The sequence below is a fragment of the Pleurodeles waltl genome, chromosome 3_1 (assembly GCF_031143425.1).
Source record: "Pleurodeles waltl isolate 20211129_DDA chromosome 3_1, aPleWal1.hap1.20221129, whole genome shotgun sequence".
In the NCBI taxonomy this organism is placed as follows: domain Eukaryota; kingdom Metazoa; phylum Chordata; class Amphibia; order Caudata; family Salamandridae; genus Pleurodeles; species Pleurodeles waltl.
Genome location: NC_090440.1, coordinates 234,079,728 through 234,151,816, shown reverse-complemented (window position 1 = coordinate 234,151,816; position 72,089 = coordinate 234,079,728). Strand labels below are relative to the sequence as shown.

The 72,089-nt window shown below is 48.2% G+C and overlaps 1 protein-coding gene across 3 annotated transcripts; it reads left to right on the top strand.

Annotated features, from left to right (window-relative positions):
• Positions 1–37,852: 37,852 nt before the first annotated feature.
• On the top strand, positions 37,853–66,397 carry NR2E3 (nuclear receptor subfamily 2 group E member 3). 3 transcript variants are annotated; one of them, XM_069222293.1, is made up of 8 exons: positions 37,853–38,203; positions 43,738–43,888; positions 51,753–51,856; positions 53,225–53,491; positions 57,818–57,996; positions 59,101–59,341; positions 60,895–61,000; positions 62,283–66,397. In XM_069222293.1, the coding sequence occupies exons 1-8, from the start codon at positions 37,942–37,944 to the stop codon at positions 62,335–62,337; spliced, it is 1,365 nt and encodes a 454-aa protein (XP_069078394.1). In that variant the 5' UTR covers positions 37,853–37,941; the 3' UTR covers positions 62,338–66,397. The 3 variants fall into 3 exon arrangements, with proteins under 3 accessions (XP_069078394.1, XP_069078392.1, XP_069078395.1); XM_069222291.1 differs by having other exon boundaries at positions 37,854–38,203; positions 62,205–66,397; XM_069222294.1 differs by having other exon boundaries at positions 38,064–38,607; positions 62,205–66,397.
• Positions 66,398–72,089: the final 5,692 nt, after the last annotated feature.

Sequence of the window (72,089 nt, the reverse complement as noted above, 5' to 3'; positions counted from 1 at the left end):
GTAAGCTGGCTATCTATGCTGTGACCCAATGTAAGGGGGCATTATGCAGATAGTTCAGGGCGACCCTTATTGGTTTACAGGGGTAAAAATGACAACCCCAAAAGCTCTCATTTGTGGTAGTGTGGACAAGCAGTTAGGCTTATCAGAGGGTAGTGATAAGATTTGTTGAACGCACAGGCAATAAACGAGACACCCACCCAAGGAGGACCTCAAGACCAATTGGTTACAAAAATAGTTACTTTCTTTCGATTGCATGTAAACATCAGAACATTTGTTGAGAAATAAATACTATTACAATTCTTAGGACGATTTGCACTTTTGTAGATAAATGAGTTTTTAGGCAGCACGGGTTTCAGAGTATGGTGTCAGCACAAGAACCCTTACACTCAGTTCTCAGGGGTCCCCTGTAGGTAGGAGGGTGCTAGGGTTGCAAAGTTACAAACAAGACCAGCGGTTCAGATTTACCTGCCCAAGTACATCCAGTTGCAGTGGTGTTGGTCGTGTCGGGTTCCTGCGCACCGAACACTTGCCGACGAGGGGAGCCACCTGGAAAGACAATTCAAGGGGGGACTTAAAACAAATCTGGGAGCTCCCAACATGGGGGCTCAGTCAGTGGGCGTCCAGAAAGCAGGGGGACACTGTTAGAAGTAGTGGACCTGGGGCGAGTGCTCAGGTGCAGTGGATCCTTAGCGGTGGTGCTTATGTGTCAAGGCGCACACAGTCCTTTGGGTGACCTGCAGAAGGATACACAGAAAAAGGCAACTGGGCATCTGAGAAGGCTGACCTCTGCGATGCAGGTGTCCCTCATCAGCAGGTCTTCTTTTCTGCTGTTGGAGTCCAGGGTGGGCTTCAACAAGCCATGGTTGGGGCAAGGGGTCCAGTGCCGCAAGTGTTGGTGCAGCTCGGCTCCGGTGGATACTGGGGTCTTCTCCCTTTGTGGGGAGACAGGACTGACTTCTTAGAGCATGGGAACCTCCTCCTGGAGGACTGCTGTGATGATGGACAGGAGTTCAGCAGGCCGGGGAACTGAATGTTGCAGTTGGTGCCTGCAAGAAGCAGGTAAGGGCCCCCTCCACTCCAAGGGAGATGCTGACGGGCTGGTGAAAGTCCTAGAAAACCTCCAAGGCTTTTGGAGTCCCCGCAGCTGTAGGATGAGTCATGATGTTGTGATTGTTGAAATGGCAGCAAGTAAGCAGGCAGGGTTTTGCGCAAAAGGTTTACCAGACATCCGCAGTTCTCACTTTTCCACCTCTTCTGTGTCCTCTTCTTGTTGTCAGGAGATTCTGGCTTCTGGTGTAGGGGAGCCACCCAGATACTGAATTTAAGGGCATTTTATGGGAGTGTAGGGTAGGTGCCAATGGACTACTTACCCTTGGGGGGTGTCTACACTACGTTATGACCACTTCCTGTGGGGAATGGGTATATCCCTATCCCAGAAGGCCTAGTTCTGACCAAAACCAAGATGGTGGAACCCTTCTTCGAATGTTCACCTTGGGTAGCCACCTTAGGGGTTTGGTTAGCCCAGGGATGATACACGCCAAGAACACCTCAACTTCGAACTACAGACCGACGCCAAGACAACTGTAAGAGGCTCCCTCATTTACAGACCCCTAGGACCGGCCTTCAGTGATGCCATTCCCAACCTCATTGCCCCTCTGGCCATCAACTTCAATGTGCTAGGATTTACTCTGGAAGTGAAGGCTTGGACCACCAAGCTATCCAGGGTGGGATATTGGGTGAGGAAGTTGGGGTCCCCTGGGGTGGGGCAGTGGCAGCGGGCATTTGTTCTATTCACAGGAGTTCCTGTGCAAGGCTTGGACCAGGCCCTGAGTAGGACGTCCACGTGGAGTTCATTAAATGGGAGAAGCAGTTCGGAAGGGGTGGCTCCCGGCTGAAGCACCACCGTCAAGACGTTCCTCTGGGTAGCCAAGGCAGGCAGCTGAGGGTCCATGACCATGGTCACCGTCCTCACCACTATACCAAATGAGTCTCCCTCCTCTGTAACCATGGTAGGAGAAAAGTCAAGCCAGTATATCCTCACACCATGGGGCCTATTTATGAAAAATGACACACAACTGTGCTAGTGCAGTTTTGTGTAATTTTTTTTTATGTGAGCTAGCATCATTCCTTAGCGCTATCCATGCGTCATATTTAAGAAATGACAAATATGGCGCTAAGGAATGGTTAGCGTCCCAAAAAATTATGCTAATATCTGCGACATGCCATAAGGAAAAATTACGCTAATGCTGCAAAAGTTGCGCTAGACCCTTTTGCGGAACGTAAACCTATCGTAAAAGGGTTAGCACCATTTTTTGACTCCATTAGCATCAAAACAAAATGCACAAGCAGGAAAGAGTGCAATTGCAAGAGAAGATGGATTTTTCAGGCCAGGACAGACCAGACCCCCAGGGAGACCCCAATCACCCAAGTACCAGCCAGGAGCGTCCAGAAAAGTCCAAGGAGAAGGAGAAGAGAAAGCCCAAGTGTCGCTTTATCTAGAGGAGCATGACATCCTGGTCAGAGAGGTGATGGAGCACCAACACCAACTGTTCGTCACCTCCAAATTGCCAGTTGATAGGAGAGACGCAATATGGTAGCAAATAGTGGTCAAAGTCAACAGCGTTGCAGAGGTGAAGAGGACTGTCACTGAGTGCAAGAAGCGCTGGCACGATTGCAAGTGCAGGGCTAAGGAGAAACTCGACAGAAACCGAAAGGCAGCACTGCAGATTGGAGGTGGAAATCCCACACCACAGGAGGACCTGGATGAGCTGGAGGAGATGGTTGCAGCGGTCATCCCGAAGGAGCGGGTCACTGGAATCGCAGGACAGCGCAGACTACCAACAACCACCACAAATGCAGGGTAAGTTGCAGGGGGGGGTTATCTGGAATTCCACAAATGGCAGAAGGGGGAGGCACATAGGACACACTCAATGCATGCTAAAGGGTTGCATTGGGACACATAGGCCCTGAATCAAGACACGCCATCCCCACACATGAACTGACGCTTTGGTTGTGCTATACACTCCAACAAATACATCAACATGGGCCACTCACTATGACTATATACCACCATGTAAATATGCACCACATTGCCTGGAAGGCACATGAAAATAGTGTGGCTGTGGCTGTGCCATTACAACACCCATTGCATATTGTCAAAGCCCTTGTACCAACAAAACGTAGACATTAGAGACTAGGAAGGAAGTCAGTACCAACCCAGGGGTGGTGTCAGGGTAGTGTCTCTGGCCAAAATGCTTCCCTTCCTCCTTGTCGCATTACCTTTACTCATGTGTGCTGCATCTTGTAGCATAGATTTAAATGCCATCTCAGCAAAAATAGCTTGCACATGTGCAGGAAGGGACGCCTCCCTGCACATTAACATATAGGGGGTCATTACAACATTGGCGGTATAAGGCGCTTACCGCCGTGCAGAAGACCGCCAACACACCGCCGCGGCTGCGGAATTGTGCCACAGCTATTATGACACACATCATGGAATCCGCCGAAATTCAGACACCCACACAATACCGCCACACCAAAGGTCAGCGATAAACATGCGGAAACAAATCCTCCACCTCCACGCCAACAGAAAAACGCCCATGCCATTACGACCCACGAATCCACGCAGCGGTCTTTCAACCGCGGTATTCCATTGGCGGTACACACCGCCGCGCTCAAAATACACACACTTCTACAAAACACCACCACATTGGACAATTACAAATACACACACCTGATACACATACAAACAAAACTCTCACACACCAAACACAATATAAAACACACACCCACATCACACACAAACCCCTATGACCAGAATTTCTGAGAGAAGGCCAGATAGAGACAGCACAGAATAGAGAACCCCATCACACAGAGGCACACTACACCATCACCCACACAACACCCACGCACAAAACACCACATACCACTACACTCACCACACTCATCAACACATACACCACCCAACACCTCACACACACCACTCCATGTCACGCCAAAGACACCCCCGCTTCTCTGAGGAGGAGCTCAGGGTCATGGTGGAGGAAATCGTCCGGGTAGAGCCACAGCTATTCGGATCACAGGTACAGCACACATCCATAGCCAGGAAGATGGAGCTATGGCAAAGAATAGTCGACAGGGTCAACGCTGTGGGACAGCACCCAAGAAATAGGGAGGACATCAGGAAGAGGTGGAACGACCTACGGGGGAAGGTGCGTTCCACGGTATCCAGGCACCACATCGCGGTACAGCAGACTGGCGGCGGACCCCCACCTCCTCCCCCACAACTAACAACATGGGAGGAGCAGGTCTTGAACATCTTGCATCCTGAGGGCCTCGCAGGAGTTGTTGGAGGAACGGACACTGGTAAGTCAAATCTTAACTATCATATCCCCCACCCTACCTGCATGCTATCACACACCCACACCCTCACACCCTACCCTATCACCCCAAATCCTCACTAATCTACCCATGACACCAACCACCCATCCCAACCCCAAGACCTGCATGACATAACTAAGCATGGATACCCATCACTAAAGCATGCCCACTGCACAGACCCACAACACCCCCCAACCATCAGCACACAAGCCCCCACACAGGAATGCCTGCACTGGTGTACACGCACACCCAACCATTGCACACCATGAAACACACACATGCAATAATCATGTACTCATACCCCCGCAGGAACCCGAAGGAACGTCACCACACCAGAGGGTCCAGACAACACCACTCCACCCCCAGAAGAGGCCCACAGTGACAACAGCAGCCCTGCCCTACTGGATCCTGATGACCAGCCTGGACCATCATGGGCCTCCGGACAGTCGGTTCCCCTTGCCCAGCCACAGCCCAACACCGACCTTCCACCCTCTGGGAACACCAGCACAGCACCCACCCAGCGGGCCCAAACCTCCCTACCCAGGACAGGTCAATCAGCGGTGTGTCCACCACTACAGGGCACCCAGGCTAACCCAACACCCCAACAACAACAGGGACCTGGGGGCAGTGGTAGTGGGCACACGGTCCAGGGGACGGAGGCACAGGAACACAGGGGAACTGGGAGGGCTGCTGTGCAACAAAGGGAGGACAGGCCAAGGGAACCTACTCTCCACGAGGCCCTATCCTCCATCATGGGAGCATACCACCACTTCCAGGAGACAATGGCAACGGTACTGGGCAAGTTGCAGGAGACCCTGCGTCTGCAGGAGGAGCAGTATTTGGGGTTCAGGGAGGAGCTCAGGACCATCGGCTCCGCCCTGGGCACCATTGTAGGGGTGCTGACGGACATTCAAAAGACCTTGAGGGACACCGTGGCACTCCAAGGGGCCCCTGACACTAGCCAGGACAATGAAATGCCCACCACCTCCGCCGGCGCTAGTGGACAGGACGCCCCGCCACAGGACCAACACACCAGCACCCCACCCCCTGCAGATGGACAACCACCACGAAAGCGGTCCCTGAGATCTAGGAACAGGACAGAGCAAGATGGCAAGACCCCCGCCAGGAAATAAGACCACCCTGATTGTCCCCCCACTGTACCACTTTGTTACCCTGTCCAAATCGGAACTGCCCCAGCTCCACTTCCAATGGGCAGATGTGCAATGTACCTGTGAGACTAATAGAATGGACTCTGCCATGGACATTCTTCCACCATAACCCATCCCCATTTCACAACCCCCCTTCATTGTTATGCACTTAAATAAACACCCTTGAAACATTAATAAAACTTGAGTCAGTCAATGATTTTGAACTTTGTATTGTCAATTACAGTGTCAAAAATGGTTACCCATTGGAAGGCCAACATACCAATGTCACACATCACAAGCCTTTCAAGGGTGCAAGCTGTTGACACGTAGGTTACCACATTAGTGAAACTGAAATGGAAGGGGACAACTCAGTTAACAAATAGTGAGTGAAATGTAGGTACAGGATAGAGGTAGACGTGTCAAAGTTAATATTATTTTAAAGCTGAAAATGTACTCACCTGTGTCTCACTGAAAATATTGCTGTATGACTGACTCCCTGTTGTCGTTTTCTTCTTCATCAGCTTCATCCTCATCACTGTCCACAGGCTCCACAGGCTCCACCGCTGCTACAACACCGTCATCTGGATCATCCTCCTGCAGAAAAGGCACCTGGCGTCGCAATGCCAAATTATGGAACATGGAGCAGGCGATGATGATGTTGCACACCTTCTTCAGTGAGTAGAATAGGGACCCACCTGTCATATGGAGGCACCTGAACCTGGCCTTCAGGAGGCCGAAGGTGCGTTCGATCACCCTCCTAGTCCGCCCATGGGCCTCATTGTACCGTTCCTCTGCCCTGGTCCTGGGATTCCTCACTGAGGCCAATAGCCAGGACAGGTTGGGGTAACTAGAGTCCCCCAATAGCCATACACGGTGCCTCTGGAGTTGACCCATCATATCAGGGATGCTGCTATTCCGAAGGATGTAGGCGTCATGCACTGAGCCAGGGAACATAGCATTTACCTGCGAGATGTACTGGTCTGCCAAACAGACCATCTGGACATTCATAGAATGATAACTCTTCCTGTTCCTGTACACCTGTTCACTCCTGCGGGGGGGACCAGAGCTACATGGGTCCCATCAATGGCACCTATGACGTTGGGGATATGTCCAAGGGCATAGAAGTCACCTTTCACTGTAGGCAAATCCTCCACCTCAGGGAAAATGATGTATCTCCTTACGTGTTTCAGCAGGGCAGACAACACTCTGGACAACACGTTTGAAAACATAGGCTGGGACATCCCTGATGCCATGGCCACTGTAGTCTGAAAAGAGCCACTTGCAAGGAAATGGAGCACTGACAGCACCTGCACGTCAGGGGGGATTCCAGTCGGATGGTGGATTGGTGACATCAGGTCTGGCTCCAACTGGGTACATAGTTCCTGGATTGTGGCACGGTCGAACCGGTAGGTCACGATCAAATGTCTCTCTTCCATTGTCAACAGGTCCACCAGCGGTCGGTACACCGGCGGATTCCACCATCTTCCAATATGTCCCAACTGACGGTGCCTAAGAAGGACAACAGTGAAGAAACTGTCACCATTCCTCCAGGTATGTACCCACAGTCACACACAAGACTACAACAGACAACTAACCCATTCGGGAAATGTTTTGAGTGTAGGCCTCGGTATGTGTGACACAGTAGTAAATGAAGCCATGTGGGCCCCTGAAATGGCGGCTGCCTGACCTCTAAACTGGGACAATGGAATTGTGGGGTAACTGCGCTGGCGTTGGACACCATTGCGGTAGGCGGTCGTAGAGCGCGGCGCAATGCTGCATTGGTTAACATTGGACCCTATGGGTCCCAGGAGCCAATGAACTGGTGCGCTGGCGGTGATGATGCGCCTCGCCGCGGACGTCACCGCCGCGGACGTCACCACCATTTTCTATCTGTTGAATCACTAAATACCTGACCTTCGACAGGAGAGGACCTACACTGCCAGTGCTGCTGTGACCTCGGTCTGGAAGCGACGATGGCTGCTGCGTCTGGGGAAAGGGCCCCTGCCTTCACTGCACAGGAGTTGGAGAAACTTGTGGATGGGGTCCTCCCCCAGTACACGCTACTCTACGGTCCTCCAGACCAACAGGTTAGTACACAGGGAGCACGTAGTATGGGCTATTCTGGGTGGAGAGGGCTGGGTGGAAGAGGGAAGAGGGCAGAGTACATAGAACAGGTATGCATGGGGATGAATGGGCCACATGGATAGAGTTGGGAGGGGGCCACTCACATTGACGGTGCAATAGGTAATGACTGTTCCTCTTTCCTTGTGCATGTCATGTAGGTCAGCGCCCACCAGAAGAGGGACATTTGGCGTGCCATCGCCAAGGAGGTCCGGACCCTGGGGGCCCACCAGAGACGGGGCACCCACTGCCGTAAGAGATGGGAGGACATTCGCCGCTGCAGCAAGAAGACGGCGGAGGCTCAGCTGGGGATGGCCTCCCAACATGGGAGGGGTGCCCGTTGCACCATGACCCCCCTGATGTTCCGGATCCTGGCGGTGGCCTACCCGGAGTTGGATGGGCGCTTAAGGGCATCACAGCAGACACAAGGGGGTGAGTACAACTTCATTCTGGGGACTTTGCGTGCAGTGGAGGTGTCTGGGTGGGGGAGGTGGGCTGTGGGTGTCCCTAGGCCAGGGCGAGTTAGGTAGGCAAGGCCCCTCCGTAATGTAGGCCATGTGGCACTCTACTCCAGCTCAGAACAGAGGCAAGTTGATGTATAGGTGCCCCTTTGCCATCCATGTGCGCAGATTTCTACTATTGCCATGTAGGCCATATCCCAGAAATTGCATGTGCAGAGGGCAGGAGCACGGCGTAATGCATGGGGCTGCCTCGTCTGTCTTGTCCGCCAACGGTAGCGGTATGCCATGCACTAAAACTCTCTTTCTTCTGTCTCCCCCCCCTTTTCCTGCTCTCCCTGTCCTTTTGTACATCAGCATCATCAGGCGGAGGTACAGTGGCACCGGAGCACGAGGGAGCTGCATCCCACATGGCAATGGAGGGCCACACCACAGACTCGGAATACACCAGTGGGACCTAGGGCGAGGGGAGCTTCACGTCAGCCACAGGATCACCAACCAGCGACACGGGCTCGTCCGCCGATGTGAGCTCCCCTGTGGTGGCGGCACCATCTGTGCGCCCCACTTCTACAGGTACAGCCGCCACCTCCCCTACCAGTACCGCCCTCCCAGCAGCCCCTCAGCATGTGTCCCGTGCCCACTCACCCAGGAGGGTGGGCATCACCTTCGCCCCAGGCACCTCAGGCCCTGTCCCAGTCACCCCTGCTGCCCTCAGTGAGGAGGCCATTGACCTCCTCAGGTCACTCACTGTTGGGCAGTCTACCATTGTGAATGCCATCCAGGGTGTAGAACGAGAGTTAAAACACAGTAATGCATTCCTGGAAGGCATTCATTCTGGTCAGGCTGTCCTTCAGCGAACCCTGCAATCTCTGGCCTCAGCACTGATGGCAGCCATTGTCCCTGTGTCCAGCCTCCCCCCTCCAACTTCCTCCACCCAGACCCAATCCCCTGTACCCCAGCCCATCCCAAGCACACCTACAGACCAGTAGGCACACAAGTCAACATCCAAAAGTAGCTCAAGCAAACATAGGCACCACACACACCACAGGCACTCACACAAGCATCACACCCATACAGACACAGCAACATCCACTGTCTCCACTGTGTCCCCCTCCTCCTCTTCTCCCTCCTCCCTCCCAGTGTCGTCTACACACACGCCTGCATGCACCACATCTACACGCACTAGGACTCGCACCAGGACACCCAGCACCACAAGCCGCTCACCTGCACTCACCACCTCCACTGCCATTTACACGTCCCCTGTGTCCTCTCCCAGTGTGTCTGTGACGCCCCCTCCCAAAGTACCCAAACGCCAGCAATCACTCACCCAACATCCATCCACCTCACGACAGCCTCCAGTACCTGCACCTGCACCCAAAACAGCTAAAGTGACACCTCCTACAACCACCTCCTCTACCTCCACTCCCAGACCCCCTCCAGCTACCCATCCCAGTGTCCGTCAGAAACTGTCCCTCTGTCAAATTGACCTGTTTGCCCCCAACACCCCCCTCCAGTTCATCAGTCCCGTCGTAGCGCCTCAGCCAAAAAGCCTCCAGTGCCAGTGGTGCGTGTTCCAGGTTTTTGGAGTGCACCGTCCACCAGGGCAGGCAGTAGGACCCGGAGCCAAGGCACTGGCAGCCCACCCCCTGTAAAGGCTCCGAAATTGGAGAGTGGACGACGGGACTGTGTCAAGACTCCTGGTGGGACAACAACTGAAATGGTATCGAAGGCGATTGGTGAGTCAGCTGTAACTCCAAAGAAGGTGGGGAAGGTCCAGAGGAAGTCTGCCCAGCCTGTTGTAAGTGTCACGGCGGAGAAGTGCGCCATCATTTCCGGCGGTGCAGACACAACCGCCAGCACCGTCGTTACTGGTCAGGAGACCACCGCCGGAGTCAGTGCCCAGGAGGGCCCAAGTATCGTTACTGGTCAGGAGACCACCGCCAGAGTCAGTGCCCAGGAGGGCCCAAGTATCGTCACTGGTCCAGAGACCACCGCCAGAGTCAGTGCCCAGGAGGGCCCAAGTATCATTTACTGGTCAGGAGACCACCGCCAGAGTCAGTGCCCAGGAGGGCCCAAGTATCGTTACTGGTCAGGAGACCACCGCCAGAGTCAGTGCCCAGGAGGGCCCAAGTATCGTTACTGTTCAGGAGACCACCGCCAGAGTCAGTGCCCAGGAGGGCCCAAGTATCGTCACTGGTCAGGAGACCATCGCCAGAGTCAGTGCTCAGGAGGGCCCAAGTATCGTCACTGGTCCAGAGACCACCGCCAGAGTCAGTGCCCAGGAGGGCCCAAGTATCGTTACTGGTCAGGAGACCACCACCAGAGTCAGTGCCCAGGAGGGCCCAAGTATCGTTACTGGTCAGGAGACCACCGCCGGGGTCAGTGCCCAGGAGGGACCAGGATCCCACAGCCCCGCTGGGCGATGATGGAACGTCATGCCACACACCAATGTCCAGTGTGGAGTTCGTCATGCCACACACCAATGTCCAGTGTGGAGTTTGTAATGCCACACACCAATGTCCAGTGTGGAGTTCGTCATGCCACACACCAATGTCAGTATCCGAACCGCCATGTCAGAGCACCGCTGAACAGTCCATAGACCGCCATGGCAAAGCACCGCTGAACAGGGCAAAGACCGCCATGTCAGAGCACCGCTGAACAGGGCAAAGACTGCCATGTCAAAGCACCGCTGAACAGGGCAAAGACCGCCATGTCAGAGCACCGCTGAACAGGGCAAAGACTGCCATGTCAAAGCACCGCTGAACAGGGCAAAGACCGCCATGGCAAAGCACCGCTGAACAGGGCAAAGACTGCCATGTCAAAGCACCGCTGAACAGGGCAAAGACTGCCATGTCAAAGCACCGCTGAGCAGGGCAAAGACCGCCATGGCAATGCACTGCTGAACAAGTCCAAGACCGACATGGTGAAGACCGCTGAACAGTCCATAGACCGCCATGTCAGAGCACCGCTGAACAGGGCAAAGACTGCCATGTCAAAGCACCGCTGAACAGGGTAAAGACCGTGTGGGTATGAATAGGCCGCCACATCAGGCATCCTTATCCCATTTGCAGCTGGGACAGTGACAGGACAGGAACTTTCACGGGGAGACTCATCCAGTCTGGGCACCAGTCCCACCCAGTACCAGTTGAGAACTGCATCTACTTGCGATAATGTGGCTTTGCACTCCCCAGGATGGTACAGTGGGCAAACCACCCACTGTAAAGACTTGTGAGACTGTGGCTTTGCACTCCCCAGGATGGTACAGTGGGCAAAACACCCACTGTAAAGACTTGTGAGACTGTGGCTTTGCACTCCCCAGGATGGTACAGTGGGCAAACCACCCACTGTATAGACTTGTGAGACTGTGGCTTTGCACTCCCCAGGATACATCAATGGGCATGGAGCCCTGTTGTGGATCTGGCTTTGCATTCATCCGGCTGAGGTGCCCCCCCTTCCCTTCCCCCTGAGGTGCCTGTAGTGTTTCTATCTGATGCCCCGGTAGTGTTCTCTCGGATTTTGGTCAGGTATCTATTGTGAGCCTCGCCCATGCATTTTTGGACTGTTGGTGCACGGACATTGTTGTGTACATATCTGCACTACTTCTTGTATTGTATATATTATTATGACAGATTTCGAGATGAATTCAGTATATTTTTATATGACATGCATATTGGCACATTACAATGTTTGCCCGCAATTCGCTTTGTCTTTGCATTGTTCCGGGGGAATTGTGGGTTGTTCATGTGATATTTTTGACTGCATTGGTGTGTATATTGTGATATGCGAGGGTGGGGGTGTTTAGTGGGTGTCCCCCTAACTTTTGCCTCCCCCCTCCCCGTGTCATAGATGCAGTACTCACCGGTATGTTCTTCGCCTACGTCGCTGTTGTTCGTAGAGGAGCAGAAAGACAAGGGCAGGTAGGATTTGGAGTTCCGGCTCCATGGAGTCGTCGTTCCTCGTGGAGTGTGTTCAGGTGAGCGTTTTCCCATAGCAAAAGCTGTTTCCGCCGTGTTTTTATCCACGGAGAATCCGCCCCGGAAAAGGTGGCGGATAGGCCTGTTGTGATAGGGTGGGCGGTACATTGTCTTCCGCCTGTCTGTTGGCGGTGACCGCCACGCTGTTTGTCTGTACCGCCGTGGCGGGCGGTGTGTTAAAGTGGCTGTCTTTGTTGGCGGTTACCGCCATGGTCCGCCAGGGTCATTATTCCCTTTTTTTGTCCGCCTGTTTGCGGTCTTACCGCAGCTTTAACACCGTCCGCCAGGGTTGTAATGACCACCATAATCCCTTCAAGGCAGGCACCTCTTCATTATGCTGCAACAATGCCTGTGTTGGTGCAGGGAGAACAAATCTGTGCAGGTGCAGGGGGAATTGCAGGGCTGTACTGTATTCAAGTAAACATGGCACATCCCTGCGTATCTAAACTACTGCAGTGCACTGCAACACATATTGTAGCTGCCCTGACCAGTGCCACATGAGAAAAATCTGCCCTAAAGCTTGCAATCTGTGGAACACAATCCATACAGGGTGAACCCACAACAACTCAGAGACAACCGTATGCGACATACGGGAATGGCCACAAAATAAAAAATATACAACACATTGTGGATGTCTGTGAACATCATGTGTGCAGCTGTACAAGTAGCTGCAATCTCACGATCTGACAAGATAGAGGGCCAGATCAAACAGAAAATGATAGTGCATGCTGCTGTGCCAAATTAGGCAGCATCACGCACCATCATTTTCAAAACACAGGGATGCACCATATACATAAGAATACAATGCACACCCTGTGTACCATGCAGCGCAAGTGGAAATTAGCTGTCGTGCACCAACGCAGCACACATAGAAAAAGCAAAAACTCAAGTAGAAATGTAAGCATTACTCATATATTTTGGCATACTAAACCCACCCTTGGCTCGTGTCAGATATTTGCGCAGCGTCTGGGTTATAATTAGTCCTAAATCTGAGACAGTGTCAAAACGCAATGGGTGTTGCTGTGGCACGCCCACAGCAACACCCATTGCACACACCTTCTATGCAAAGTGCTGCATGTGAAGGGGCCATGTATACAGGTGGTGTCAAGGCCCAAAAAGTGGCTTCATGCATCCTTGTAAATACAGCATAGGGCATTGCGCCACCTGAGCCTCACCAAAAGTGACACTCAGATGGCGCTTGGGGCACCCACATATGCCCCAAAATACCTAGTGAGCTTGACCCATGTGTGAAACACAATGTTACACATAAGTACAACTATAACCTTGGGTCAGTAAGATGTCACTGAGCCTCCAGTGGCAAATAAATGATGTCCCATGTCAGCAGCCAAAACCAGTGAATATTGATTTTACACTATCACATCGCAGAGGATGATGGCTTACCTCCTAACGACCTGCCTGTTCTGGATTTTGCAGATGACATGGACGACCAGCTGCTATCAATGAACAGACACTCCAGGATGTCCTAGGATCACTCCAGACACCACCCCCAGTCGCATGGACGAAACACAACGTTGTGGGGTCTCCACATGAACCACCCAGCACCCAAAACACGCCACCAGCCAGTACTCACACAGCCCTGAACTCCGAGGACCCAGAGATCAGGTTTCAGAGGACAGTGGTAGGAGTCCAGTGGGAGCTGGCCAAGTAGGTGCAGGGGGGGATGGAGACTATGGCAGGCAGCCTACAGGGAGTGCAGATGTCGCCTCAGTCCAAATAAGGAAGACTCAGCAGCCATCAGAGGCCCCCACTGACGTTACATGGACTCCAGCAGTCTCTTTGCCAACATAGCTGCTGTTATGAAGCAGGGGCTACAACAAATGCCCTCCCTAACTGGCAGCGGGATAACAGACAATAAGCTGGGGGCTATGCAGAATACCCTGGAGTCCATACAGTGGGAAGTTGCCTCTCTGAGGGAAAACATGGCTGCCTACCACTGTGATGTTGCTGCGGTGTTGAAATATTAACAATTCCTCCTTGCTGCAGTGATCCCTTATGTGTTACCAGAAATGGCAGCCGCTGGGACCTTTGACTCCACACCCTGAAGTGTGTGTGGCCCCCTCTACCTCTACAATATCATCAGCCATGGCACAGGAGGCATCACACACATCAGAGGATGAAGATATGAAAGGAATAACATTCACCAGGAAAAGCATCCGGTAGCACCAGTCTGTGCGACACGGACAGTTTCTCCTTAGTTCTGGGTATAAGATCATGCCAGGGTTGTGACAGTAAGAAATGTGCCCTCTTCACCTAACCACTGCTGATTTGTCTGCTATTCACTGTCATTGTCTCTTTCATACCAATTGGCAATGTTTTTAACTCCTCACTAATGCACACTACTCCTAACCATGTCTCATGACATGTCCCTCAACCCTGGAATCCGATTGTGCTACATATGGCTAACGTTCACTCATGGTATCTGTGAACTGGACATTGTATAGAATTCACAAATACAACTGCATCTGTAAATAAAGCACCTTGTACACATGTAGCATTTCTAAGTTTACTGTGAGCTATCTATTCAGCTAAAAGATAGCATTGTGTCAATCCATGTCAATGTGTACAGAATATCATTACATGAGTGCATGACTGTCAGACACAAAGCCACACACCAGGATCCTAACATAAGAAAGGTGAATGATGGTGTTGTCAGCTACTACCAATTTACTGAGTATTCTACATACATTTTGAACAGATATCCTTTGAAGTAGACATACGGCATGTATGGCTCTGAACCTGGTCAATGGTAATGTACCCAGATTGGAGTGCCAGTACAACTTATTTGTGTGGTACAGGAGAAGTTAACCTTATCAGTGATAGGCATATGTCAGTGTTGCAGGATACAATTCCAAATTTGCCTGTTGTCAGATGTGCCACACTTGCCAACAATGAAATTGCAGGACCCCCCCCCCCAATGACAGATGAAGTACCATATTCACTTAAGATAAAGTATTCATACACATTGTGAATGGCTGGAACACTGGATGGCAAATATATGCACTAGTTGACTGTAAGTAGCAGCCAATCTGACAGCTCCTTGGTCATAGGGGATGCACATGGTAATCCTTGTAAATCAAGACAGTAAACATACCGTAGGCCATTCCTCCAACTTGGCCAGTGCACTCATGAGAACCCCCAGACAATCAACTTACAAAATTATTAGTCTAAGAAAAACAGGATTTATTGTAAAACCAAATACCTACAACTAACCTAAAAACTAACCTATGCTAAACCAACCCATACTAACTTAACTAAAAACCACACCTATCTAACCTATTCTAAATTCATCTTACAAATGTAACACCACACTATAAACATTGCTCCCCATCCCCCTTAAGAGACAAGATACAAGTAGGACAACAGAAACTATGACTACACAAGTACTAACCTTATCTATGGCCTAAACAAATATATAGTTTTTGGTTTTTTTTTTAATACACAAATACCCCACCATGACCTCCCACCCAACCCCCCACCAATAAAAAAATGAAGAACCCCCCCCCCCAACTATACTTAACCTAACCTATGCCTACCATACATAACCTAATTCTACCCATCTAAAACCCAATCTAAAACTATGTACAGCAGTAAAAGGGAGGGGAAGAAACTGGGAGGCTGTGGGAACAATATAAGTTCATTTCTTCATTTTCTTTTTTATGTACCGCAACATCATCCTGTAGTCTGCACTCTCCTCCTCCAATCTGTCAAGTCTGGCTAAAATCTTGGCCATGTCCCTTCTCATATCTTGTTCAAATTGGCTTACAACTGCAGCACGTGGCTGAACAGGTGCCTGGCTCCTGACAGGTGCAGCTGAAGTGAGGGGCATTGGACCTGCTAAGGCCTGCTGCACCCCTGATGTCTTTCCAACACTGTCCTTGTGTGGCTGTGACTGCTGTGGAGGTCCACCATGTGCAAACACACGCCATTCCCTAGTTCTTTTTCCACTGCAGAACCTCCTTCCCATTCAACGGTATCCTGCTTCCACCTCCATTATGTGCCGGTAGCGTTCGGCCCTCTTATGAAATACGTGCCTCTGGTCTGCTGTCATATTGGAAGCTGAAACATGAGGAGAAACAAACATCAGATTCAGCACTGGGTGGAGGCTGAACAGACATATGTACACTGCAACTGCAGATAACACATACAGTTCACCACACGTTCCTCAACAATAACTTACTTCTCAACTATGACTATTTTCTACCAGCCATCTACAGTATCACTTCCATGTCACTGGGATGACGGCTATCCATTGCTAACCAACGGGGCCCTGAGGTGAGTGGACAAAATTGTCCATGATCAACATTTGTGTAATCAAACATGTGAGGATGACATCCCCAACAAGTCTGGATTTCCTGTGTCCCTGTGCATAAGGGGGGCTGTGCATGCAATCCACCACCTCAACACCCCTGGTGAAAAATCAAGGCTTGCCCAGCCATCATGGATGCAAGGTGGGGGCCATATGATAGGGGGTCTGGAAACTTCCCACCGGCTATTCTAAGGTTTGGTAAATCATCATTCGTGTGTCCTGGTGTAAGACCTGACCTGAGCATCCTTTACAAGGGGGCACACCATTGCCCATGATGTGCCCACATGTACAACTGATGCAATGTCCCCAGAAAATGTGTCCAAAGCCTGACCTGCACATCAAAGTTATCGACACATTAGAGACCTAAAGCCCCCTACCTTGTGCTATGTTGTGCTGCATGTGTTAAACAGCACACACATGGTGGCTGTTTTGGTGCCCTTAGGTCCACAGTGAGTTTGCCACTGCACTGGGTGCTGCAACAGTATTCTGACACATTGTACATCATTTGCACATGCATGTCAGACATCATTAAAGTACCGGGTACGCACACAGCATTCACATCATATGCATATGTGATGTGACCTACATCGCTCACAAATATCATGGTGGCAGGACCGTGTTGTGAAAATTGCTGAGATCTGGCGTGGGAAAAATCATAGACTTTCCCACAACCATATGGAGTTGAGTTGTCTACTAATTGTGTACACTGCTGACTGTTGTCCAGCACAATGTGGGTCCTTGCAGTGCTACAGCCTCAATACATATATATGAAGGGTAGTGAGGCACCGGTGGTGCGTCTCCTACATAAGCCCTCTAGAGACCTCAGAAGATATGACCCACATCTGTACCATCTTGTGAGTAAGTGCAGGTTATGTGTGGCACACAGTGCTGTCAATAGTGCTGTGACAAAGTGGTTGTCAACAGACATGCTATGTACATACAAAGCTACCCTGGCATGTAAACATGTGATAGATGTTTAGGGCCCAGGCATCCTTTTACTGATGTTGCAGAGTGTAAATTTGATGCGTTTGGGTCATTTTTTTGGACGCATGACAGGCTTGCGTGGAATTTTGCAATGTAGGTCTTGAATGCACCGAGATTCACTTACCATGTCACATGGGCTGTGAAACAATGTTGTATATATGGTATGGCTACATGTGTTTAACTATCCAGTCATGTCATAATGGTGACATTGGTATGTTGAATCCATAGGTTTGTTAATAAGTCTGCTGCATGCAGTTAGTCATACTTTGTGCATATGTGCCTACAATGTGTCCACATACATACTGGCACATGTGTGCTATGTGTATAAATATGTGTTTGATTACTAATTTGGGAGTACTACATTGCTGTAGGGAAATGCCTCCCTTGCCATGGTTACCCCCTAACTTTTTGCCTTTTGTCAGTTATGACCGAAAGTGTGCTGGGACTCAGCTAATCAGGCCCCAGCACCAGTGTTCTTTCCCTAAACTGTACCTTTGTTCCCACAATTGGCCCAGCCCTGGCACACAGATGAGTCCCTTGTAACTGGTACCCCTGGTACCAAGGGCCCTGATGCCAGGGAAGGTCTCTGAGGGCTGCAGCATGTATTATGCCACCCTGGAGACCCCTCACTCAGTACATGCACACTGCCTCACAGCTTGTGTGTGGTGGTGGGGAGAAAATGACTAAGTCAACATGGCACTCCCCTCAGGGTGCCATGCCCTCAACCCATTGTCTGTGGCATAGGTAAGTCACCCCCTATAGCAGGCCTTACAACCCTAAGGCAGGGTGCACTATACCACAGGTGAGGACATATTTGCATGAGCACTATGCTCCTACAGTGTCTAAGCCAAACCTAAGACATTGTAAGTGAAGGGTAGCCATAAAGAGTATATGGTCTGGGAGTCTGTCAATTACGAACTCCACAGTTCCATAATGGCTACACTGAAATCTGGGAAGTTTGGTATCAAACGTCTCAGCACAATAAATGCACACTGGCATTGTGGGATTTATTGCAAAATGCACATAGAGGGCATCTTAGAGGTGCCCCCTGCATGCCAGTCCGACTCCTAGTGTTATGCCGACCAGTTCCTGCCAGCCTGCTACAACCAGACGAGTTTCTGGCCACATGGGGTGAGTGCCTTTGTCACTCTGTGGCCAGCAACAAAGCCTGCACTGGGTGGAGGTGCTTCTCACCTCCCCCTGCAGGAACTGTAACACCTGGTGGTGAGCCTCAAAGGCTCATGCCTCTTGTTACAGCGCCCCAGGGCATTACAGCTAGTGGAGATGCTGCCCCTCCGGACACAGCCCCCACTTTTGGTGGCAAGTCTGAAGGAGATAATGAGAAAAACAAGGAGGAGTCACCTACCAGTCAGGACAGCCCCTAAGGTGCCCTGAACTGAGGAGACCCTTGCCTTTAAAAATCCTCCATCTTTGTTTTGGAGGATTCCCCCAATAGGAATAGGGATGTGCCCCCCGCACCTCAAGGAGGAGGCACAGGGAGGGTGTTGGTTACTGCCCCCCAGACCTAAACACACCCATACATTCAGTATTCCTGCAATCTACAACAAGAAGAAGGACTGCTGACCTGAAAGCCCCACAGAGACGACGGAGATGACATTTGACTTGGCCTCAGCCCTACCGGCCTGTCTCCAGACACAAAGAACCTGCACAGCGACGCATCCAGTGGGACCAGCGACCTCTGAGGATTCAGAGGACTGACCTGCACCTAAAGGACCAAGAACCTCCTGAGGACAGCGACTCTGTCCAGAAACAGCAACAAAATTGCAACAAAAAAACGAATTTAAAGAGACTCACTTCCCGCCAGAAGAGTGAGTCTTCACACTCTGCATCCAATGCCCACGGCTCGAGTTCAGGACAACCAACACTGCAGAGAGGACTCCCAGGCAACTCCAATGATGTGGACACTCTGAGTCGACCTCCCTGCACCCCTACAGCGACGTCTGCAGAGAGGATCCAAAGGATCCCCCTGACCGCAACTGCCTGGTAGCAAAGGAACCCGATGCCTGGAACAAGCACTGCACCCACAGCCCCCAGGACCAAGAGGAACCACCCACCTGTGCAGGAGTGACCAGAAGGCGGCCCTCATCCTAGCCCAGTCGGTGGCTGGCCCGAGACGCCCCCCTGTGCCCTGCCTGCATCACCAGAGTGACCCCCGGGTCCCTCCATTGTTTCCTACGGCAAACCCGACACCTAATTTGCACACTGCACCCGGCTGCCCCTGTGCCACTGAGGGTGTGTTTTGTGTGCTGACTTGTGTTCCCCCCAGTACTCTACAAAACCCCCCTGGTCTGCTCCCCGACGACACAGGTACTTACCTGCTAGCAGACTGGAACCAGAGCACCCCTGTTCTTTATAGGCCCCTATGTGTTTTGGGCCCTCCTTTGACCTCTGCACCTCACTGGCCCTGTGTTGCCTTGAATCCCCAACGGTGGGCTGCCTGTGCCCAGGAAACTGACTGTGTAAGTGCTTACTTACCTGAAAAACTAACCAATACTTACCTCCCCCCAGGAACTGTTGATTTTTGCAGTGTGTCCACTTTTAAAATAGCTATTTGCCATTTTAACCAAAACTGTGTGTACTACTGTTTTTAAATTAAAGTTCTATACTTACCTGTGTGAAGTACCTTGCATTTTATGTACTTACCTCAAATTTGAATCTTGTGGTTCTAAAAATAAATTAAGAAAATATATCTTACCCCCCTTATAAATATATAACCCCCCCAGAAGAATACAAAGACCAAAGAAAATAAGTGTAACCATTGTAATATATTAAAATCCAGTACGCAAAAATATATATAAACAAAATACACACCAAGAATAGTAGTCCAGGTAGTGCTCCATTGAAGTCCGTGGAACACTGGGCCCACACGGTATGGGCGAGGCCCACACTCAATCCCCGAACATGACAGAGAGAACACTGCAGGGGCATCAGATAGCAAGAAAACAGGCACCTCGGGGGAAGTGAAAGGGGGGGCATCTCAGCTGTTTGAGTGCACAATGCCAAATCCAAGAGTGGGCCACATGCCCACTGTTCCATCCTGGGGAGTGCAAAGCCACAGTCTCTCAAGTCTCTCAAGTGGGTGGTTTGCCCACTGCTTTATCCTGGAGAGTGCAAAGCCACAGTCTCTCAAGTGGGTGGTTTTCCCACTGCTTTATCCTGGGGAGTGCAAAGCCACAGTCTCTCAAGTCTCTACAGTGGGTGGTTTGCCCACTGCTTTATCCTGGGGAGTGCAAAGCCACAGTCTCTCAAGTCTCTCAAGTGGGTGGTTTGCCCACTGCTTTATCCTTGGGAGTGCAAAGCCACAGTCTCTCAAGTGGATGCCTTTCTCCACTGGTTCTGGAGGGGGCTTTGTGCCCAGAGTGCTTATCCTGCCAAGGACTGAGGTAGTGGATGCCTTTCTCCACTGGTTCTGGAGGGGGCTTTGTGCCCGGAGTGCTTCATCCTACCAAGGACTGAGGTAGTGGATGTAAATCTCCACTGGTTCTGGAGGGGGCTTTGTGCCCAGAGTGCTTCATCCTGCCAAGGACTGAGGTAGTGGATGCCTTTCTCCACTGGTTCTGGAGGGGGCTTTGTGCCCAGAGTGCTTCATCCTGCTCGTGACGGACTCAGTAGCGTCATTGCCCTTGGCGCTCATGGGCCAGCGGTGCTTGTGGCGGCGGTGCCCTGTTCAGCAATGCTTGTGGCGGGCGGTGCCCTGTTCAGCGGTGCTAGTGGCGGCGGTGCCCTGTTCAGCGGTGCTTGTTGCGGCGGGGTCCGTTGCAGTGACTCAGCTGCTGGCGGTCCTGTCTGGCCCAGCGGGGCTGGTGCTGTCGGTCCTGCTGGCGGTCCTTCATGGCCCAGCGGGGCTGGTGCTGGTGGTCCTGTCTGGTCCAGCGGGGCTGGTGCTGGCGGTCCTGTCTGGCCCAGCGGGCTGGTGCTGGCGGTCCTGTCTGGCCCAGCGGGGCTGGTGCTGTTGGTCCTTCATGGCCCAGCGGGGCTGGTGCTGGCGGTCCTGTCTGGCCCAGCTGGGCTGGTGCTGGCGGTCCTGCTGGCGGTCTTCATGGCCCAGCGGGGCTGGTGCTGGTGGTCCTGTCTGGCCCAGCGGGGCTGCTGCTGGTGGTCCTGTCTGGCCCAGCGGGGCTGGTGCGGTCCTGTCTGGCCCAGCGGGGCTGGTGCTGGCGGTCCTGTCTGGCCCAGCAGGGCTGGTGCTGGCGGAGGCCTCCTGGGCAGCAGGGCTGGTGGCGGGGGCCTTCTGGGCAGCGGGGATAATGGCGGTGGCCTCCTGGGCAGCAGGGATGATGGCGGTGGCCTCCTGGGCAGCTGGGCTGGTGCTGGCGGTGGCCTCCTGGGCAGCGGGGATGATGGCGGTGGCCTCCTGGGCAGCGGGGATGATGGCGGTCTTCTCCGCCGTGCTGCTCTTCCCAGACTTGCTGACTTTCTTGTGGCCCTTCCCCACCTTGAAAGGTGTCGCAGCTGCCTCCACACTCCCACCTGTACCCCTGGGAGCAGCTTTGGTGGCTGGAGTCTTCCCCCTCTCCCGCCGGGCACTGGACAACTTTGGATGCTTGACAGGTGGAGGACTGTCCATGCTGTGGCTCCGTGCAACACTGGCTGCCCTGGTGGCCGGTGCACTCCAGATTCCAGTGACTACAGGCACCACTGGTCCCCAAGATGTTGTGGCTGAGGTGCTAGGTTGGGTCCTGGAGAGTCGGGCCCTAGGAGACGGACGGGGTGGGGGAGGTGTGGGAAAGAGGTCAAGGTTGGACAGGAAAGGTTTTTGGGGAACACTGGGACGGGTAGCTGGAGGGGGTTTGGGAGTGGAGAAGAGGTTGTGGTTGTAGGAGGTGTTCGTTTGGTGACTTTGGGTGAAGGTGAAAGCGCTGGAGGTTGATGGCTGTTGGGAGGGTGTGTGCCTGCGTTTGTGTATCTTGGGAGGTGGCGTCACAGACACACTGGGAGAGGACAAAGGGGAAGTGTAAATGGCAGTGGGGGTGGTGACTGCACGTGAGCGGGGTGTGGTGGTGGGTGTGCTGGTGATGGAAGTAGTGGCTGTAGATGAAGTGCATGCAGGTGTGAGTGTAGACGAGACTGGGAGGGAGGAGGGAGACGAGGAGGAGGGGGACACAGTGGAGGCAGTGGATGTTGCTGTGTCTGCATGTGTGTGATGCTTGCGTGAGTGCCTGTGGGATGTGTGGTGCTTATGTTTGCCAGAGCTTCCCTTGTGTGTTGAGGTGTGTGCATGCTGGTCTGAAGGTGTGCTTGGGATAGGCTGAGGTAGAGGGGGTTGGGTCTGGGTGGAGGAAGTTGGAGGGGGGAGGCTAGAGACAGGGACAATGGCTGCCATCAGTGCTGAGGCCAGAGTCTGAAAAGCTCGCTGAAGGGCCGCCTGACCAGAATGAATGCCCTCCAGGAATGCATTTGTTTGTTGCAACTGCCTTTCTACACCCTGGATGGCATTCAAAATGGTAGACTGCCCAACGGTGAGGGACCTGAGGAGGTCAATGGCCTCCTCACTGAGGGCAGCAGGGGTGACTGGAGCAGGGGCTGAGGTGCCTGGGGTGAAGGTGATGCCCACCCTCCTGGGTGAGCAGGCACGGGGCAAAGGCTGAGGGGCTGCTGGGAGGGCGGTACTGGTAGGGGAGGTGGCGGCTGTACCTGTAGAAGTGGGGCGCACAGATGGTGCCGCCACCACAGGGGAGCTCACATCGGCGGACGAGCCCGTGTCGCTGGTTGGTGATCCTGTGGCTGGCGTGAAGCTCCCCTCGCCCTCCGTCCCACTGGTGTGTTTCGAGTCTGTGGTGTGGCCCTCCATGGCCATGTGGGATGCAGCTCCCTCGTGCTCCAGTGACACTGTACCTCCGCCTGATGATGCTGATGTACAAAAGGACATGGAGAGCAGGAAAAGGGGGGGAGACAGAAGAAAGAGAGTTTTAGTGCATGGCATACCGCTACCGTTGGCGGCAAGACAGACGAGGCAGCCCCATGCATTACGCCGCGCACTTGAGGTCCACTGTTCAATCCCTGGGACATGGCCTACAAGGCTATGGACGACATCTGCACACATGGATGATACAGGAGCCTGACTAGGTGTACTACGCACTGTACACAGGGGGGGTGGGGTGCCACAGGGTCTGCCAGAACAAGGGGACCTAACTAGCACACTCGCCCTGGCCTAGGGAAACCCACAGCCCACCTCCCCAACCCAGACACCTCCACTGCGCGCAAAATCAGCAGAATGAGAGTGTACTCACCCCCTTGTGGCTGCTGTGATTCCCTCAAGCGCCCATCCAACTCCGGGTACGCCACCGCCAGGATCCTGAACATCAGGGGGGTCATGGTGCGACGGGCACCCCTCCCATGTTGGGAGGCCATCCCCAGCTGGGCCTCCGCCGTCTTCTTGCTCCTCCAGCGGCGAATGTCCTCCCATCTCTTACGGCATTGGGTGCTCCGTCTGTGGTAGACCCCCAGGGTCCGGACGTCCTTGGCGATAGCACGCCAAATATCTTTTTTCTGGTGGGTTCTGACCTACATGAATTGTACAGGGGGAAAAGAAAAATTATTACCAAATGCACCGTCACAGTCATTGGCCCCCATCCCTACCCTTGCCATGATGCACATGCACTCACCGTCGTTTCATGCACGCCTCAATCTCCCCCCCCCCCCCATCTTTCATCCACCCCACTCCACACAGGCATAACCCATACAGCATGCTCCCAGTGTATTTACCTGTTTGTCTGGAGGACCGTAGAGTAGCGTGTACTGGGGGAGGACCCCATCCACGAGTTTCTCCAACTCCTCCGATGTGAAGGCAGGGGCCCTTTCCCCAGACGCACGAGCCATTGTCTCTTCCAGACCGAGGTCACAGCAGCACTTGCAGTGTAGGTCCTCTCCTATCGAAGATCAGGTATCGAGTGATTGAAGTGATAGAAAATGGCGGTCACGTCCGCGGCGGTGCGTACCGTCACTGCCGACGTACATCGTCATTGGCTCCTGGGACCCATAGGGTCCAATGTTAACCAATGCAGCATTGCGCCACGGTCTTCGACCGCCTACCGCAACGGTGTACAACGCCAGCGCAGTTACCTCACATCCCATTGTCCCACTTTACAGGTCAGGCAGCCGCCATTTCAGGGGCCCACATGGCTTAATTTTTAACTGCGTCACAATACCTAGGCCTTGCCTCAACACTCATACAGGCCAAATTTCGGATTATGATTCGTGTTCTGTGTAAGCTGTGGGTACGTACCTCTGAGTTGGTTGACTCTGTGCTCACTGTTGTCCTTCATAAGCACCGTCCGCTGGGACATGTGAGGAGATTTCGGCATCCTCCGGTGTACAGACTGCTGGTGGACCTGTCGACAATGGAGGAAAGACATGTGATCATCACCTACAGGCTTGACCGTGCCACAATCCTGGAACTGTGTGCTCAGCTGGAGCCAGACCTGATGTCAGCTATCCGCCATCCCACAGGAATCCCCCCTCAAGTGCAGGTGCCGTCAGTACTCCATTTCTTTGCAAGTGGGTCATTTCAAACAACAGTGACCATAGCATCAGGGATGTCCCAGCCTATGTTTTCCAACGTGTTGTCCAGAGTGTTGTCTGCCCTGCTGAAACACATGCGGAGCTACATCGTTTTCCCTCAGGTGGAGGATTTGCCTATAGTGAAAGGAGACTTCTATGCCCTGGGACATATCCCCAACATCATAGGTGCCATTGATGGGACACATGTGGATTTGGTACCCCCCCAGCAGGAGTGAACAGGTGTACAGAAACCGGAAGAGTTATCATTCCATGAATGTGCAGATGGTGTGTTTGGCAGACCAGTACATCTCCCATGTTAATGCCAAGTTCCCTGGCTCAGTGCATGACGCTTAAATCCTGCAGAATAGCAGCATCCCTTATGTGATGGGTCAACTCCAGAGGCACTGTGTGTGGCTATTAGGTGAGCACCTGGAAGCAAGTCAGTGGGAATGGTTGTCTGGGTCTGGGGATATCCCTACAGGTTGGTGTGTGTCTAACAATTGTCCCTCGCCATTTGCAGGTGATTCTGGTTACCCCAACCTGTCATGGCTACTGACCCCAGTGAGGAATCCCAGGACAAGGGCAGAGGAACGCTACAATGAGGCCCATGGGCGAACTCGGCGGATAATAGAGCGGACCTTCGGCCTCCTGAAGGCCAGGTTCAGGTGCCTCCATATGACAGGTGGATCCCTATTCTACTCACCAAAGAAGGTGTGCCAGAACATCGTGGCCTGCTGTATGCTTCACAAGTTAGCTTTGCGACGACAGGTGCCTTTTCTGCATGAGGATGGTCCAGATGGAGGTGTTGTTGCAGCTGTGGAGCCTGTGGACAGTGAAGACGAGGAAGCAGAAGAAGAGGACATCGACAACAGGAACTCAGTAATCCTGCAATATTTCCAGTGAGACACAGGTAAGAATACAAACCTGCCTACTACATGTACTTTAACACTACTACCTCTCTACTGTCTGTTGTTTTCACCCAGTGTATGGTCACTGAGTTGTCACTTTCCCTTACGCTTTCACAGATGTGTGTCCCACAGTGTGACATCTGCTTTGTTTCCTCATGGACTAGAGCTGTGTGTCATAGGTATGTTGACATTACAATTGAAAGAGCATTTTGGCACTATAATTGCTAATACACTATTTCGAAATCACAGACTGACTCCAGATTGTTTTGTGCTTCAAGGGTGTTTATTTAAGTGCTCAATATTGGAGGGGGTTGTAAAATGGTGAGGGGTGATGGTGGAGGAATGTCCATGGCAGAGTCCAGTCTATTAGTCTCACAGGTGCATTACCCAAATGGGCATAGGAAGTGGAGCTGGGGCAGTTTAAGTATGGACAGGGTGACAAATTGGGACAGAAAGATGACATTCAGTGTGGTCTCATTTCTTGGCGGGGGTCTTGGCATCATTCTCTGGCTTTGTCTTGGATCTCAGGGACCGTTTGCGGGGTGGTTCTCCCTCTGCAGGGGGTGGGGTGCTGGTGTGGTGGTCCTGTGGCGGTGCCTCCTGTCCACTAGCGCCGGCGGAGGTGGTGGGCAGTTCATCGTCCAGGCTAGTGTCAGGGGCCCCTTGTTGTGCCACAGTGTCACTCCTGGTGTTGAGTACTTCCTTCAGCACCCCTACGATGGTGCCCAGGGTGTAATTGATGGTTCTGAGTTCCTCCCTGAAGCCCAAATACTGTTCCTCCTGCAGGCGCTGGGTCTCCTGAAACTTGGCCAGTACCGTTGCCATCGTCTGCTGGGAGTGGTGGTAGGCTCCCATGATGTTGGAGAGGGCCTCGTGGAGAGTGGGTTCCCTTGGCCTGTCCTCCCCTGTCGCACAGCAGCCCTCCCAGTTCCCCTGTGTTCCTGGGCCTCCGTCCCCTGGACAGTGTGCCCACTACCACTGCCCCCAGGTCCCTGTTGTTGTTGGGGTGGAGGGTTAGCCTGGGTTCCCTGTAGTGGTGGACACACTGCTGATTGACGTGTCCTGGGGACAGAGGTATGGGCCCTCTGGGTGGGTGCTGTGCTGGTGTTTCCAGAGGGGGGAAGCTCTGTAGTGGCCTGTGACTGTGTCAGGGGAACCGACTGTCCCGAGATCCCCGATGGGCCGGGCTGGTCATCTAGATCCAGTTGGACAGATCTGCTGTCATCACTGTGGGCCTCTTCTGTTGGTGGTGTGGACATGTGTGGACCCTCCTGTCCGGTGACGTTGTTTAGGGGTCCTGCAGGGGTATAAAAGGATGTTTATTACATCTGTGTGTGCCGTGGTGTGCAATAGGTGGGTGACCGTGTACCCCAGTGCTTGCATTCCTGTGTGGGACCTTGTGTGATGGTGGTTTAAGGGGGTGTATGGGTATGTGCAGTGGCCATGCTTTGGTGATGGGTGTCCATGCCTTGGTGTTGCATGCAGGGCTTGGTGTTGGGATGGGTGGGTTGTGATAGTGGGACATTTGTGAGGAGTTGGAGTGATGGGGGTGAGGGTGGGGGTATGTGATGGCATGCATGTAGGGTGGGGGATGTAATAGTTAAGATTTGTCTTACCAGAGTCCATTCCTCCATCTACTCCTGCGAGGCCCTCAGGATGCAGATTCGCCAAGACCTGCTCCTCCCATGTTGTTAGTTGGGGGGAGGAGGTGGGGGTCCGCCGCCAGTCCGCTGAACCACAAGGTGGTGTCTTGAGACCACGGAATGCACCTTCCCCCATAGGTCGTTCCACCTCTTCCTGATGTCATCCCGATTTCTTGGGATTTCTGTGTTGGCCCTGTCCACTATTCTGTGCCATAGCTCCATCTTCCTAGCTATGGAGGTGTGCTGCACCTGTGATCCGAATAGCTGTGGCTCTACCCGATTTCCTTCACCATGACCCTGAGCTCCTCCTCAGAGAACCTGGGGAGTCTTTGCCGTGCCATGGGGTGGTGTGGGTGATGTGTGGGGTGGTTTGTGTAGTGATAAGTGTGGTGATATTTAGTGGTGTGTTGTGTGAGGTGCGTGGAAGTACTGTGGGTGATGGTATTGTGTGCCTGTGGATGCTTGGTAGTTGTTTGTGGAGTCTCTCTCTGGCCTTATCTCGGTAATTGTGGTCGTAGGGGTTTGTGGGTGATGTGGGTGCGGGTTTTATATTGTAATGGGTGTGTGGGAGTGGTGTGTGTATGTGTATCAGGTGTGTGTGTTTCGAATTGTCCAATGTGGTAGTGTTTTGTAAATGTGTGTGTATTTTGAGCGCGGCAGTGTGTACCGCCAATGGAATACCGCAGTTGAAAGACTGCAGCGTGGATTCATGTGTCGTGATAGTGTGGGCGTATTTCTGTTGGCGTGATGGTGGAGGTTTTGTTTTCGCCAGTTAATCACTGACCTTTGGTGTGGCGGACTTGTGTGGGTGTCTGAATTTTGGCGGATTCCGAGCTGTGGGTCATAATAGCTGTGGCGGATTTCCGCGGCCGTGGCGGTGTGTTGGCGGTCTTCTGCACGGCGGTAAGCGGCTTTTACCGCCAATGTTGTAATGAGGGCCTTAGTTCCATAGGATATAATGGACTCGTAATACGGCAGGTGAAATATCCGTCACATTTGGGGCGGATTAACACCCTCCGCCAAAGTTGTAATCAGGCCCTTAGTTTGGAAACTCAGTTCCTGGAGAATCTATCAGATGGAATTCGGATCTGTGGAAACCACTGGAAATTATTGAAAACCTCCTACTTTTCACTGTATTTTCGGAATGTTTTGGCTTATTATGGTTGCTATGGAGAAATAGAACTGAAGGCTTAGTCCATCATTTTTTGATCTGTGAAATTCAAGGCTGACTGTGTATATGAGAAAGACTAGGATATTGTCTTGTTAAATGTGAGACATTGCAGCATTCCTGGAATATTGGGCACAAAAAGAAGGATGGAGCCCTGTTTGACATTGATCACCCTGAAGAAGTGGGGGACACCTGTGAAACGTGTTGACTGCACACATCAAACTTCAAAGGCTGTGTTTTTGTGATGCTCAATTTATAATCCATAATTTGGATGACAAAATGGACGTTCATGTTAACGCTGTATTAGAGATGAGTGTGTATTTTGAGATGTCTTCCTGTTAGAAAAAAAGATTCTCTATAAAAAGTGAACTATCTTATGTGTTATATAGAACTTGGACTAAATCTATAATGTAAGTTTGTTTAATTTTTCTCCTCAATGAGAAAAACGCTAGTGTACTGTTAAAGCAATGTTTTCTCTTCTAGACTTCCCAGTGCTCATCACCAGAGTTACAAAGATGAAGGAAATGTAAATCTGGAGCTTTGTTCCAAATTCAATAAGAGGGAAAAATCCCTGAAGAAACTTTGCAGTAGCTCATAGCTCCACACCAACTGCTGCCAGCAGATCTCCTCACCTCTCATATTCCACATGACATACTCGACACAGCACACCAACCAGCTACCAGCTCTCTACCACATTTCTGACAGATCCGCTTTCTTCCTAAGTGGCAAAGTTTCTTTAATTGAAGAGTCTGCCTTGAACCATATTTTTTCTTTGATACCTCTTAGTACCTTGCAGTTCACATGGCAATTTTGTCACGAATCAACTCATGGTGCAAAGTCCCAAACCTACAGTTCAAAGTTCCAAAGCTACAGTCTAATTGCCATTTTTAGAAGCAGACACATAGGTGGTCATTCTGACCCTGGCGGTCTTTGACCGCCAGGGCGGAGGACCGCGGGAGCACCGCCGACAGGCCGGCGGTGCTCCAATGGGGATTCCGACCGCGGCGGTAAAGCCGCGGTCGGACCGGCACCACTGGCGGGGTCCCGCCAGTGTACCGCGGCCCCATTGAATCCTCCGCGGCGGCGCAGCTTGCTGCACCGCCGCGGGGATTCCGACCCCCCCTACCGCCATCCAGATCCCGGCGGTCGGACCGCCGAGATCCGGATGGCGGTAGGGGGGGTCGCGGGGCCCCTGGGGGCCCCTGCAGTGCCCATGCCACTGGCATGGGCATTGCAGGGGCCCCCGTAAGAGGGCCCCTACATGTATTTCACTGTCTGCTGCGCAGACAGTGAAATACGCGACGGGTGCAACTGCACCCGTCGCACAGCTTCCACTCCGCCGGCTCGATTCCGAGCCGGCTTCATCGTGGAAGCCTCTTTCCCGCTGGGCTGGCTGGCGGTCTGAAGGCGACCGCCCGCCAGCCCAGCGGGAAAGTCAGAATTACCGCCGCGGTCTTTCGACCGCGGAACGGTAACCTGACGGCGGGACTTTGGCGGGCGGCCTCCGCCGCCCGCCAAGGTCAGAATGAGGGCCATAATCATCAGTTGTCTCCCCTCGCTTGCTTTCTTTGGGAAAGCTGTTTGAATACCGCCATGCACAGAGTTGGGGAAACATCTTCACATAAACCCACACGAGCATTCACAAATACACATGTCCCCAGCACCTCCTTCTCTTTTCTGCATTTGATTCTTCACCCGGAGCCTCTCTGGTCCCAAGCAATGCCTTGAAATCTTTCTATTCCTTTCTGTAGACAAAATGTTACCTTCATACTCAAAGTCGATATATAACTTAACAAAATAGTCCTTCCATTCTGCCCAATTTAGATTGGGTTCACCAGACCCAGGAAGGAATTGCCTAGGAGGAGTCAAATTTAAGGAACCAGAAGTTGCCATTGTTTGTCTTGGGGGTTCCCTGTGAGATATGCCCCTTAATCATAGAGAAATAAAAACAATATACGTATAACCAGTACTAAATACTGTGTACTGCTTGACTGCCTGCAGTTCAAACATCCATCGACCTTGTACTGATTGTTTAAAAAGACTGAAACACACACTTTAGCTGCCTTTGGAAGCCTTGCTTAATCCTGGTTTACAAATGAGGAAGTACGTCAGGCAGTGGCAGGACGTGAAATCAACAAGGAGAGTCCAAAATGACCCCATGTGCACGTGCAGATCAGCAGCTTCAACGTGACACATCCAGGTGAGCGTATGTATGGGTTGAAGACAGCAGCAGACCGCAGGGACGCATTAGCTAGGTGTAGGAGGCTTCCCTGGCCTGTAGTGGGTACCAGAGGTACTTACACCTTGTGCCAGGTCCAGTTATCCCTTATTAGTGTAGAAGAGGTTTTTCTAGCAGCTTAGGCTGATAGAAGGTAGCTATGGCAAAGCAGCTTAGGCTGAACTAGGAGACATGTAAAGCTCCTACTATACCACTGGTGTCATATGCACAATATCATAAGAAAACACAATACACAGATATACTAAAAATAAAGGTACTTTATTTTTATGACAATATGCCAAAAGTATCTCAGTGAGTATGAGGATAAGTTATATACACAAGATATATGTACACAAACCAAAATTATGCAGATAATACCAAAAGGAAGTAATGCAAGCAATGTAAAGTTACAGTAGATTGCAATAGGAGCACATAGGTATAGGGGCAACACAAACCATATACTCCAAAAGTGGAATGCGAACCACGAACGGACCCCAAACCTATGTGAGGTTGTAGAGGGTCGCTGGGACTGTAAGAAAACAGTGAGGGTTAGAAAAATACCCCACCCCAAGACCCTGAAACGTAGGTGTAAAGTGCACCTACTACCCCCAGAGAGCACAGAAGTCGTGATAGGGGGATTCTGCAAGGAGAACAAACACCAGCTATGCAACTACAGTGGATTTCCAGACTTGAGTATCTGTAAGACAAGGGGACCAAGTCCAAGAGTCGCAACAGTGTTGAGAGTGGGCAGGAGCCCAAGAAATGCCAGCTGAGGGTGCAAGAAAGCTGCCACCTGTTGGAAGAAGCTTAGTGTTCTGCAAGAACGAAGAGGACTAGGATCTTCCCCTTTGGTGGATGGATGTCCCACATCGTGAAGAAGCTTGCAGAGGTGTTCCCATCCAGAAAGACCGAAAACAAGCCTTGCTAGCTGCAAGGGTTGCGGTTAGGGTTTTTGGATGCTGCTGTGGCCCAGGAGGGACCAGCATGTCGCCACTTGGATGAGAAGACAGAGGGGGCGCCCAGCAAGTCAGGGAACCCTCACAGAGGGAGCAGGCAGCACCCGCAGAAGTACCTGAACAGGCACTTAGAAGAACAGTGAACCGGAGTCCACCTGAAGTCACAAAAGGGAGTCCCACGACGCCAGAGGACAACTCAGAAGGTTGTGCACTGCAGGTTAGAGTGTCGGGGACCCAGGCTTGGCTGTGCATGAAGGAAATCCTGGAAGAGTGCACAGGAGCCGGAGCAGCTGCAAATCACGCGGTACCCAGCAATGCAGTCTAGCGTGGGGAGGCAAGGACTTACCTCCACCAAACTTGGACTGAAGAGTCACTGGACTGTGGGAGTCACTTGGACAGAGTTGCTGAGTTCCAGGGACCAAGCTCGTCGTGCTGAGAGGGGACCCAGAGGACCGGTGATGCAGCCTTTTGTTGCCTGCGGTTGCAGGGAGAAGATTCCATCGACCCACGGGAGATTTCTTCAGAATGGCATTGGGGTGACAATTCCATGATCTTAGACATGTTACATGGTCATGTTCGGAGGTACCATTGTGACGCTGTACATAGGTAGTGACCTATGTACAGTGCGCGCGTGTAATGGTGTCCCCGCACTCACAAAGTCCGGGGAATTTGCCCTGAATGATGTGGGGGCACCTTGGCTAGTGCCAGGGTGCCCTCACACTAAGTAACTTTGCACCCAACCTTCACCAGGTGAAGGTTAGACATATAGGTGACTTATAAGTTACTTAAGTGCAGTGGTAAATGGCTGTGAAATAACGTGGACGTTATTTCACTCAGGCTGCAGTGGCAGGCCTGTGTAAGAATTGTTAGAGCTCCCTATGGGTGGCAAAAGAAATTCTGCAGCCCATAGGGATCTCCTGGAACCCCAATACCCTGGGTACCTCAGTACCATATACTAGGGAATTATATGGGTGTACCAGTATGCCAATGTACATTGGTGAAATTGGTCACTAGCTTGTTAGTGACAAATTTGGAAAGCAGAGAGAGCATAACCACTGAGGTTCTGGTTAGCAGAGCCTCAGAGAGCCTCAGTGAGACAGTTAGGCATCACACAGGGAACACATACAGGGCACATATTAATGAGCACTGGGGCCCTGCCTGGCAGGGTCCCAGTGACACATAGACTAGAACAACATATATACGGTGAAATATGGGGGGTAACATGCCAGGCAAGATGGTACTTTCCTACGCTAGGAAAGGCAGAAACCTTGAATACGAGCTCGTACAGAACCAAACTTCAGACACCAAGAAATGATTCTGAAGAAAGCAAAGTTAGAGTTTTGTGGACAAGGAACAGTTCAGGAAAATGCACAGTGCTAGCACTTAGAACTCTACTGAGGCCATCTAGGAGTATGCTCTTGCCTGAATCATATAGAGATTCAAATGGGCTTTATAGGCTGTTGAGGCCAGTCCCTCGCCAAAAAAAAGCTGTAATAAAGACACTGGAATCAGTAACAGTAAATAGTTCCTTACTGGACAAAACAGCTATGGTCAAAGGCAGCTTCACCTGTATGAAGTGTTTTTTTTTTGTTTTTTTTTAATTAAACGTTTTGCATTTCACCACACACATAATTAATCATGCTTATTCATAACTAATGTAGGCCTGCATGTTAAAATGGCTACAGTAGTCTGCCATCCTGTTTTGTGACACATGAACATCTTATTTCTAGGTGAAGCTGGAGCTCTTTTCCATAAGAATAAATGTTTTATTTCCTGAGTGATCATCATGGAATGTTTTAATGAGTAGCACTTCCAGGAAGACACCTATAGAGTACAGGCCGGTCCCTGTATCTCATCCTGTTACACATAATGCAGGTTTGACGGTAGCTGAGAGTCTGTATTGTGAAGAGCCCTGAGACGCTTACAAGGATATAAATTGTATCATCTCACTTCCATGAGAAGTGTGTAGAAGTGTACCAAATGTTATAATTGTGAGATTAAAGCTAGGACATAGCTGACTGAGACACTCAAGGGATTCAGACCAGAATTCTAGTATGCAGTTTAAAGCAGAGTAGTAGATTCAGAGTACTCTTAGTGACAGAACTGACTTTCTTTACCCTAGCCTTTGAGGTGACTCCATGCTAGATCATCTTCTTACTTATATGATTTTGACTTGGCCTTTATCTTATTTGATGCATTTATATTTTGATCAATTGCTGCTAGTCTGATTTTTGTTTTATTTTGTTTTGTTTATGTAACTTTTAACCATTAATAAATCTTCATGATTAGAGATTTCACCATTCTCTGTCTGTGTTGTCAAGCTAAATGTACAACACATGCAGTGCTTAATTTGTGCTTGTTGTTTCTGGTGCTGAGCACCAGCACTTGTTTTTGAGGGCTGGCGCTTAGTCTTCTGCCCCAAGCATTTAATGCAAGCAAAATACACATATGGGAAAGACGGAGGAAGACAAAAAAACAAAAAAGTGTCACAATGGGAGAAAGTAGAAAGCTGTAAGAGTGAGCTGAAGGTGCAGGGAGTGGCTTTAAATGTATTGAAGGGGCCCGAGATGGCTTTGGGATTACGCTGTCTCAGTATTCTGTGCTTGCACATTTAAATACAGCATCTGCATGCTTCAGAGGAGGGCTTTGGGCACCGGCACTTTGTTATTTACAAATTAAGCACTGATCACATGTATTGAATGTGTTGTTTTGTAGACCAACCTCAGTTTTGAATTAAGATTTGTCAGATGTCACTTTATGGGCCCTCAAATTTTTACAAGAAAAGCCCTAATCTACAATTTCCACACAGCTTCTAAACATTTCCATCAACTTCTCATCTTATTTTCCAAGACCAGTACATGAGACGAGGGGCAGGGGCAGTGGGTTATGCAGGGGGGAGAGGGGGAGAGAGAGAGAGAGAGAGAGAGAGAGAGGTGTGAGCGGCAGAACAAGCTGCTCAGACTCCCATGCAGTGTGTGAGTGGCAGAACAAGCTGCTCAGACCAATCCTGGTGCTACTCTCATGCTAGGCATAGCATGAGTGCAGCTCTGGGATTGCATGGGGGGGGGGAGCCTGTGCTGGTTTCCCAGGGACTGCTGTGATACCAGGAGGGAAGAGTAGCAACGCGGCAGGCAACGGTGTGAGAATGGTAAGGTTTTTTTTTTTTAGAGAGAGTCCAATACATACCACTTAACTGTATTAATAGAAAGATTGTCATCATTTTATTTGTCAAGACTGAGAGCAAACGTATCGATCCAATACAGTTTGCAAGAAAACCTTTGACTGATTCTTAAAAAGATACCATTTTTTTTTTTTTTTTTTTTTTTTTTTTTTACTTTACAGGGAAAACAAGGGGATTTTCATGAAATCTTAAACGTTTGTTAAGTAGTGTTGGGTTATAGTTTGAATAGCTTAATGTTAAACAGAAATTAAACCTTTTTGATATGGATGTGTATATGTTGATGTGTGGCAATTTGTAATGCATGTCAGTCAGTGTGCAAGTGATTCTGATTGGTATTGTGAATGAGCTGTATGGTCTCTGCAATGCCTGTGTTTGTGAATCAATCTTCGCTGAAGTCAGTCTTTGTTTTTTAGCACCCTGTGTTGAAATGGCAGTCTATGGGAATAAGGCTGTATAAGGGAGACGGAGAGAGATAAAGAGAGAGAGAGAGAGAAAGAAAGGGAAAAAGAGGGAGTGAGAGAAAGAGAGAGACCGGGGCAGCTCCATCGTAATGGTGAAGGAGCATCGCCCCCTGGCTAACTGCCAGCAGCTGAAAAATAAAATGATATTACACTATTGTTTTGTTTTTTAGCTGCTGGCTCAGTCAGCAGGTGCAGGGAGGGGCGAGCTAGTCCATGGTAAAGAGGAGGGGGAATGGAGTCAGTGCACTAAGTGCGCATGTCAGTTTGGCCGGCCATCTCAGGCTGGCCAAACTGGCATGCGCACTTAGGTTTCTTCAACTCGCTGTGTTGCACAGCTGGGTTGGAGAAACTGCACAGACTCCCATGCAGCGTGTGAGCGGCAGAACAAGCTGCCCAGACCAATCCTGGTGCTACTCTCATGCTAGGCATAGCATGAGTGCAGCACTAGGATTGCATGGGGGGAGGAGAGCCTGTGCTGGTTTCCCAGGGACTGCTGTGATACCAGGAGAGAAGAGGAGCATCGCGGCAGGCAACGGTGTGAGAAAGGTAAGTTTTTTTTTTTTTATTACTTGTTTTTATTAATGCCCCCCCAACCCCTCTTGAGATCTGCAGTGGATGCCACTAGAGAGAGATAGAGAGAGAGAGAGTCAGTCTGTGAATTTATTTTTGTTGGAATGACTTTGACTTGTTTATGAGTGACTATGTTGTTGCTAGCAGTCTTTGTGAGTCGGCTGTGTGTGTCAATTTGCCAGTCTGGGTATGTAAGCAACTGATATCATTCTGTGTGGGTACAGTGTAGTTGTTTGAGACAGATTGTCTAAGGCGCAGTGAGTGTGTCAGACTGTCAGTGAGTAGTCTGAGCATCCGTCTGTGCAGTTCGTGTGTGGCGGTCAGGGCCGGATTTCTGTGCTCGCATATTTAGTTGCCACGTGTTTCGGATGAGAGCTTTGGGCACCACCACATTTTTATTTACAAACTAAGCACTGCCTTTAACATTGTCATTCAGAAACAGCAATGAAGCCATAAAAGGGCCCTGCAAGGGGGGATGTTAAAAGAAAGAAAAAAGATAGGAGCGGGGGGCTTCTGTGGACGGCAGGGCTTTAGGATGGCGGGAGTAACAGAATGAACCTGGAATACTGGCCGGTAGATTAATCCCAGTCCATGGCACCCGATTTGGGTAGGGGCTGAAGCACGTAAAGCCCAATGGCTGTTGCGCTCATGTGAGTACCTATACTCACCTTTGACAGCTGAGAAGTGCTGGTACTCAGCGGTATAAATAAGAAGTATTGGTTCTCGGTATATGTGAGTATCAGGCCATATAAAGCCCATGCAGCAGGTATTTTAATCACTTGCGCTACTTTATGGAGAGCCAAAACTCCAATCCCTCTCTCTAGCAGGAACATTAATCACAAGAGTTATCTTCACATTGTTATTACTGCTTGAAAGCTGAACCACAAGGAACTCTGCAGCAGGTGTTTTTAAATCGTAAGCCATGCTTTAAATGGGCCGGTAATGTCCGGTACTGCGTACCGGCACTTTTTTATTTTGAGAGGGAGAGTACCTGCACTTCTCAAGAAAAACGTAATACTTTTCATTGGAGAGTACCGGCACTTCTCAGAAACAAGTAGGTACTCTGATACCTAGTACCTGCACTTCTATTTTTCCATTTTAAGCACTAATTGTAAGATATTGCTAAACCCAGTACCTCCTCCTGGGGTCAGTGCCTCCCCTCCAGGTCAGCGTCCAGGCCCCGGTGGGAGCCGTTGCTTCGGTCAGACGTCAGCCTGAGACTCGATTTGAAAAGGACCAGGTGTGTGTCAGTATGTGTGTGTTGGGGAGGTGAGGGTCTCTCTGTACGAGTGTGGAGTCATTGCCTCGGTCAAGATATTGTCAGATACATTCTGTGGCTAGTGAGTGAGCGCAGCAAATGAGTCGTCGTTTCAGTCAGGTCCTGTCGGGGGTCGGTGTCTCAGAAAGGGATTGGGAAAGGGTAGATAGCAGAGTGGGCATGTGTGTGCTTCTGTCAGCATGTGCGTGTATATGTGTAACGTCGAATCTTTGCTTCAGTCAGGCCTATGTTCGAGTCTCGTGTAAGTGAAGTTTGGAAGTGAGTGTGTGTTTGCAAGTGTCTGGTGGGTCAGTCTGTGTGGGTGCGAGGTCGTTGCTTCGGCCAGGCCTCTGTCAGAAACGAGGAGTCCTAAAGAGGGGGTCGGCGGAGGGCAGGGTGTGCGCCTTTGTGGGTGGCCAGCCTGAGCGTGGGTCTGTGCGCGTGCGCTCGCGAGGGGCCCTGCATGTGTGTGGTGGGTCTGTGCGGGTGCGGAGTCGTTGCTCCGGCCATATGTCTGTCAGAGGCTAGGTGTCTGAAAGGGGGGACTGGATGGGGGCAAGGGGTCATGTTACCGCAGTCCGGCTCACGGATGAATCCCCGCACATTGTTAATTCTTCATCGTGCGGCTGATTGATCCACCTTTGGAGACAGTAAAGATTAAGAGGATGAGGCATCTGCTTACACAGCGCAAAGGGCTAATCTGCAGCCTGTGCTTAGAGGCCTTGAAGAGAGCGGGCGAGGGGGCCAGGTACAGAGAACAGGACAGCGAGGCGGCCAGAGAGGACAGGGAGAAAGATAGAGACGGAGACAGGCAGGAGGCAGAAAGAGCTGCGTCCTCAGCCGACAGTGCCATTGAGAGACTAAGGCCTCCTTGCAAGCCGGAGTCCGCGAACCGCTTCCTAAATCTGCAGGATCCTTCCAAAGCAGGTAAAGCTCCCGGAGGAGGGACGGCGTCGTGCTTCTGGTCGCTCTTCACTGAAGACAGCTCAGGGCTCTCGCCTTACCGCGGCCTACAGGACGTGAACCCCTCTCCTCGCCAGAAACCTGACTCCTCATACCAGAGCCATCTCGATGAGCGGAGCTCACCCGGAAAGACTGAAAAACAGTCGCATTGGATATGAATAAAAAGGCGTGAGGGTCACGCTCCTGAGTGCCAGGACCCGCATGCAGCGAACTCGAGGTGCGAAAGGCTCCTCTGAGAAACCTTCGGCGGCAAGCGGAGGCGGATTGGAAGGGAGCGAGCAGGGGGTCGAGCTTCTTTCGCAAGCTGAGTATGACCACCTCCCCCTCGGACTCTGTGCTAAGCAGCAGTGCAGACGACAGCCAGGCAGGTAAAGTAGGCCCCATGGGGTGTGGAGGGGGGCTGGCACAGCTCCTGGTGGGGGGAAGAGGGTGGGACTGCTAAACAGGACGGGGCATCTGACTTCAAGGTGGTTGACATCTGACAGCAGGAGGTTGCCACCTTCTTTAGGGGACTAACATCTGACCGGAGGTGAAATGGCGTCAGAAGTTCTTTTGAGGGGAAGGGCACACAAGGGCCACTTCTCCTTTTAGATGATGGTATCGGGGATGGAATAAAATACAGTGGATTCAACTCACTGAGCGCCTGCTTCCCTCCTTTCTTCACTCTAGTTGAACGATTTACGCATGCAGTAAACTGAGGGGTTAACAAACTCTCTTTCCAAGCACGGACTGCGATTAGGCGCACCCCGAGAATTACGGAGAAATCAATATCATTCCGTGAAAAGGAGTAGTGGGCTTTAGAGTATCTCAGTCACTCCCATTCTCCACGTAACACTTCTTTTTTGTGCAGTTTCTTGGTTAGAGGCGTGCTTACTTTTTCACCTATCTTTCCGAAACTTCCCGTCTGCATATCTCACACCTCTCCGGTTGCCTCTTCAGCAGCCTCTTTTCACTCTTTCCTGTACCTCGCATTTGCTTCACTTCATCACTACGCACGCAACGAACCCTGGAAGCACTGGATTCTCCAACTTTCGCCCTGCCAGTGCTTCGACAGGTGTGAACATCCTGCGCACACTTTCGCAGAGAATCGCAGTTACAGTTGGCACACCAATCACTGCTCTGCGCGCCCTGCAGAGAGGCCAAGGATTGGATGAACACGTATTTTGAACCCCTTTAGGATCCACTGATGTCGCGCCGCCTTGGGCTTCTGGCCCGTTATACACACCCACCCGCAGCCTGACCTGGGATACATACAGGCGACTCTTCATAGTGTGCACGACAGATGAGCAATATGGCCCATGAAAGCACTACGGAAACATAATATCCTGGGAAAAGCAGATACTCTTCGGGAATGGGAGCCTAAGTAAGACGTGAAGTGGAAGCAGAAACATCACTGCTCTCAGGCTGAGAGTAATGTCTGTTTTTGCCGGTGGAGGTTGTCAACCAGTGGTGAGCCACAATGGGGGAGCAGGGCGGGCACAATCGTCCCCCTTCCACGCCCCTCCCCCCCACAGCGACTTCACTGATGTGACATCTTACTAAAGGGGGGGGTCTAACCCTTGACAGGAGTGGGGTTTACATCAAACTCCAGAGATTAACAGGCTGTTGTCGGACATCTGAGTCGAGGGGGCTGACACAACTGACAGGCGGTGTTGTCATTTTACTGATGGTGAACGAACCTGTGACAGAAGGGACTGACATCAGACGCCAGTAAGGAGGGGGCTGACATCTGACTTTAGGGTGGCTAACCTCTGCAGGAGGGGCTGACATCTGACTCTTGGGTGGGGCTAACCTCTGCAGGAGGGGCTCACATCTGACTCTCGGGTGGCTAACCTCTGCCAGGAGGAGGCTGACATCTGACTCTCGGGTGGCTAACCTTGCCGGGAGGGGGCAGACATCTGACTCTCGGGTGGCTAAACTCTGCAGGAGGGGGCTGACATCTGACTCTCGGGTGGTTAACCTCTTCAAGAGGGGGCTGACATCTGACCCGCGGGTGGGTAACCTCTGCCAGGAGGGGGCTGACATCTGACTCTTGGGTGGGGCCAACCTCTGCAGGAGGGGGCTGACATCTGACTCTAGGGTGGATAACCTCTGCAGGAGGGGCTGACATTTGACTCTCGGGTGGCTAACCTCTGCAGGAGGGACTGACAACTGATTCTAGGGTGGCTAGCCTTGCCAGGAAGGGGCGGACATCTGACTCTAGGGTGGCTAACCTTGCCGGGAGGGGGAAGACATCTGACTCTAGGGTGGCTAAACTCTGCAGGAGGGGGCTGACATCTGACTCTAGGGTGGCCAGCCTCTGCAGAAGGGGACAGACATCCCACTTTGAAGAAGTTTCCATCTTACTGAAGCGGGGTCTAACCTCTGACGGCAGTGGATGACTTTTAGCAAAGGGAATATGACCTCAGACTTGAAAGGGGTACCCTCTGACAACAGGTGAGTGAACTGATGTATTTGAAGATATCTTTTAGTCAGAGGCGTAGCTTGAGGGGCCGGGGAGGGGGTTACACCCCAATAAATGTATTTTATGATGAATAGTCGGGTACATGCGCTTTCAGTCGGGTATGGTGAGGTGTCTGTCGGAGTTAACCTGGGATTTTAGCATGCACACTCTGACTAAAAGATGCACACACTCATCTGTTTTGAAAGCTCTTAAAATGTTGATTATTTTTACGAAATATTGTTTCTCTCACTTAGTACTCCTACCAATCCGCATTCCTCCCTGTTTCCACTGCCTTTTGGGCTTCTCTCATGCTCCCTGCTTGTCGTATAATGTATTTTGACATGATACTATGACAGAAAAGAGTACACTGTTCCAGAGAAGGCTGTCAATAAGGACGAAAGAAGTCTCAGTCATATAGTAGGAGTGCCCTCAAGCATCAAAATACGACACAAAGCATCATCATTGGGCTAACTTCTCGTCAGACCGGCACTGCAACATCTGACGGGCCATCACACAGATGGTGGTGGCACTAGACCGAAAATTGTAGCGCAGATCCAGTGGAGTCTGCAGTACACACTGACAAGGAAAGGAAAGGAGAGTGAAAAGTATGTTAAAATTGGCTCTGAGCACCCAGTGTGTCAGTTTAATAGCTCAAAGTGAGGGTCAGGCCAAGATTAAAAATAAATAAAGGAGTACATAGCCAGATGTTGCAGTGCCGGTGTGACGAGGAGTAAGCCCAATGATGATGCTTTGCGTTGTATTTTGATGCTTGAGGGCACTCCTACTATATGACTGAGACTTCTTTCGTCCTTATTGACAGCCTTCTCTGGAACAGTGTACTCTTTTTTGTCATAGGTTCACGTTAGGGAGAACGCACACTGGACCATTAACCTCCCAGTCCCTCTTATCTTTTTTCGTATTTTGACATGATACACCAGCGTGATTGTCGGGAAATCTGAAGCTCACCTCCCCCAATCTCACTGACCAAGCCACGCCCCTGCTTTTAGTAAGACGGGATCGAGTATTCAGTTCATGTAGGTAAAGAGGTTTGTTTTAAGAAGAAGGTTACAGGTTACTTAGTAGACCACCCCTCCAGGAGCAGCATCTTCTCTGGCTGCCCAGTCTAACTACCAACCCAGCTAGTATCACTCACCAGCATTTAATGACTTCAAGATCCAGGCAGAGCAGAGCAAAGGATGTATTAAAAGACAGCTGACTATAACGCTAACAGTAGACAACAGGGCATAACATCTTACAAAACGAGGAGGGGTTTTCTGACCGCCCAGAGGGTCCGGGAGGGGGGTACACCTGATGTACAACCTGCGGTGGACTGATCTCTCATAGCAGATAGGATAACACCTGGCAACAGACGGGGGGGCTGTCTCACCTATGATAACAGGGTTGGGGGGGGGGGGTTTAAACGTGATTGGCGGGGTTCTGCCACACTCACGCGCAAGGGTAGGGACAGTAAACAGTGACGGCACATTACCACTGCTGACGGCATGGAGCTTATCCCTGATGTTCGGTGTTTGACCTTTGACAGGAGGTTCACTTTCTACCCTCCCTAGAGAGCACAGTGGTAAATTCTGACATGAATAATCTGGCTGCCCTCTGATTTTAGAGCTGTTAATGTCGGAAAGCGGGACTAGTAGTGTGGCAGGAAAGGGGGATGACTTGATTGGGGTGATCCTCTCACAGAAGAAAGCCAGATATGGACACTTTGGGGAGTGTGGGGGTGCTAGAGTCTCACAGCGGGACCAGGGGCTCACCCATTTCTAAAAGACCGGGATCATTTCTAGTCTTGCGTGAGTAGTTTGCAGGAGGGGCTCCTCCGCGACGGTATTCCCGTTCGCCTTATTTTAAATCCATTATAACCCCCTGTTTGAAATGGAAAAATAGAAGTGCCGGTACTCTCCAATTAGAAGTATTACGATTTTCTGGAGAAGTGCAGGTACTCTCCCTCTAAAAAAAAAAAATTGCCGGACAGTACCGGCCCATTTAAAGCACTGTTATAACCTATGGCACTTGTAAGGAGGAGGGCGCGCTATACGTCACGTTTGTGATGCAGTAACCTGTAAGCCAAAGCTATAAATTAGGTCTTTTATTTAGAGACAGGTTTAAACAAATCCCTGGAGTAGCATTTAAAACCAGAACAAGAACAAGGCTGAAGGAGGGTAGCAGTATGTGGGTGACCAGGCCCTAACAGAAGAGCTCAGGTTACTCACGGTACCGAGAGCACACGAGCTTATGCCAGGAACGCTGACTGACGTCATGGGAGCGAGGGACGGGGTCTATCGGAATCACCCCGATGGGCGGGGCGCTGATGGAAACGGCAGCCCACCATAGCTAGGAGATGCCCCATCTTATAAGGGGCGCAGACAGGCGTAACAAAAGAGCTCAGCGTGCCTCAAACCCAGTTAGACTGTGTGGCCTCCTCACTGTGGGGCTCGTTGTAGACGCAGGATTAGATAAAGAGTCCTACACGTTTGTGTCTAACCGGGCACCCCCTTTAATAGCTCCTTAGGAAATTGTGTCAAGCCGGTTTATAGACCAAGAGCCGTTCTGTCTTGCACTGGCAGTGCGATGCACGGTCACCTTTTCATGAGCACTTCCGGTGCAAGCAGAGAGGAAGGCACGAGGTGGGTGTGTGTTCCATATTCACACCTGGCACTTAAGGCGCGGAACGTGGATCAGACACCTGGTACATTTCTGCACCTGTTATTATGTGTACTCTTTGACCAGCTCCTCCAACCAGAAATCTTTTGTGGAGTTTAGTTTGCAGAGATATGGTTGACCATGAGAATCTGTCATAAGAGTGTCGTTCTGGAAGTATTTAAGCAAGCAAGAGTTTGCAGGCCCAGGCCCATATCTATAATCGGGGGTGGGGGGATCGGTCCCATTATGCTGAGTGATGTTGGCTAAAAGGCCAGAAAAGGCTCAAATACGTCCTCATGAAATCGGTATGGTAGTTGACAGCTAGGCCATACAGACAACTACTTTCCCCAGTGTTTTGACGACGGACCAGTTCTAATACGACTTGCCTCTTTCTCCCCAGCTCGCAGTCCCACTCCAGGCAAGGCCCTCAGCCCCGTGTTGATGTGTAGGGTGTGTGGCGACAGCAGCAGCGGCAAGCACTACGGGATCTACGCCTGCAACGGCTGCAGTGGCTTCTTCAAGCGGAGCGTGCGCAGGAAGCTCATCTACAGGTGAGCGGGCCCAGAGCTCTCCCAGAATCCTCTACTCTGTATGCACCACAATGGACATATTTACCCCCAAAGTTCGGCCATACTGGAAAGGAATACAAACTGACAGTGCCCGTTATTATTCTCTTTTATACATCATGACAAAGTAAAAGTCCAACTTCCGCTATAATCACTGATTGCCTTTGACCCTGTAGAATTTTCCTCCTCTCTTTAGCTAGGTTCACAGCCCTGCCAGGTGTCACGCATCTTGCGTTAGATTAACGCATGTCCGGTCATTTTCCCACATTACCCCAATGCCTGAGATTGTAACACAAGTCCTGAGCTGCCGTAAAACCTTCTTGTTACAGTTTCTCACTTTGCTAGGTAAGCTCCGAGTTCATGTTTAGCAAGGTCCACAAGGTGGTGCCAGTGTACAATGGGTAACGAGTACAATAGGATTCTCTACATATTACGATATTTATATGGTTCCCTAGTCTTCATCACTTGATTTTGCTTGCAAGAAAGTCTCCCTCATATTTGGTGAAATGTCACTCATAACGACACCGAACTTCTGAAAATGTCACACATAGCAATATGAAACCTTGGCAGCTATGGGTTCACGGTATACACATTGGACATGGAAACATACATAACTACTTAACTCTGATGTTTACAATGTTTCTATGCAGGTGGAATTTATACAAAAAAATGGAACTGAAGCACTAGAAGGTAAACTGATTTGCACAAGATCACACAATCTATTAGAGTATGGAGGGCAGAATTAAAACTCTGGTCTCCTGGTTCAGTGACGGCCTTTAGTGTGTACGAGCTGGACCCAAACCCAGGGCGCTCCCTGCATCAGCCTTCCTACGACTTAGGTCCAAAGAAAAGTGTGTTCAAACACTTTTTCTGAAGGCTGCTGGCACCCTTGTCTGCTTTTTCTTTGATTCTAATTTACCACATGTACAGCTCTCTACTTAGCTCTGTCCTTGGTGAATTTGAGCAGGACGCACTCCTGCCTGGCTCGTAGCACTAATCTTCCTGCATACAAATAGAAAAGAAAACGCGCATTATTTTCAGCAAGCACCAAGTGAACATCAGGCGCCATGACTTGTTGTACTAACAATACTCCTCCATACTGCGCTTCTACCATTTCTAAGTTCTATAAATAATGTCAGCAGCGACTGTTTAACTGATGAAGCCGTAGTATCATGCCTTTTTTCCTAAAAAATGGGTATCAATTTTCATCATTCACCTTGCCTACCAGAGCAGACCTATTCTGGAACACTCAGACTTTGTAGTCTCAGTTGATTTTAGTATAAGAAAAAACACCCTGCTATATAAGACACCGAGTAAGATGTATTACATAAGACCCTTCCGCTTTTGGGTTCTACCACCCCTTTCTCTGATACAGTCCATACCTCCCTCAAGGAAACTGCTCATTACTGTAGAAGCTAAAATAAAATAGTCTTAGTCACTGGTTTTCATAACACAGAGGCTGATAAACCGTTGATGTTCAAGCGAGTCTAATGTGGGGCTTTGAACAGTGTGTGTGCTCACTAAAATAAAATATTTAGGCCCATATTAATATTTTTTTTGCACTACATTTGCGTAATTTTTTGTCACTAAAGCGGCGCAAACGTACAATTTTTTTGCACCGCATTTGCGTCATTTTTTTGACGCAAAAACAGCGCAAACGTACAAAATACAATTATATTTTGTAAGTTTGAGCCGCTTTTGCGTCAAAAAATGACGCAAATGCATTGCAATTTTTTTTATAAAAATGGGCCTTATTCTGATGGAAGGGGGCGAGGAGCCTAATCAAACGCAGCCATGGGTGAGATAAACTTTACCAAAGTCTTAAAGCAACCATTGCATGCGTTGGTTAATTTTCCCTTTGTAAAGATTCACACCATATTGGTTATATGTATGACTTCCAAATTTATTTAACTTATCCTATAGAGAATACGCATTTAGAGTGAATAGCCCTGTATTTAATATAAATATGTCTGCAGAAAAATGTTTTTTTGTCATTTGCGGTGCAATAGTGCCTGAAATTATATATCATTTATCAATACCTAAGTTGTAAAAAGAACTTAATGTTGCAATTATGACATAATGAAGAGACACAGAAAGCAGGAAACATTTTTTTAAGAAAGATAGTTATAAGGTCTTTAGCACATGCATTCTATAATTGCTCCAAGCTTTTAATTGGTTGCATTAAAATATTCTGTAATGTCCTTTTATTCAGTTTATCGATACATATTTTTTGCAAAAGATATATATTACCATCACCTGTATTTACGCAAAAACATATAATTCAGTTAATAAAATCCAATCTTACCCATATATTGTGCTTTAGTTTCTGCTGCTAATTTACGAAATCACCCTCCTTTTAGATTTAGACATTCTGGCTATAATCTCTCTGTATCTTCAACGTTTGTTTCCAATTTTCAGTCTACTTAAATAGTGCACTACATATTACTAACATGGGGAATTCAACCTAAATAATAATGATGTGTAGGATACGTTGATTTTTTGATTAAGCACATATCTTTTATAGTATCATTTTGTAGGAAAGTACCCTCTTTTTTTGGCATGGTTACCCCCTGTTTTCTGCCTGTTGTCAGTGTGTTTGACTGTGTTAACTGGGATCCTGCTAACTAGGAACCCAGTGATTATGGTCTCTCCCTTCTAACTTGGTAACTTGTACCATTTTCACCCCACATTTGGCATACTGGTGCCCCCATGTAACTCCCTAGTATATGGTACCCAGGAACCTAGGACATTTGGGTACCAAGGGATCCCCATGGACTGCAGCATGTATTGTGCCACACATGGGGAGCCCATGCAAAGTGTTCTGCAGGCCTGCTATTGCAGGCTGCGTGAAAGGGTGCATGCACCCTTTTTCACCATAGGTCACTGCACCAGGTCACTATAAGTCACCCCTATGGCAGGCCCTCTTAGCCCATATGTCAGGGTGCAAGTACCTGTGTGTGAAGGCACCCTTGCACTCGCAGAAGTGCCCCCATAAACTTCAGTGCCATTTTCATGGACTTCGTGAGTGCTGGGATGCCTTTTTATGCGTGTACTGGACATAAGTCACTACCTATGTCCAGCTACATAATGGTAACTCCGAACCTAGGCATGTTTGGTATCAAACATGTCGTAATCATACCCCAATACTGTTGCCAGTATAGGAAGTATGATTCCATGCACTCTGGGGGCTCCTTAGAGAACCCCCCAGCATTGTTCCTACCAGCCTTCCAGGGTTTTCCAGGTAGCCCAAGCTGTTGCCACCCCTCAGATAGGTTTCTGCCCTCCTGCTGCTTGAACAGCCCAAGCCCAGGAAGACAGAACAAAGGATTTTCTTCGGGAGAGGGGGGTAACACCCTCTCCCTTTGGAAATAGGTGTTTCATGGCTTGGGAGGGGTAGCCTCCCCAAGCCACTGGTATGCTTTGAAGGGCACATGTAGTGCCCTCTGTGCATAAAACAGTCTACACCGGTTCAGGGACCTCCAGTCCCTTCTTTGGTGCAAAACTGGACAATGGAACGGGGAGTAACCTCTCCCCTCTCCATCACCACCACCCCAGGGGTGGTGCCCAGAGCTCCTCCAGAGGGTCCCTGGGTACCGCCATCTTGAATCCAAGGTCAGACTGGACCTCTGGGAGCATCTGAGTGGCCAGGCCAGGCAGATGATGTCAGAGTCCCCTCCTGATAGGTGGCCACCGGGCTAGGTGACGAACCCCCCTTTCAGGGCTATTTAGGATCTCTCTTTTGGGTGGGTCCCCAGATTTGGCTTGCAAGGTTCCAGCAGGGCTCATCTGCAACCTTACTTCAACTTCTAGCCACTGGAACCGAGACTGGACCCTCCAGGAACTGACAATCTGCCTTCACGAAGAAGACTCTTCCTGCAACATTGTTTCCATGACTCCTTCCAGATTCTGAAACATTTCCCCAGCTGTGCATCCTTTGAGGGCAGCAAGTCATCAGCCTGCATGAGAAGGAAGAAAGAATCTCTCATAGAGTGAAGGAGTCACTCCCCTGCATCCGCAGGCACCTATTACACTGACAATCAGCTGCGTGCATCTCCTCTCATCCTCATCTGCATGGATCCTGCATCACAGGTGGTAGTCCAAAGTAGTCCTCTTGGTCCACTCTGCCAGCTTTCCAACTTTGGTGGAGGTAAGTCCTTGCCTTCCCACGCAGGACCATACCCCCTTGCACCATGTCTCTTGCAGCTGCCAAGGCTTGTTTGCATCTTCTCCAAGGGATCTTCAGGCTACATGTAGCTCCATCCCCCAGCACTTCTTCCTGTGACACACAGCCCTCTATGTGGTTCTTCTGCGGCGTGCAACCCTTCTTCAGTCGTGCTGTGTGGGCTCTTCTGCGACTCCTATGTCTCCATCCTGTGGGACTCCTGTGGGCGCTGCCTTTGCTCCTATGGGCTCTCTGTGTTGCTGAGGGTCCCCGTGACTCCCCCTCCTGAGTTGAGTCCTCCTGGGCCTTGCTGGTCCCTGGCAGCACCACTCCTCGCTAACCAAAACCTTTGCCAAGGCTTGTTTGTGGGTTTCCTGCATCAACACCCAATTGGAATTCTTCTTCCAGCATGGGACATCATCAGCATCCCTCAGGAACTCTTCACCGACTCCAGAGCTGCAGTGCTGACCTTCTTCACATCACCGTCGACCAACTTCTGTATCCACAGCTGGGAGGGTAGTAGCTCCTACTCCTCCTGGACTCTTCTGTGACTTCTGGACTTGGTCCCCTTCTTCTACAGGTCTTCCTCTTCAGGAATCCACTGCTGGTTTCTTGCAGTCTTGTCTGGGTGTTACATTTTCTTCTTTTCATTCCTTTTGGGTCGTTTGGGGAAAATCCATTAACTTACTCCATTTATCCTGGTCGCTAGGGGGCACTGTGGTACTTACCTTTGGGGTTTCCTAGTATCCCCAGCTCTCCTCTACACATTACCTAGGTGGGGGTCTTGTGTTCGCATACCATTTTTTTAGTAAATGGACTGGACTACCCCTAGGGTCACTATTGTCTAACTTCATTTGCACTGTTTTCTATCACTTCTTATGACTATTTCTGGTAACTAGTGTGTATATTTAGTGTGTTAGTTACCTCCTATTGGAGGGTTGCCTCTCTAGTACTTTTTGGTATTGTGTCACTAAAATAAAGTACCTTTATTTTTGTAACACTAAGGGGGTCATTCTGACCCTGGCGGTTGACTACCGCCAGGGCCGGGGACCGCGGATGCACCGCCAACAGGCTGGCGGTGCATCCATGGGCATTGTGACCGCGGCGGTACAGCCGCGGTCAGAAACGGGAAACCGGCGGTGTCCCGCCAGTTTCCCGCTGCCCTAGGGAATCCTCCATGGCGGTGCTGCAGGCAGCGCCGCCATGGGGATTCCGACCCCCTTACCGCCAGCCTGGTTCTGGCGGTTTTGACCGCCAGAACCTGGCTGGCGGTAACGGGTGTCGTGGGGCCCCTGGGGGCCCCTGCAGTGCCCATGCCTTTGGCCCCACCAAGATTTTCAGTGTCTGCCAAGCAGACACTGAAAATCGCGACGGGTGCAACTGCACCCGTCGCACCCCTTCCACTCCGCCGGCTTCATTCGGAGCCGGCATCCTCATGGAAGGGGGTTTCCCGCTGGGCTGGCGGGCGGTCTTCTGGCGGTCGCCCGCCAGCCCAGCGGGAAACTCAGAATTACCGCAGCGGTCTTTTGACCGCGCAGCGGTATTCTGACGGCGGGAATTTGGCGGGCGGCCTCCGCCGCCCGCCAAAGTCAGAATGACCCCCTAAGTGTTTTCTTTCATGTGTGTGAGTGCTGTGTGACTACAGTGGTACTGCATAAGCTTTGCATGTCTCCAAATAAACCTTGGCTGCTCTCCCACAGCTACCTCTAGAGAACCTGGCTTCTAGACACTTTCTACACTACACTAATAGTGGATACCTGGACCTAGTATAAGATGTAATTAGCTTCGGTACCCACCACACACCGGGTCAGCTTCCTACACCTTTCCTTTCAATTAAGCTGAGCAATTAGAATATAAAACAAAGCGGAGTCATAGCTCTCTACATTTTTGTATTTAGTTTAAGATTTGATAATTTTGTTCAGTGTTTGAACCACTGAAGCTGACTAGTTAAATGCAAAATAGATGTTCGCAGGGTTCTGACGTACAGATTTAAAATACATTCAATGTTTTTATGAGAAAATAAAAGAAACAGATGACTCAGGACATAAAATAACCAATTTGATGTGAATCTTGAAACACTGAACTATAAACCAAATTATATGGTGTCTCTCGAAAACACTTGTGTAAAGTTTACAAATGCCTCACTATAAAGGGATCTGGTGTTCTGTGATTGCAAGAAACTAAATTACTTAATATGCATGTAAACTCATTGATAACGCACCTTGCACTTTTACCACCATCAAGGGTGGCCATAAGTTATACAACTTGCCTAACCTGTTAGGTGCATCCTGTGAACTTATATCTGTGCAACAGGTTCCCCTTACTTTGTTGTGTATAGGATAACTATTTCAACTTTGTTAGAGAGAATTCTTGTATCTCTCAGACGAAGGATACCTCTCAAGAAAAGTTGGTTTATGGTCGAGGCTTCGAAAACAGCTATTGTGGATGGGAACCTAACATTGTGTGCCTACATCATTACATAGATATCCTGGTTATATTTGGATCATACACCAGGTGGGAAATGAGTATAGTGTGATCCTACATCTAAGGTGGCTGGCAGTTGTCATGAAAGATCGACTGCTGCACAATTATTCATCTCAAAGTGTGTGTGTGTGTGTGTTTGTGGGTATGGAGTGACCCCCATAATTGATTGTACTTAGGGGAGCCTTGTAAAGTGATCAGTAGTCCTTTGACACACGTAAAGTCTGAACCTCCGTGTGGTAATACTTGAATACAAGGTCACTTCTGTAAAAAATTTCTTTGTTGCTAGACAAGTGCAAAGTACCCATAACTATATTGGAAAACCCAGAAGACTTCTAGGAATACATATCCTTAACCAGCAACACCAATGTTTAATAGTTCCATAAAAAACAATATCTTACAGTTGTGATATCACTGTGGGCTTCGTGCTCAGGAAGTACCTGCGCAGATAATACACGCAGTTTGCAATCATAAGGGTACGACACCATCTAAGGATCATTTAGCCAGCACTTATCAGCAGCTGTGTGGTGTGTAACACACGCTTTAGCTAAGGGCAGGCCAGCGTGGAAGGAGAAGCCATCACAAAAATAAGCTGCGCCCATAAGTAAAAAGAGACCACACTTACAAAAATACTTAGAATACAACATTTTAATTCATTAGTCAATATCTGCTAACCATACACACAATACGCTAACCATAAGTGTATGGTCAGTAGCTTCCTGTAAATAAAAGCATCTTCTGCTACAACTTCTCATGGCAGTAGAAACACAACTTTATAATTCCTGTGATTGAAGTATTTTTTTGGGAAGTAGTTATTATCTTATAGGTCGTACACACTGCCTGATTATCTGGTGACGTTTTTTATTTTATGTAATTAACACTTGGAATACAGGAATGGCAGGTGTGTGGGAAACTAATGGGGTCTCGGTTTGCTTCTTTACTGATGTGTTCTCTTACACAGTGTCCACTAGTGCTCTTTGGTACCCCGGCCTCTTCTCTCTCCTTCATGTTTTTCTCCCCAAGTTGCCTCTATGTATCTTTTTCTCTGTTTTTTAGCTTCATTCCCAAGACCTTTTCTCCGGTTCCTCAGATTCATTCCATCTTTTCCCGAGACTTTACCTCATACTGACTTCTGTTCAGACCCTGGCCCTGTCACCTGATCGCCTGGGCTGATATTTACTAACAAAGGCTTATGTTTTCCCTCAGGTGCCAGGCAGGTACAGGGTTGTGCCCGGTGGATAAAGCTCACAGAAACCAGTGCCAAGCCTGCAGGTTGAAGAAGTGCCTCCAGGCAGGCATGAACAAGGATGGTAAGAGCGGGCTCTAAAGAAATCAGGGGGTCATGGAATTCATGTGTGGTGACATATGATCTGATGGGAGAACAAAGCTATTTGAATAAAAACTTGAGTGGGTCTCTGAAGCACTCATAAGCTTACTAAGGCGAAAAGCCACATCAGGAACAGTCTGTATGCGTGAAAACCTCAGTAAGTGGACGAATATGCGTAAGGACAGTCTTCACAATGAGCTCGTTGGGCTACACTTTGGGACGATCGTGGATTAAGTGAGATTTTAGAAGGACCTTTTGGGAGAAAAGACGTCATGAGGAGTCTGACAGTCCAGACCGCAGCAGGAGTTTGAGTGAGACCAGACTTGAGCAAGAGATGGGTCCCACACTCCTGTCCTCTTGAATAATTAGGACTGTGAACTCTGGTGAAGTCACCAGCGCTGGTCTCCCTGGGAAATTCTGATCTAATGCATAAATAGTTTCTTTCTTAACACCTACCGATTTACAGTCCCTGAATTAAATGTAGCAATAGGCGAACAACATACAGCCTGTATATTTCACTTAAAATACAGAATACGCACTTTTAGAAATGCAAACTACAATATTGCTTTGACATTAGTTCGTTTGGCTATAGAGTGACATTTTCACAGAGATTTGATGACTTTTACAAGTCCAGCCAGTATTATCTATATATTAAACTGAACATTACGATATTGCAAGTCACTGAATAGATAGAGTTAAAAGCTTAATGTCACGGATCTTCACAAGGAAACGTAACTCCTTTGATAACTAAAAAATGACCTTTATTTACAGGTAATCCTCCGAAAACATGTCTGCTCCCTACACAGCTCTCCAAGGGCCATATGTACGAACACTTTTTCCCATAGACACAGAATGGGTAAAAACCTTTGCTGCATCTGGCCCCAAGTTATTATCACAAGGCCCCCAACTCTTTGGTATTTTAGTATTTTTAATACATAGGCCACCTATAGCCAACCTCAGATCTGTAGTGTGATGTCTCCAAGACCCTTGTGTCATAAATTGGCACACTACCCCTATAATGTGATATGGCATTGCCACACTACCTCTCATCTCCTGGTCCTCTCCACCCTAAAATCCTGAGTTCTACATTTTTTCCCCTTCCAAATAGTTTGGTGCATTGCTTTCACCGAATCTCTGATATATTTTTCCACAAATTAAATGATTGATGCAAACCCAGTAACCTCTGGCATTCTCTGTATGTGGCTTGTTGCAGGCATAGAACTTTGCCAGTGAATGACCATATGTATTGTTTTTCTAGTCATTTTGCAGATCACGTAACTCACCTGACCTTGACCTTCCTCCCTCCTCTTTCTTTCTCACCCTTGTTGCGTACCGCATGATTTTCCCACAGCGGTACAGAATGAGCGCCAGCCACGGAGCACAGCGCAGGTCCGGCTTGACAGCATCGAACTGGACTCTGACAGTCGATCTGAGCATCTTGCTACTACACGGGACCCTCCTCTACCTTCCTGTCCTACACCGCAGACCCTGAGGGTACCAGTTTCTGCCACAATATCCAGACCCCAGGTTCCCAGGGCACAGACTCCTCCCAACAACCACCGCTTCATGGCAAGCTTGATGACAGCTGAGACCTGCGCGAAACTAGAGCCTGAAGATGGTGAGTTAGGTTTCATTGTTTGTGCCTACCTGGAGCTAGAAAAAACACTTCCAGGTAATTCTCAATGGAATACGTACACTTTCTATAAGTGGGCTGATGGATGAGGACATTGGTGGGGTTTGTCTAAAGTGGCAAGTGGGCTGCTGGGACAGACTGAATTACATCAGACTTGAATTTGCCTGATCTATACAGGCCCCTCAGATAGTTTAGACTGGTCCCAAAGAAATGCAGTACTATGATGTAGGAAATTGGGTTACTTGTTGGGGGGATGAAACACTACACAAGCAGCAACCACAATTCTTGTCAGGGTGAAACACAAACAAACCCTAAATTAACCTGTGCTTAACCCTCTGGTAGGGTGGCACAAAAACAGTCAGGTTTAACTTAGAGGCAATGTGTAAAGTATTTATGCAGCACTTCAAACAGTAATACAGTGAAATCACCACACAAGAAAAATCCCACACCAATTTAGAAATATAGACTAAAATTAAATAAATTATTTGAGACCAAAATAACAAAAGTACAATCACTATAACCAGAAGTATGCAATTTCAAAGATTTAAGGTAAGAAAAGCACCAGAAATGCACCACTTGCAGTTATCTGGTTGTGTGATACTGGGTGAAAGTCACAAGCTCAGGCCAATCGCGAAGGAGTGTGGGCCAGGCACAAGTACCAAGTTAGTCCCGATGGAAAATGTGCCTTCCAAGTCCAGCATGAAGAGTTCTATTTGCAGTGGAGGGGGCTGTGAGGAGCAGGGAGAGCGAAGCAGATGGTCATTGCTGTAGCACGAAGTTGCAGACAGTCATCATGGTAGCGTGAAGATTCTCTCGGGTGTCGCAGATGGTCATTGCTAGAGATTCATGTTGGTGACCACAGTGGGCTGTTGATGCTATAGTGCGAAGAGTCAGGTTAACTAGAGCTTCGGGTTGGTGGGCGGCACAGGCGGCAAGATCTTAGAACAAACAGGCTCATTAGCAGTCGCGAAGAGCCCAAAACTTCAGGATTTCACCTTTTCTTGGAGAGGGAGCTCAACTTATGCCACACTAATGGTCCAGACCCTGAGGGGCACCTCTTGGGGATCAGGTACTCACTCATCCAAGTCCAGTTGCAGGTCCAGGTAGCAGGTTAGCTGGGCAGATGCAAGGAGAATGTCCTAGCTTGTTATGTCGCTGTGGCTCAGAACAGGAAGTCAGTCAGCCGACCCTTGGAGTCACTCCAGCCTAGGATGAAGATTGCAGTTTCAGTCTTCCTTCTCAGCAAGTAGGGCAGCAGGGAAGCAGATTAATAGGGCAGCAGTTGAATAGTCTGCTAGTATCCACAGGTCCAGAGGTGTCCTGAAGAGTTGGGTCTGAAGGTCCATTATTTATACTTGGTGCTAGCTTAGAAGTAGGAGATGGTTCTGGAGGTTTTCACCCCAGAGGTGTTTAGAATCTCCTGCCTTTCTTACCTTGCCCCAGCTTGTCTGGGAATATAAAGACTATTGTCAACACCTTTGTGAGTATCCTCATGCGGAGCCTTTGTAATGTGCAAATGTGGTAAGTGACAGCTCTTCCCCATCAACTGAGAGATGGTCAATCCTGTCAATATATATTCCCCGTTTGTCTCACTGTCTAGGAGCAATACACAGAGTCCAACTGCCATCTACACCTAGTCATGTGACCCAGGACACAGGTTGCAAGTACCAAATGGTTAGCACAAGAACATGGCAACTTTCTAAAAGTGGTATTTTCAGAATTGTGACTTAAAATGCAACTTTACCATGAAAGAGTGCTTTAAATTACACTTCTTTAGACACCAAATTCTACATTTCGACCTGCTCCAAATTGAAAGTTAGCAATTATTAGATGTAACAAGGTAACCCAGTGTTATCCTATGGGAGAGGCAAGTCCTGCAGTAGTGAAAAATGAATTTAGGAGTTTGTACATGCAAGGACATCTTAAGGGTTTTGGGTACCCTGGGCCAAACATATTTGGGGGGCCCATGTTTGGAACAGCTTTGAGTTCATTATTGAATTTGGTCAGGTCATTGACAGTGCACAGACACACTCTTCCAAATTCTACATGTTTTTACATCTAATATTCTGGTAGAGTGAAGTGTGCTTTGAATATTTTAACATAGCAGCAGCTCACTAATATTACTGTAAATAATCTCTGTGCCACTCTCCTATTTCTCATATGCGAGGTCCTCTTGTGATCTAAAAGATCTTTTATGGATGTTGCATGAAACATAAACACATTTCTCTGCACAATGTCTGTAATAGACTTTCACACACCACCCACATTAAAAAAATAAATGAAAGAAAAACGATATTTAAAACAATCTTTTTGAGAATTATTCAAGGTAATCAGGGCAAAACTCTGCTGAAGAGAACTGGCTCTATCAGGGGTACCCCTGAAAGGCTGGGGCCCTGGGCCAGAGCCTACTTTGCGCATGACTTAAAATGTCTCTGTGCACCTGTCCAACATTTTAAACACATTGCACCCTGCCCTTTGGGTCATTTATGGCCTACCCTAAGGGTGACATATATATTAAAAAGGAAGGTTTAGGCCTGGCAAAAGTTTTATTTCAGCAGGTCGATGTGGTAATTTAAACTGCACATTGCAATGGCAGACCTGAGACATGTATGACAGGGTACTTAAGGGTGTGGCACAATTAGTGATGCACGCCCACTAGTAGCACTTGATTTACAGGCTCTTGGTACACGTAGTACCACTTTACTAGTGACTTACAACTAAAAGAAATGTGCAAATTGGGCGCACGCCAATGTTGCCATGTTTTAGGGAGTAATCACACGCACTGTAGCACTGGTTAACAGTAGTAAAGTGTACAGTGTCCTAAGAACAACAAAAATGAAATCAGTAAACATATAGAAATAAGGCAAAAAGTTTGGGGGAAGATCACCCTAAGGCTGAAAAGTCTAACATATGACAATAGATACATAAGACATAAGAAGTTGCTTGCAGAGGGGCTGCAGTTTGACCCTGTAGGTAGCAAATGTGGCCCATTTCTGGCAAAATGTCACTTCTAAAATGACAAACATCCTTCAATCAGTCCTGCTTATATGTCAGCAAATCTCTTGATTTTCGACAAGTAAGTCTTTCACCAAGCAATCCAATAATGTTAGCAGTATCACCTTAGCTCTAGGATCTCCATGATAATCCCCAAAGCCAACCCAGTGTCCCCACAACACTACAACAGGGACAATCACTTTTCCCGACCAATTAAAAATGTAGGTACCTGCATGTAAACTCCAAAGTCCCGGGGAAATATGTCTACTAAGAAGTACACCAGACAACAGGCCTTATAATTTCTTCTCAGTACATGCTCCTCCAATAGCGCTCTTACGCTTGAAGCCCAATAAATGCCTGTCCAGTAAAGTCCAGACCAGATTCTGTAACGTGTCCTCACATTGGTCCTTACAGTCTTAATGGGATGAAAACGATGAAACGCCGCGAGTAGCCTTCTCTAAGACGTTTGCCAAGATAAGCTATTCTCAAACAAACTTGGGCAAGTAGATAGTGTAAACTGCAATAAATAGTTGTGTCAAGATACTTTGATTAAAACCAGCTTCAGTTTAAATAAACACTAACGGGCAACATATATACTCTCTAATAAAAGCAAAAATATTTTGTTATAGACGTATTTAAACATTGGACAATATTATCTAACGTTTTGCACCTGTCAAAAATGGAGCACACAAGTGCACACCCTTTTTGCCCTTTGTGAAATATAAAAAATGGATTAAAAGCAGGTTCTGCTCCATGTATAGTATCGGGAAAAATCTGGCAAACTTAATTCGCACTTTGGTTGCTCGTATAACAAGCAATGAGGTAAACTAATTGTGGATGCTTCACAGATTTCGAAGATGGCAAAAACAATAAACAAACCTAGTGCAAATCCTTTTTGCTCAATTCGATTGCAAAAATGGTGCAAAATGTATTTGTTTGTGTCCTATTTCAAACGTTACATAAAATGGTCCATATCCGATTCCCACATGGAAATAGAAAGTTGCCGAGCCATTTCCCATGCTGTTCAGAGAGGTAAAATATAGCTCGCGATGGCAATTGCACACATAGTTGGCTATGACAGAATGACTTGGAAGTCCTGTGTACTGCTAGGCTAATGGCACAATTTTTTCATCAGGCTGGCATTTTCCAAAATATTCTTGTCCCACACAGATACAGTGGCACCATTCCTACGCAACACCCTATAAACTTTGATAAGACCTAAAGAAACAGCAGCAGCCTGAAAGAGTTCTTACTTTACTGATCGGTTTTTGAGAGGGCTCGAGCAAAAACCTCGACAGAATATTTTATTTTTTTCAGCCGATGAAAACATTGATGTGACGAGCAACGAACCGGAGCGTTCTTCAACCGAGTATCAGATGTCAACATACCCTTCCAGTCCTGAGAGCATCTACGAGACGTCAGCACGGCTTCTCTTCATGGCTGTCAAGTGGGCCAAAAACCTACCCGTCTTCTCCAACCTTCCCTTCAGGGACCAGGTAATTCATGCCTTCTGAATAAACAGCACTGTGTGACGAGATGGCGCCTGGTCTTAAATGCTCCTTTAAGGTTGCATATACTGTGACAATGAAGTTGGGGATTCTGTCAGTGTTGTCATTTGTGTAGGATGTGGTTCGGGAGCTGGAGTCTGGGATGGGACCCCTGGAACAGTATTTACTTGCACGTGGTGTTTGTGCAGTAGTGGATATAGCAGTGGGCTTTTGGCCTCAACCAAATACTGGAGTTAGTAATCGGGCTGGCGTTCATCTGGGAATCACTCAGAAATAAAAACTGGGGAAACAGTGGAGCACCAAGTTAGTTATAAGGCTTAGGCTGGGACTAAGAATTGGGCTGGGGTAAGAATGGGAATTGCGTTGAAGTGAGCTGCGCATTTTGACTGACCCCAGAATTTGCAATTGGAAGATACTTTTATTGCAGATTGACCTGGATTTTGGGCTTTTGACTTTGAATTGCAATGTTGGCACTTATGAGTTAACCCTTCGAACAAGGTGGATATTAAATTTGGGTTCAATTCAATATGTGATTTGCAAAGCAACCAGTATTTGTAGGAATCGAGATGTCAATTGGTGTTCAAGTAGACATTCATAGCTGGGACTTGATCTGAAGTTTGAGTTGGAGTTTGAGTTCATCTTGGTGTCAGCCCAGTCTGAAATAGGTAATAAGCAAATTAAAGCATCTGGCCCTTCGTTGGGGGTTGATAAGAAAGTTAGGAAACCAACGGTTTGCGTTGAGTTTGCGACTGAGCACAGATTAAAGGTTTTGGGTTTGTACTGCAGCTTGAACTGAGAATTAGGTAGTGATCGACCTCACAATTAAAGCTGGAACTGAATTAGGAATTAAGGATGAGATAAAGATGCGCGTTGAACAACATTAAATATATTACATTGGTAAGTGGCATGATGATAGCTAGCTCTCTCACAAGCTGCGCATTGCTGAGCAGAGAGACAGTTTCAGTAAACACCTGTTAACCATTATGGACGTTCAACCAGATTCTTTAATTGGAGAAATAAATTCTGATACTTACAAGAACTCACGTTTTGTCGGGAAATGTTCATTTTCTCTGTCATTCTTTCCTCTTGAAGGTGATCTTACTGGAAGAGGCCTGGAGCGAGTTGTTCCTTCTATGCGCCATCCAGTGGTCAATGCCTTTGGAAAACTGTCCCCTCCTCTCCGTGCCTGAACTCTCACCAAGCATAAATGGAAAATCAGTCTCGTCTGGCATAGATGTTCGAAGCCTACAGGAAACAATTGCACGCTTCAAATCTATCAGTGTGGATCCCACAGAATTTGCCTGTATGAAAGCAATAGTGCTCTTCAAGCCAGGTACAGACATAATTAGAGCCCTCAATACAAGTATTTTAAAGAAGGGAGGCCTCCATTTGTGTAAAAGGCAATGTCTCCTCTAGCTAGGTAGATGTTAACGCATCCGACCTAACAAAAACATATCTTGTTATTTAACAGCAAAAAATTAATACGCACTTAAAGACTAGAGTGACTTAGTTGAGAGTTATATTAAATTGCTTTTGGTTAAATGGAGGGTTAACATGGCGATTTGTGATTATGTGTGCTTGTATTGGGATCTTTACTGTTCAAACCTAGTTTGCACCAAAGCCCTGCGCTTGGGAACTGGGAATGGATACATCAGGATCATGGACGATTCGTTATTGGGTTCTCTAAGCACCGACAGCCAGATATGCCCATCGTCTTCTAAAGAGACATGTACTTCGCACTTGTCATCTGAGGACTTAAATCATCTCATGTTGTCTTATGAAAAGAGCTTTAAATTCGCATAGATCTTAACCTTTGGGCTAAAGCTTTGCTCAGTACCTATTTGAGAGTCAGAGTGTTAAAAGATTATTAACAATTTTGTACTTTTTAGTTTCTTCAATGTTTTTTAGGATATTAAGTAACTTTTGAAACACATTTCATGGTTTAGTACTGATTTGCATTTGATACAAAAGTTGCACATTAGTTATCAAAGGTATTTGTAAAATTCATAATATTATAAGTAACAGTCTGAATCATGAATATACTGTTACCTTATATGGATAATAAGTGACCAAAAGATGTTGGTGGGTCAGAAAATAGGCTAAACAATAAAGAGAGCAAGAAGAAAGAGAGCTTGCTTATTGTCCCAATTATCATCAACAAACATAGGAAACAAGCATGCCACCAAGTTTTGTTGACCATTGGCAGCTCAGACATTATTGCTGAAACATGTCGACTGCAACAAGGATGTAAGAGGTCATGGTTCCCTCATTATACATCCATCACTGTTTTTAATCCTTGTCCAAAGCTACCACGAATAAATTACACCATTTGGTGGGTATCCGTCAGACACTTTTAACTTCACTTCTGCTCTCATTTGAAAAAAACAATCAAAAATACCCTACTCTGCTGTAATCAGGCATTGAATCACCCCTGAAACGCTAGGTGTCTTGGATGGGACCCTAATGATGTAGCATGCCACCAACCGGGTTGGTGGGTGAGGGGTCTTTTTAGAACCTAAAGCATTTTAATTAAAAATTAACAGCCTTTTTTCAGAATTAGAGAGTATGGAGCTTCAGAGAAAAAAGAACAAAACTTGGTAGCGTGCTCTTTTCCTATGTTTGTTGGGGGGCCACAAAATAGGCCATATGTATTTCAATCAAGATTGCACATCAAGAGATTAGAGTGAAAGTAATCAATGAAAAGCGTGATTTGTAAAATATGTAAAATAATGTGCCATTCTGGGGATTTTCTGACCATTTGACGTCAATTGCTTTATTCCACTATTTACTTTACTTCTCAGCTTTATTGTTTACTTTAAATTCTGCTAGGAAAACACATTAAAATATAATAAATTGAGTTTAAGACATGTGCTTACCTTGGTGCAGAAACCCGAGGCCTGAAGGATCCAGAACAAGTTGAAAATCTGCAGGACCAGTCACAGATGATGTTGGGGCAACACAACCGTGCACACTACCCAAACCAGCTTGTCAGGTAATGCAGTCAATGACATCATTGAGCCATATATGGTAATCATTACAAACTGTATCAGGCATGGGTTTTATGATGTCCACTCCTGGATCATTGATGCTCATGCTTTTCTGGGAATGGGCTGTCTGCTGTTTTTGACTACAGTGTTTTCCTCCTCCCCCCATTTGTTCTCACCGTGTGGTTTGCTTTTGCCTTAAACATTGTTGATGTAAACATCTTACCACAGCCAGACCTCTTCCTCCTATGAGTTGTGGATGCAAGGATTTGATATTTCCCTGTTTGTAAATACAAATGAAATGGAAAACTAAAAAACAGATGGCAAGTTATTATTTTGTTTTGCAACCTAGTGTATGAGACGGGTGGGCTTTTGGTAACAGATTTTAATATGTGAATGCCATGATTTGATAGTAGATACTATTAATGTAACTACATGGTCTTTTGCACTGTTTTTGATAGGAAATAACTAGTTATTGATTTAGGAATCTTCTGTTAATGAGCTATCCATAAGCTTTTGCCCTTCGGTGCTGTTGGTTGTCTTGGTAGCCTATCACTCATTATTGATAGGCTCTCACAAGACAGTTTTCTTTCAGTGGCATAGGATGAAATGGAGAAGTGGTGATTTCAAACTAAGGTCCTGATTGAGATCTTGACGGATGAGTTACTCTGTCACAATGGTGACAGATGTCCCGTCAGCAGAATTATATCCTATGGGAATTATATTTCGGCGGATGGGATATCCGTCACCGTTGTGATGGAGTAACTCGTCCGCCAAGATCTCAATCATGCCCTAAGTGAACCTCATCAACTGGGTGAAAGGTCTCTTAGTCTCAGTGACTCATTAACATTACATTTTGCTGTAATGTTACCCAAGGTAACTATACGCTGTAAGGGGCTGTGGCAGAAGAACACTGTCACATGTTTTTCTGCCATTTGTGGCTCATGTGATGGGTCCAGTGGCCACAGTCATGATGGTGATGCTGAAGGGTGATAAATCATTTTGAAACCCTGGGTACTGCCGTTTTTCTCACGAGATCAAAATGAGGGAGTTGTGTGTTGAGAGAGAGTTTATCTTCTTGTGAGGTTATCATCTGACTTTTGTGATCCAGAACTTCTGAGTGCCTTAACTCGTGGTATGAGCAGATTGAAACAACCTATGAAAAATAAGGCTAGAGAGTAACAGACTTTTGCTCTTTCTTGTTTCTTCCAGGTTTGGGAAGTTGCTGCTTCTACTACCCTCACTGAGGTTTATTTCTTCTGACCATGTCGAGCTTCTCTTTTTTCACAGAACCATTGGCAACACCCCTATGGAGAAACTGCTTTGCGACATGTTCAAAAACTAAACCATGTAGCTTGCTGTCTGCCTTCTGCTCCACTATGCCCATTCCAGTACACCATCCTACTCTACTGCTTGTTCTCTGGGCGGGGACGACTCAGTACGCAATCGAATGTGGCCTACTGACGACATCAGCATCGTGGTCCTTCTGTACTGCAGAGGTCCTCAGGAGCCCACTCTGCGTGATAGTTTGTTCAGTATGTAGGAGAAGCAGAATTTCCTGTGCATCATAAACTGTGACCATGTTGCAAACTACACCAAAGTAAAGATTATCTTTGCTGATATTTTTCAGTCAGTATTATGTGTCGATCAAGAAGAAAAGAGTGCAAGTAACTGCTCCGGACTCGCCAGTCAATCAAGGCTGAAAATAAAGTGTTTTTCTTATGGTTATAAGGACACAGGGTGTAATTATATGTAACATGTTTCTGCCTCCTAGGTGGCAGTAATTGCAGGTAGTGGTTATGTTAGGAATCATTCCATACACAGCCACAAACAGGTCAAGACAACGGGCATGGAATCTATAGGGTCTGTCCAATTTCACTGATCACAGTGCAGGATACTGAATGACCATGCTGGCATGACCTGCAGACCTGCTAAGGACAATAGGAAAAGATTCAGCGGGGCAGTCTGGGTAACAGCAATCTATTTCATGGACTGAGATTCCCCATAATGTGTCCTGACAGCACTGTACTACAGTACAGCAAATCTAGGAAGGTGCCTAGGATGCATCTTGTTAGGAGCACTGGAATAAGCCCTTGAAGTATTAATTGGACCTCATTGGTGATGGAGTGCAGCACAATTTCAATTCACCTTGCAAACCAAAAATCTGTGCAGCGGAACTGTGTCCTTTTTGGCATATGCAAAGCTGGATCTGAGAACACTGCAGTGAAGTGTCTATTTTAGTAGCTTGTTGTTACATCACACTGAGAAAGGATACAATCATGTCACCCATCTCCAAGGGTACGTTTTGTCACTGTTGGGATTTTTTTGCGTTTTTTCAGTTTGTACAACTAAATATGAAGCTTTTGAGTGTAATGAATGTATTTGTGATGAGATGTCAGCTAACTTTCAGCGTTTCTGAATGGGCGCTTACACAAGGGGTATTGATGTTGCACTATTTGTTTTCAGCCATGTAGTATGCAATCTTTGGTGGAAGTACATCCTCCCAAGACCCACTACAACTACTATAAGCATGAGTCAGTCTGAGCCCATGAGCTGCTGACCAACCGGGCACGGTCAAGTCATCTTGCCAGTTTCAGCTACACAAAGTTTGGGAAAAACACAATTCAAGGGTTTTTAGACTTTGCTCCTAGGTGCCGTTTGTAGTCACTTAAAGGAGGGAAGCGGATGATTGGAAGTTAGGAACCCTTGGCTGTAATTATTTAATTAAAAAACATTTTCTGCACCTAGTTTGGGATTGTGTTTTAAACTAGAAGTGCTTTCGTTGGTAAAAATAGAATGTGGTTCATATCAGTCTCCCCATCTTCTGTCTGCATGATTTATATTGTTGGTAAAGTATCAAACTACTCTTGAGATACCCTGTGCAGTTTAAAAATGTGCATCCGCGAAAGCTGTTGTTTTTATTTGCAAACATACGATTTTATCTCTAACTTCCTTTGTTTTGGAGTTGCTATAGCAATACCCATCACTTCATGGATGCTTCTGAGCGGAACAGGTGGATGAGAGTCTGGATATTGTGATGGGCCAGTTATAGTCCAAGCGGCTCTGGAAATGCCTCAGTCTGATATTTTTCAGTAGCCACCCCCAAATGTGATGGGCACAGAAAAAAGTAGTTCGGAATAGTTCAATATTTAGGCTTTTTTTCTGAAATACAAAAGTAGACAAAATTACAAATTATTCATTAAATGTAGACCACACATCCAACTTCAGTGTGCCTGCAAAGGGGCCAATGACGTCTTTCATGATCCTGCTTCCGGCTAGCTCTTTAAGGATCACATCTTCATTTTTTGCATCAGTTTTTTTTCTAAGGATGATCAATCATTTCATCTTCAAATAGAAGATCCTTAGGGATCTTAAGAAAGACCTTTTACTTTCTTTAATAAATCCTGTCTTAGTCTACACCATTGACTAATTATTGGATGTTTTGGATGCTAACAACTGTCTTGCCCTCATGAAGTACGGGCCAGAATTGCTAAACTTTGATGAAACGCAGCAAGACAACTTGCTGTGTGGCATTGCATCAAATGGAGAGAGCAGGAATCTTCCACATTTACTAAGATCCGGCACATTCCCGCTCTCTCTCTGCGCTGGCACACTGAGTACTCCCTAGTGCCAATGCAGGCACCCTTGCGTCATGGTGCCAGGGTGCGAGCATTACAGGCAGCATTGTGTTTCTTTTTACAGGAAGGGATACAAAAACAATCCTCAGAAGTATTTTCACCTTTCTGTGTGTGCTTCAGTCCGCAGAACATGTGGAAAGAGGAAATAACGAAGAGAATAAACATATTTCTCCTCGTTACACCTCTGAGGCATTACCAGGTTTCCTACCCTTTGGTAAATCTGGAAATGCTCCAGAATGAATGGATGGTTGCATGGGAATGCCTACACTCCACTCCTGGAAAGCCTTCCCAAAGCAGAGTAACGCAAGCCAGCACTTTGCACTGTCCTGCGTTACTCTGGATTTACCAAACCATGCAGAGTCACGCAAGGTGGCTTTGCATGGCTTAGTAAATATCCCTTAAGTCCTGGCGTTGCCTTGCATGACGCAACGCGTTAGTAAATCTGGGTCCAAGTGTTCAGGCTGGGACTTGAGAAAGAATCGTTGTTGGTTGCAGAACAGCACAGCATGTTGATATAGCTGCGTGGCTAAGTGGAACTGGTTTGGATTCCTCTCTTAGTTTTGTCACTATTGATCTTCGCACTTTGCTACAATGCCTGGAGGACCATCATTAAGTCTCCTTTGCTACGCTCTGAACCTCTAATTAGATAACGCATGCTTATTTTCACCACTATTGCTGTAGTGCAAAATCGTCAAAACCCGTTTCCACTGTTGTTTGTGTAAAAAGGACTGCAGTAAATACATTTTGCCCCAATTTGTGTTATAGAAAGGGCAAAAATTAAAAGAAAAGACAGACTGCAGAACCTTGCAAAACATGCACAACACTTTGTTTACATGTCATATTATTCGAGACTTTTAGTGGTGAAACCATAATCAATAAATGACATTTTTAATACAAAGAAAATGATTTTCCCTCAACCATAGTCCCTTCATGCAATTTGAAAAGTGGAGAAAATGTATGTTCTCCACTTACTATCGTATAGGAGCATCAAAAATAAGATAAAATAGTATGTTCTACTTTTTGCCAATTGAAAATACTGATTGCACTAGTCTCTGTCATACAATCAGTTAAAATTGAGGAAATGGATCTAACTTGTTTTTTTCTAATACCATCCTTACTGTTAAAGTGCTAACTATACCTTTATCAAGATCACAGAAGGATATAGCCACGTATCCTTCCAAGCCAACTCAACATCAAGACTGATTTAAAGTCCTGGAGTTGTTTGAGTGCGAAAAGCAAACAATTTCAGATTAATTCTGCCAATAAGAATCCAATCCTTTGTGGCTAATGTTGCAGGAGGGCACCTACCTTTGCTAAAGTGGCCCACATCTTTTATTATTTAGCTTCCAATAGAGACATTTCTGCTAAAAAAAACTTGACATGAAATGCAAATAAAGGAGACACATCAAATTGATCCTAGTGGAAAAAAAAACCTCTGTGACATTACATTTACACTTTCATCCCATTCACAACACTTGGCATCTACCTTCAAAGAATTCGTGGATCAACTGATTCACCCTAAAAAACCCACTTAGTCACAGCAACCGGCCACGTCCAAGGGAGTATTTTGACTTCCATCTCGCATACTAAGTGCAAAGGTAAAATTGGAGTGAACTGTTGTGCTTTACATGATCCTTGTTCCATGGAGATTGGCCTCAAAATGTTCCTAGGATCCGGCAACCATGCTTCATAAACTAACTCGCACTTTGTGAAACCACCGTTGTTTCTACAGATGCGTTTTTACATTAAAAAAAAATCATAACTCCTAATCGCATATTTTTGCAGTTTTGGTGTCATTTTAGCCATTACATTTATCTTTGTTTCACTCCCTGTATTTAGGAAATGTATTTGCTTTGTTATTTGCAATAATGTATTCTTGTTGGTGCACTAAACTACTTTGCATGCACTTTCTCTGAGACAGGTCTGACAGTTGATCCAAAGCTACCAAAGGTCAGCCAGGATTCCCCCAAAAAGCCGTCTTTTTTTTTTTTTAAGGTACTAGATTGTTTATGGAAGATCAGCCACAGCTCATTTCTAGGACAAAGATTCTTGCCATTCTAGTCCTCAATCCAGGTCAGTTGCTTTGGTGTAAACAGCTGCTGATTGTATTTCAGAAAGGCAAAGAGGTGATGCTAGAATGCTGGCATTCCTCATGATCAGCCGTATTAACCCAGGTGGCCCAGAATGGTGTCTGGTCTCCAGCCTGAAAATAACTTGTCTTGAAGCATAGTGTGTGCGTTACAATGGTAACTGTATCGATGTCATGGGCATTTAACAATGTAACCCACATTTTTTTTTATTTTTTATAAAGATTTTTATTCATTTTGTCTGAATGGAACAGCATGAACACGTTACAACAGTAAGGGGGGGGGAAAGGGGGGGGAAGAAAAAGGGGAAAGAATAAATATCAACAGTTACTGACAAATTGACACAATTTTAAGATAAACCATCTTCTGCATTTTAAGTGTTCCTCTTAGCGGTCTTAATGACTTTAATAATCTTGATGGCCCTGTCCAGTTCCTTTGGTCTCGGACGTGGATTATAGTCTGTGCTCGGTCCTATCACTCGAGTGTGGGGGCTACAGACTTCGCTACTACCTTCTTTTTTAGGGTTCCGCTTTGCCATCGCACCACTTTTTGTGGGTCTGGTCCCTCTTTTATCACTGATCAGGGTGTGCAGCCCGCTACGTCTCTTCTCCCATGGTTAAACGGTTTGACCAGGGGTTCTGCTCTATTAGGTTATTCAACTGTCTAGTTGATTGTCCCAGTTCCCCCATATTTTGTTGTATTTGTCTGGGCATCCCCTCACTTCATATATCAGCTTTTCGCATCTTGCGCACCAGTCCATTCCTCGTCTCCATTTGGCGAGGGTCGGAGCTTTTGCAGCCTTCCATTCTGACATGATGTCCCTTTTTGCCACCAAACAGGCTCTCCCTAGGAAAGTGCGATTCGCTCTGCCAAGCCCCAATCCGTCCATGGCCCCCAGCAAAATCGGGATCGGGGATGCCTCTATTCTAGACTGTAGGGTTTCAGAGATCTCTCCCAGGACTGACCCCCAGTATGACTCTATAACTGGACAGGCCCAGATCATATGGAAGAAATCAGCGCCTGTCTGAAGGCATCGGGGGCACGCATCTGTGGGGCGGAGGTTAGCTTGATGGAGCCTTTTAGGGGTGAGGTAGGCTGTGTGTAAGTAGAGGGTTTGTAGCGCTTGAAATCGTATAGATATGGCCAGTGTTCGGGGTGCGGCCAGCGCGTCTCTCCAGTCTAGTTCTTCCAGGGGGCCCACCCAACCCTCCCATTTCCGGCAAAGCTTCTCAAGGGGGGGAGAGGTGTTTGTTAGGATGACTCGATATACCTGGGAGATCCCTCCTTTTTTTATGTGTCCCATCATTACCTTTGCTTCGAGAGGGCTGTGCTCCGGAATGTTGTCCCCCGGTTGCAGGTGTACTGCTAGGGCGTGCCTTAGTTGAAGGTATTTGTGAAATTGGGTCTTATTCAGATCGTGTGACCTCTGAAGCTCCTCAAAAGTTTGGATTTGTGAGTCTCCCCAGATATCACCCAGTGTGGATATCCCTATGATGTCCCACTTCCAGAATCCCGCCAGCGTGGAAACCTCCCTCAGCCACCTCCCCTGCCAGAGAGGTGTTTGTTGCGTTAGTCGGGGCCACCACCCCATAGTCTTCTGTGTCGCTCGCCACCCCTTCAACACCATTCCAGTGACTTCAGGGATAGTTTGTGGTATCGTTCCCCAATACAGCGCGTCAAAAACCCCATTGTAGCCCAGTGCTTGGAGCTCTAGTCTATATGCGGGGTCCGTCCAGCCCCCCAATAACCAGTCATTTATCACCTGTATTCGCATGGCTAGGTAATAAAAATAAATGTTGGACATCCCTAGGCCCCCTTCATATGTGTCCCTTTGACACGTGGCAAGGGATAGTTTGGTACGGGAGCCGTACCATAGGTATTGGCGCACAGTCGATTCGACTTCACTAAACCACTTCCGGGGGATTGGGTGTGGGAAGTTCTGTAGTTGGTATAAAAAACTAGGGAGTATCATCATCTTATACAATGCGATTCTTCCCAGTATGTTGAGTGGCAAATCTCGCCAGCGTTGAAGTTCTTTTTTGGTCTTTTTAAGAAGTGGTGTGATATTAAGCTCCCACGTTAGTTCGGGAAGCAGCGCTATATGGACTCCTAGATATTTAAAACTGTTACGACGGATTGGGATGTTTTCCTGCCAGTTTATGCAATCTCTAGAGGGGTGTAGGGGGATCAGCAAGGATTTACTAGGATTTAGGGTTAGACCCGAAGCTTGCGAGAAGAGTTCCAGGAGTTCCAAGACACGGGGGCCACTCCTCGCTGGGTTGGAGAGGTAGAGGAGAACGTCGTCAGCGTACAATGCCACACGGTCTTCCGGGCTCTCTGGCCATGCCCAGCCCGTCACCAGTGGGTCCTCTCTCACCATTGTGGCCAATGGTTCGATTGCTAGAGCGAAGAGCAGCGGTGACAGCGGGCATCCTTGCCGTGTCCCGCGACGGATGGGGAATGGATCAGAGGTCACACCGTTTATCTGAACACGGGCTGTTGGATTGGAGTAAAGTAGTTTAACAAGGCTGCGGAACTTGGGCCCAAAACCGTTTTTTATAAGGACTTGCTCTAAGTACGACCAGTCCACCGTATCGAAGGCTTTTTCAAAGTCTATCAGGAGGAGAGTAAGGGGGGATCCAGTCAGGGTGCTACGTTGAGCCATCGCGACATGCAATCTCCTTATGCAGTGTCTCGTGCTGCGGGAGGGCATGAAGCCGCACTGATCGGGGTGTATCAGTGTGGGAAGTACCGCTTTCAGTCTTGTGGCAAGTATTGTTGATAGTACTTTGATCTCCGCATTTAGCAGGGAGATTGGTCTGTAGACTGATCTATTCGGTGATGGCGGTTGTGACTTTGGGATCACCACTATAGTGGCTTGGTCTATCCCAGCAGGGAAGTGGCCAGCCCTCTCTGCTTCATCAAACATGTTGAGTAGGTGGGGGGCTAGGATATCTCCGCATCTTATATAGAGTTCAGCCGGAAAGCCATCTGGTCCGGGTGTTTTACCCGCTGTCAGGGCAGCTATTGCCGTTGTAATTTCGGCCAGGTTTATGGCTTCATCTAGGCTCATTCTGGTCGTGTGCGAGATCCTAGGGAGAGTAATATCGTTCAAGAGTGGGGACTCCCTTTCAGCTAGTGGGCGATGACGCACCTCATATAACTTAGCGTAATAGGAGGCAAAGCTCCTCGCAATTCCACTAGGGGTTCTCTCAACCAGGCCTGTCTCATCCACTACCTCGGGGACAACTCTGTTGGCCAAGGGGCTCGAGGCCAGCCAATGAAGGAGTTTGCAGTTTTTGTCACCCCATCCATAGACACGGGCCGCCGATGCCCTCCAAGCGTGTTTCGCGGCTTCAAGTACCGTCTGCTTTATTTCCTCCCTAGTTGCCGTTAGGCGTCTCAGAACTGAAGCCGAAGCGGCAGTGGTCATAGATCGCTCTAGAGCGAGGGCTCTTATCTCGAGGTCTGTCACTCGTTGATCCCGAGCTCTCTCTCGGGCGCGAACGCGATGCTTCGCGTAGCCTCTAAGCGTGGCTTTACATGCCGCCCAGATCGTGCCCGGAGATTGAACTGAGCCCACGTTGTGCTCAAAATATTGGGTAAGGTGCTCCCTTATTTCGGAGGTGTAGTCCTCGTCCTGCAGATACCATGCGTAACCCACATTTATTTAAAGGCAACATCTCCTATGTCCCTTGGAGAAACGTGAACTCCTCGCAGGAGGAAAGCCTTGCCATTCCCTCCATAAATTACCTGTCTCAAAAAGTCAATCTGTGTCGCTATGTGGGGACTCATATGTTACTCACTGATGGGGTTTACACATTGAAGACAGCAAAAAGTTGTGGGTGGAATGCTTGAATTAATCTCAGACCTTGGTATTTACTCAGATCCGGATCCCAGTGCATTATTTTTGCCCACAAATCACCTCAGATAGGAACCAGCCATATGCAAATCAGCCTTTGTCTTTGGCTCCAGTAGGAACAACCTAGCCTGAACAGCCAGGCCAAGTCACCTCTTTTTTTGTTAATCTCAGAGTAAAACTCTTCCCATCTGCAAGCACCCTAAAGTACCACTAATGGCATTCCAGCTGAAGTCTCAGAGATTGGGTGAACCGTGCCTAGACACAGTTTGGTGTGTGAATAGCTTAATAAAGGTGCCCTCGTGTACCCATAAAGGTGCATGGTAAGTGCATTTCCCCTTGGGGGACGCCTCAAGACCGTACAGGGAGAGGAGACTTGAAACCGTGATGGTATGACCCAACCACAGTATTTGTTTTGGTAACAAAAATGACTCTTTATTCATTTACAGGAACATTTCTCTCTTCCAAAATTTTATGAGAATTAGGCAATGGGCGATACTGGAATGGAAATCAGAGGCATTTTACAGGCACATACATTTGTGTGTCATCTGCATTCAGCTGGAAGTGGACCTTCTGCTGAACTTACAGCTGTCCTCGGGGCGAATGTGGCATTTGAACGGTTACAGGGATAAAGCAGATCCTTAAGCGACAGGAGCAGTGATCTTGCAGAGGATGATTGTGACGAACATATGTGCACTAGTAGGGTTTGACTTTGACGGAGTAATCTAATCAACTTAAGTGTATATCCAGATAGCTGTTACCACTCCTTTAGTTCGAACAGCAGATTGTCTTACCCAGTGCTGTTGCACATCCCAGAGAGGTCATTTGATCTACACAGTAGTTATTTCAGTCATCAGGCCTCCATCTTCATTTTGGGTGCTAAGCTGGTAAATTAGCTCAATGAAGGTGCAAGGAGTCAACAATGTATGCATATCTCTTAGCCCAGGGTAGGTAGTGTGATATGCAACGGAGGGGAAGTGTGCACGCCAGAGACTGAGTTTGCACCGGAGCTGCTCAAATATTCCTTTAAAATTGTTGTAATTTATACTCTACAGCAAATCATGCGAAGCAGATGTAGGCTGGTCGCCTTATAGCATACTAAATTATGCATTAATATGTATTCCTCTTTGCGCTGAGGAATGGGTTCTCTATTTAGTGAAGACTCCATTCATCCCTATTTTGATCTTTATTATTAGAGCAATATTTCACCTTATGTATTTCTCGTGGAAAGGTGTCATGCGCCTTGGACATGTACATATACCACTCTGTAAAATATTAAGGTGCCTAGACTATATATTACCCTGGGTTGTTTTAAAAGAACCCTGTGTAATATGTATACTACTTTGGAATATTGTAATATCCATTGGCCATGCTTAATACTCTGAAACAGAGTAATGTTCTGGCACGAGGATAGTGTAATGTGCTCATGATCAAGTTTGCAATCCTAGAGTAGGGTTATACATCATGAAATCATAAGTGTACGACTCTGGGATATACGTCTCAGACATCAGTT

What these genes read in the sequence shown, in the direction of transcription:
- NR2E3 (XM_069222291.1), top strand. Translation starts at nt 37,942, where the DNA reads ATGAGGCATCTGCTTACACAGCGCAAAGGGCTAATCTGCAGCCTGTGC. An exon ending in GCAGGATCCTTCCAAAGCAG is followed by an intron (nt 38,204 to 43,737) that starts GTAAAGCTCCCG and finishes CTTTCTCCCCAG; the next exon opens with CTCGCAGTCCCACTCCAGGC. An exon ending in AATAGTGCTCTTCAAGCCAG is followed by an intron (nt 59,342 to 60,894) that starts GTACAGACATAA and finishes ACCTTGGTGCAG; the next exon opens with AAACCCGAGGCCTGAAGGAT.